At 32.5% G+C, this 72,089-nt stretch overlaps 2 protein-coding genes across 2 annotated transcripts; one reads left to right on the forward strand and one right to left on the reverse strand.

The window, feature by feature from the left end:
* Positions 1-6,476: 6,476 nt before the first annotated feature.
* Positions 6,477-39,318, forward strand: LOC143083568 (tetraspanin-7-like). Its single transcript, XM_076259829.1, has 7 exons — positions 6,477-6,601; positions 18,005-18,205; positions 19,671-19,745; positions 22,710-22,814; positions 27,980-28,225; positions 30,919-31,002; positions 32,208-39,318. Exons 1-7 carry the CDS (start codon positions 6,536-6,538, stop codon positions 32,370-32,372), a joined length of 942 nt encoding a protein of 313 aa, XP_076115944.1. The 5' UTR covers positions 6,477-6,535; the 3' UTR covers positions 32,373-39,318.
* Positions 39,319-47,546: 8,228 nt separating this feature from the next.
* LOC143083569 (uncharacterized) lies at positions 47,547-61,441 on the reverse strand. Its single transcript, XM_076259830.1, has 9 exons — positions 61,312-61,441; positions 59,492-59,653; positions 58,231-58,389; positions 56,894-56,983; positions 55,096-55,260; positions 53,030-53,154; positions 52,113-52,278; positions 50,997-51,788; positions 47,547-49,083 (listed from the first exon to the last, which is right to left on the reverse strand). Exons 1-9 carry the CDS (start codon positions 61,379-61,381, stop codon positions 48,761-48,763), a joined length of 2,052 nt encoding a protein of 683 aa, XP_076115945.1. The 5' UTR covers positions 61,382-61,441; the 3' UTR covers positions 47,547-48,760.
* Between the last annotated feature and the right edge of the window lie 10,648 nt (positions 61,442-72,089).

The raw sequence follows: 72,089 nt of genomic DNA on the forward strand, positions 1-72,089 counted from the left end.
TTAATTTTTGCACTTTGTCGTCATATACTTCTTCATCTCCATTGAATAGTATCATGCAGACCATGATATAACTTATCACCTATGAAGAATACAAAAATACTTACTGTTACCTCTGATCTATATGACTATATATGTAGTGCATATAATTTTAGTTTCCTTTTTTTATTGCTGATTCAGGAATTCTTAATCATCTAATGTAGATATACCGTAAACTGTTGTTTTTTTTGCATGTATTTAATTTCCCTTTATTCATGACAGCTTAGGAAATATGAAAAATAAATAATTTTATAATATATAAAAAAATTAATAGTATTTATGAAGATATTTGTATATATCAATTTACATAACAATCCAACAACAACAAACTTAATTACAGATTTATAAATACTGTGGATTCACATATACCCTTGGCAATACGTGACAAGAGTGCCTCAAATTTTGGTACAAGGAACGAGTTGGGAAGAGTTTTTTTCTTTTAACTTAATCAAAAGACATACTAACACATTTTACAGTATTTCAGATTTTTATGAAATTTAGAATGCATTTGGAGAAGAGTTTGATATAAAGCCCTTACTTTTTAGTGTCAACTCCTTAAGGACTATACGTACGTATATGTACTCTGAATTTCGAAAAGTCCCATCAGTCACAGTTTAATGCTTTAAATTATATTCAAACAATTCAAAAGTTATGAAATGTGTCTATAAATCCGATGTAACAGGAGACTTTATTTGTTCCAGTACAAATAACGCAAAACATTATTTGAGTACCAGTTTATTTTAAAATAGCAAGCTGGCTGATTGCAGAATATATCATTTTTGCATAATTAGTTTGAATAACTTTTTGCATTTCATATAGTCTGAAAATCTCAAAATATTATAAAACAAGAAAAATAGCAAAACTTTATATGTAAATCGGAGCCGGGAAAAAGCGGTAAGGAGGTCACAATATTAAAATAAAGACTAGGCTATATACATTTATGTCAGGCGCTATTATAAAGCTTTAGAAGATCTAGAGAGGCGAAAGATACCAAATAGACATTCAAACTCATCAGTCAAAATAAAGTGTCAACGACATGGCTAAAAAAGCAATAAGACCAAAAAACAAACACTTGTACTCAAAATACAACATAGAAAACATAAGTCTGATCAAAACGAACCCAACGAAAATTTAGAGTTGATCTCAGGTCTTTCGGAATGGTAGCTGATCCTGCTGCATATGTGGCGCCCACCGTGTTGCTCATGTTACAAAAGTTATTATCAAGGAAGACAACAAAAGACTGATCAACACGAAGTTCGAACCCAAATAAAATCTAGGGTTGCTCTCAGGTGTTCCGGACGGGTAAGCAGATCCTGCTCCATATGTAGCGCCCGTCGTGTTGCTCATGATTTCAGATTCCCAATTGTGAACTTTCCATTTCTATCATAGTATTCCAGCAGCGTCTTCATATGAAGTATTTATCTCCGAATTGATACGATATTCACGGGCTTGTATTTCCTATCGTGATGTCCTTGATAGCGGACTGCTGCTCACAAGGAAGTTACTTAACCAAGAGTTCCAAATGGTGAAGACTTGTTGAAATCATCACGAGTTGGTTGGCCTTTATGGAATAACTGTTTCACAGATGATATAGGATATGTTCCTTATGTCGTAACTACAATCCACTTCCATTTTCAAACAAGAATTTGACCTACTGGATTAGACATTTTACCGGGTTTGTAATAACATGAGCCGCAACACGACGGATGCCACATGTGGAGCAGAATCTGATTACCCTTAATTGTTAAGCACATGATATAAATATAATCCCCAGTTTTTGATGGTGTTCGTGTTGCTTAGTTTTTAGTTTTCTATGTTGTGTTTTTTGTACTATTTTGTCCCTTTGTCTTTTTTTAGCCATGGCGTTTTCAATTTATTTTCGATTTATGAGTCTGACTGTTCCTCTAGTACTTTTCGACTCTCTTTTACAAAAGTTTACTAGCAAGGAAGACAAACACGAGTATCAATATTAAAAAAACAATCCTTCTGGAACTCAGCAAAAGTTCCAAAAATTTAACAATATCATAACGTTTTATAAATATTCTCGTGGTTTAAATTCTCCCTCATGAATTCGTCCGAATTTAAAACATTTCTATACTAAATACATGGCTAAATAAGAGACAAGTCATAATTTAGGTTTGTTTGCTCGCAGTAACTTTCTTATTTTCTCAGCGAAACAACATTTAATATCTTGTGAACATTTTACAATTTACAAAAATATACCACAATTCCATCTATATACATTCACAATGTCCTCTAAATACATATCAATACAAACATAACTGTAATATATTATGCAGAGCTTAACGTTAACTTCGTCTATCAAAGTTACTCGAGCACATCGATAATAATCAAACGTAATCAGGACTTATATATGCCTATAAAACCCCACCCGTACTACCACCCTCGAAATATTCGTGCAGAAAACAACAGTAACATCAGACCACTTCTGATTTACATACTAGCCAAACTTGTACCACAAGTCTAAAGATAGAAATAGAATAGGGAAATTCCAAATATAACGTAATAGAAATAAATTGCAACAATGAGGGGGGGCAAGGGGGGTCCCAATAACAGCAAAACAGCAAATTGATTTGGCTCATAACAGATAACAAGGAATTAAAATGGACAAAAACAGATAACAGTAAATGAAATATTAAAATAATTCGGTCTTTGACAAATCAGTATTTCTTATTACGGATATAATCCTTTGTAATGCATTAAATTCCATTTTTTATGACTATGTTTTTAGTATTAATTTATGTTTCTAGAATGTGTTTAAATTACTACTCAATATATTATAATATTTTTTATACGCTCGTTTACGGAACGTATTATGGTATACTGTTGTCCGTCTGTTGTCAACATGTCGGACATTAACTCAAAAACTCTTTAACCATTTGCATTAAACTTTGGGAAATTGTTTATATCTATTGACGTGAGCTCCCTTTTTTTTTTTTATAAATTTTAGATTTTAAGTTTCTGGGTAATGGGTTTTTATTCAATAAAATTGGTGGTTTTTTTTTCATTTTTCTGATAATATCTCAAAATGCTTTCACAAAGCAAGGAATTTTGGTGAATTGTTTATATCTATTAACATGAGGTTGCTTTCAATTTTTATAAATTTTCGATTTTACGTTTCCGAGTTAACGGGTTTTATTAACTAAAAAGGGGTGATTTTCCAGTTTTCAGACATTAACACAAAAATGTGTTCATCAGTTTTCATGAAACGTTGGTGTATTGTTTATATATATTGACTAAAGCTCCCTTTGTTGATAATAAAAAAAAAGTGACCTAAAAGAGTTTGATATTCTGACTTTTTCTAAATGACCATTTAATGAGGTGTGTGAATTTTTCTTAATAAAACTATGAGGCAAAGAGGTGTATAGGTTAGAAAAATCAAAAGCACCAATTATAAGCATGCAATTTATCAAGTACTTCGAACGAATTTTGACACTCTAAAAGCAATTTATTCCACTATTTTCAAAGGCCTTATTTGAACAATTTTTTTATCAGCTGAGGTTTTTGATTGTACCAAGTGTACTAGTAAGTAGAATACATAGTTTAGTAGGGAAACAATGGCTTGAAACGAAATAAATCTTTGTTTGTAATGAGTTATGTGCAGCTTCAGACCCAAGTACATGGTTGGAACTTTCATTGTACAATGCATTTGGTTCTGCTTTGAAAAGAATTACAGAGCTGAGTCTATGTACCATATTATATAAAAGGTTAAGTGGTTGTTAGGACCTAGTCCTTAATTGGGATCCTTGTCAGATATTCCTGGCCATATGTTTTTTTGTCATATTAAGAATTGTTTTAATTTAATATGTTCGTACGGAAAACAAGGAACATTATTCTCATACAAAAAATTCTAAATACACATTCATAAAAAAAAATGGAATTTATTACAAAGGATAATCATAAGATATACTTGAATTGTCCTGGACCTCACTTCTGTGATGGGTATAAGTTAATGGAATCCTTCTCAGAATACGGGACAAACATATTAGTAGTGGTAGACCCCAATGGCCAATGATCTTTATATTAGATATTGACTGTCAAAAAAAATGCTAACATTCCAATTTTCAATAACAGTTAACAGCAAATACATTATCACAATAACAGATAACAAAAAAACTAAAAGCCCAATAACAGCTAACAAAGAATAAGACAATAACAGCTAACAGCAAATATATTTTCAAAATAACAGATAACAAAGAATTAAATTGCCCCATAACAGCATAACAGTTAAACCCCTTGCCCCCCCTCAACAATGTATTAGATTTTAACGAAAGAAATCTATGTATTACTGAGAAATTAAACGTTAAGGTATTTTACATCCAATCTTTTATGGTAATATATTCTTTACAAACCTCAAAAGCTAACAAGGTCTTTAAACAGTCTAGAAAGGATATAGTTATGATACGTTTGTCAGGTCATTAAGTCTTGTATGATTTTTAATTTTACTTAATTCATATATTTCGGAGTTAAGTATACGTCCATTATCACTGAACTATTACACATTTTTGTTCAAGGGTCAGCTGGAGCACGCATCTGAGGGAGCGATTTTCTCGCTGTATTGAAGACCCATTGGTGGCATTCGGCTGTTTTCTCGTCGGCTCTAGATCTTTGGTCGGGTTGATGTCTATTTGTCTCATTCAAGACTATATCCATTTTCAATTTTATGTAGTAAAATACTCTTTAGGTTGGTTTTTTTTTATCGAAAAGTTAAACAGTTCGTTCGAATATGCTATCATGATATGCGTCTCCAATTTGTCGATTGTACCATTGAATTTGGTGGCAAAAACTGTTTTCACTATACGCGTTGCCCCTTCCTGGCAAGTGTAATTTGTTCGAAATCGACAGAGAACAAACTTTTAATGCATATTTTAAGTCTGTCAAATATTAAAACATTCCTCGCATTCCGCGACGATTGTTTTATAAGCGAATTTCCCATTCGGAAGAAACTGGTTTAGCATGCATGCAATCTTGCTTTATATCAGTTTTAAACAATTCTTAGTAATCATACCACATCTCTTTATTTCTATACATCCCAAGGGTGACTGGGGTATAGAAATATGGTTACTTGGTCTTCTCCCGACCGCCAGTAAAACGCTTGCCGAAGTGGGCGTCCGTTTGGCTGTCCGGGATGTATCAAGTTTGCAGTCACGTCCGGTCAGAAGGGGGACGTTAAATCCGATGCCTCGTGTAAAGAGAGTGCCACGCTCTTTGCACGTTAAGAACCCTTGCAACAACTCTCTGAGGGGTCCGTAGGTGGCCGGTTGCAAGGCAAAAATTTCTGTCTATCCAATATACCCTCTTTTTCCAGTGGCAGTCCAAATTTCCCCGACCATCATCCTCTATTATAACAACCTACCTATTGTGTTTATTGTTAACTTGTTCTCGTCCTGAATATGCATGAAATATTTGCCACTGGACGTTTAGCAACCAACAATCAATCAATCAATCTTTATTTCTATATACAGCAGCAAAATAATGAAGTTTCCAATTAATAAAAAAAATCATTTCCTGTACCAAACACAAGTGATATTCTGTCGTCCGACGGTTGACATAGGCCGAAATACGTTTACATTAAAAACTGGTTTAAACGCTGGATTACAAAACCTAAACCCAAAGTTTTGACGAAAATGCAACGAATCTTTTTATAATATCTTTGTTTTTGTATATGTTTGTTTGTTTGTGCCTTAATCAGCACAAGTGCAAAGGAAAAATATTAAAGTGATGGAAGAAAAGTAAACACAATTATGTTGAATTTAATTAGTGTTATACAACTGATTCTGAACGAAAATTGTAATACACTAAATGATTATACTGTTGATTATCGGTCATGGATACGTAATATAAGTGTAAAGAATCATGCATATATAGAGGGATTAGTTTACTACGTATGTACATATACATGTATTGAGTCAATCATTTTCTTGGCATTACAAAATGCGAGATAATCGTTTCGTATGCGGATTAATTAAGTTACCACACATTCTTATTTTCATAATTAGTAAGATTGGAGTCGAACGCACCTTCGACGTGTAGGGTTTGAATGTTCAACCTTAGTTCTGACAGGCTAGTGATACATAAAGTTGGCAATTAGACCACTCGGCCACCGAGGCCTCTATGTTTAACCTGAAACTACTATAATTTATAGTAGTCGCAGGTTTAACTCGGATTTACTTGTGATATCGGCCTCGGAGGTTAAACGTCACAGTATTAAAATCACTCAGTAAATGAGCAGCTGTCGTAGCTGAGATGACTTTAACGTGCTACGGATAAGAATTGTACTATGCTTTTTTTTTTTGTTGTATATAACGAGAGACATATTAAATGTCTTTGATAAAACGCACCTTTCGTTTTGCGTTATTTTATTAGCATTGGATCGGGACTGGCTGTATTTCTTTTATACGATAGTGTCGCCACCTATCCTATAAAAACCGGAAGTATATATATTTTTTATTTTGGGATGTAACAACAATCCACGAAAATGACCTGGGAACGATCTGTCTGTTGTTTAAGAGTATTTACTGTTATTGTAACTGCTGTTTTATGGGTAGGTTTAGGATATTATGTCATGCAAGACTCTAAGGATGGATGCCATTCTACTGTATAAAAGAACAAAGTTTCCGTCTGTCCTGCATAAAATTATCATAATGAAAGAAAGAAAACATTAAAATTGATTGATACATATTTTAAAAAAATATTTCAAGAAACCAATCATAGATTTCACTGACCATTGTGTCAAGCTTAACCAATTTGCACGAAAGAGTGTCTTTTTAAAAATGTTTCAAAAATGCATGACCATGATTGCATGAATGAAAAAAAAAACAAAAAACAACAAAAACATCATCTCTGAATATTAAAAGGTCGGGAATTAGTCCAAATAATTATGATGCCTAGGCTATTTTAAAGTTTTTTTTCTGTGACACTTTCCTACGATGCCATTACACTGAAGCCATTTTTTCTGTAAGTAGTCAGTTTCACAAGTCTTTAGTCTTTAGAAGTGTCAACTTGACACTATAATCTCTCTGTAATTTCAAACACCCTGGTAATTTTATGTCGCTATTGTATAAAACTCATTAGTACATTTGTATTTATGATGTGGCACTGCAGAGAAAAATAAATAAATAAATAATTAATTAAAAAAAAAAAAATGAAGACTAAGATTGATCATAAGTATCACTATATACATTTGTATAGTGTTATCGGTTCTTGATAGTGTAACAAACTTTTGCTCCAGAGGGCCAGTTCTTCAAATTAATGTGGTCAAAGCTGATTGTGTTAATTAAGTAGATACTTTTATTCATTTCCTATTATCATGATTATCATGATTATCCTCACGATTTTCTCTTGGGTTTACAAGTCAAGAAAGATCAAAATATCTGTCATGTCTATTGTTGTGCTCAATTTTAGGAATCTAAGGCTGAGTTGACTATATATATAGTGACTGGTTTACAGTAGAAATTTTACCCTCTAATGCCAAATAAACAAGTCGTGGAACCAGTGAAGACATTTTCGACAAAGTTGTCAAAATATGACCAGCGTTTGGACTGTACTTTGCCGAAAGTACAACAGATAGATGTTCAATGACAAATAAATTTACTAACCTCTCGAGAGTCGAAACACTTGAAATTGTAACAACTAAACAGTCATGAAATAATTGTTAATGATTGAAAAAATAGACACAGACCACATTGTCATAGATATGATAGAAGGATTAACATTTCTTCAAATATTTTGGGAATGATTTACATTGTATTGAGCACTACCTACCCATTTCATGAAGTGTATGCGCCTTTTTGGGGAAAGACGGCTTCAAGCCGTCAATTCCCTAATGGGGTTGTCCAGAGTATCATTCCCTCACGTCAATCATTTTGTTTTGATAGTTTGGAAACCCCCTCAAAATGTCATACTGAAATTGATGACAAGGAGAACAGATTGACTTTAAATACATTTTTTACACATTTCCCTTCTGTTTCTCATGAAATTATCGTATATTGAGCTTTCCCTTACACTATATACGTTTCTTTTACAGTCCGGAAAAAATCAGTATTACGAAATATTCTTAATATATCTAACCTAGTGACGTCATTGTTGGAATGCCACACTACACAGGGATATCCTTTATTCATTATAAAAATCATTCACAGTAGTTGTATACTAATTTAAAATCAGTATTTGTTAAATATAAACCTAATGATGTTTGCTGTAGTGTAGATGATTCACACACCAACATGAAATGCTTGAATCTGAGGCTATAATCAGATAATATGTAGGTCAACTTTCGCGGTAAACAATGTCAATGGGGATACATGAGATTGGGGAGAGGAACGTCAGTTTTCATTGTTTCTGTAAAGTTCTGTTTTTAAAATCTTCCTCCAATTCAGGAGCACCTCAAATGGGTTTACTCCTGGTTTGCCCACTTTTAATTCTACCAATTATCTGTTAGTTAAGAAAACAAAAAAGACAAAAGGTTTAATGAGCATACAATTGTATAGTCTGTTCCAACTTGGGTATATAGTTTGTAAGTGTTTTTCTAGATATTCAGGTTGTTTTTTTGTATAGAAAAATAATAAAAATAATCAAATATTTTTTCTCAGAAATTTAATATTAATTCAATCAATTAATTCAACATACATATACAGCAAATAACATAAAAAATGATATTCAGTTATAAAATTGTCTTTATGTTCATTAGTTTCTGAATGATTTTCATGATAGAAATATATTTATACACTGAGTACTCTTTTATTGCAAACTTTATTTAATAAATTAATTAATTTTATAAATGCATAAAATGATGAGAAATACAATATTTTATATATACATCATAAGTAACAAAACATTTGATATATTTACAAAGTCACAATTAACAATAATTCACTTCATTGTTCAGTTCAAATGGAGAAGATGGGATGTTGCGTCAGAGTATTCTACCACGTTGATGGGTCCTTGTTGGTATCTGTATATGAGTCTGGTGTCTATTACTCTGTATGGTCGTCTTTAATGTGGGCGGGTTCTTCCTGCTGCATACTGGATAATGTTGCATTATGATACTGCCTTTGTCTTCTTCGGTAGCTCAATGATCTCGTAGATGTTTGGGTGAGCGTGTTTGAGTCGCTTCTTATGTTTGTTGTGCCATCCTTCCAGGTGAATCCTTCCAGGTGATTTGTGCATGGTGCAGGGTCCTTCTGTGTAATAGTGGTTCTATAAAAAGCGGTAGTTTTCAACCAAAAACCCTGTCACGTAATCTGTAAATGAAGTTGTAGCGGGTATGTTTTCAGTTTCTCCAATGTCTTCTAAAGTGTTTAGCCAAACATCGTCAACAAGGTGGGGGGAATAAGAGGTACCAGTAGTACTGCGGCTCGTCGTATCAGTTAAGTAATGTCTTCATTTTCTTTATAATAGGACTGTTGTCCATATTTCTGTGCCTTTCGCCATATACACTGGGTGAAGTGGAAGAAGCAGCCTTTCACGGTTACCCCTGGACATACTGTCTGTGTTGTGTTGTTGGTGGCTGTCTCGTAGTCAATAGATAGTGTTTCTGGTCAAAGTTGTAACTGGTGTTGTTGATCAATGACTACTGAACAGTTGCATTTATATTCTAGTTGTTAAATTTAATTGGATAATTTTATATTTTACTAAATTTTGAAACAGCATATAATTTGCATTGAACATAAAAAAAATTAAGTTGAATAAATTAAAAGATATTCAAATGAGATTTATTCTATTAAATCTTAAGTTTCATTAATTTACTTTTTACCTTTTTTTCAGAATGTATCAATAATTGAAAATATTTGTTGATAAATTGAAATATTTATTCATTTAAGTACACATTTTTTTTTAATAAAATACATTATCCTGCCAAATATATATGAAATATAGAAATGTTTTGCACATTTTCCTTGATTTAATAGCAGAATAAAATATTCTTTTTAAATTTTACAGGTAAAATATAAGGTAAAAAATATGACTATAATTCAGAAATAAACTATAATTGTTAAAACAACAATTCCCTCTATGTTTACATATACATGTAATTAAAAGTGGGCAAACCAGGATGACACCCCTCAAATGATGAGTAATTTTACACTAAAATCAAAGTAAATGTTTCTGAACATTTAAAATGTGACATTTAGTATATGATAAGTAGTCTTCTATATAAAAAAAAAAATTTGTACCAACATAATTATTGAAATGGTTAAAAAAAAAAAAAAAAAAATGTTGCTTTTTGTAGTTTATACCTATTGAGATTGGGGAGAGCAACTGCAGTTTTCATTCTTTCTGTAAAGTTATGTTTTTATACGCCCTTCAAAATTTTTACGGGACGTATTATGGTATACAAATGTCCGGTGTCTGTCCGTCTGTCCGGCGTAAACATGTCGCACCGTAACTTGAGAACGACTTATCCAAATTTCATGAAACTTAATATAGTTGTTTCTTATGATGGTCAAATGATCTGTATACTTTTTGGTGAAAATAAGATTTAAACTTTTTGAGTTACGGCACTTTATAACTAAAACAAGGGTGTGTTTTTTTCACATGTCGCACTGTATCTCAAAAACGATTCTTGATTATGACTTAAAACTTTAAACACTTCTTAGTTATATTAATCTAAATATCTGTATACTTTTTGGAGTTGATTCAAAATTTCATTTTTGAGTTATTGAGTATTTTGTAAAAAAGGGGGAGGGTTTTTTTACATGTCGCACCATATCTCAAAAACTATTTAAGATTATTGCTTAAAACTTTACACATGTCTTTGTTATATTAATCTAAAGATCTGTATACTTTTTGGTGATGATTTAAAATTTCATTTTTGAGTTATTGAGTATTTTGTTAAAAAGGGGGAGTTTGTTTTTACATGTTGTGCCGTATCTCAAAAACGATTTATGATTATTGCTTAAAACTTTACACACTTATTTTGTTATATTAATCTGGTTTTGATTCAAAATTTTATTTTGGTAATATTTAGTTTTTTGTAAAAAAAAAAAAAACAGGGTGGAGGTTTCACATGTCCCGCCGTGTCTCTAAAACGATATATGGTTATTGCTTAAAACTTTCTCAGAAACTATTTATGATTATTGCATAAGACTTCCACATAAGACGTCGGGCGTATCATGCGCTCATGGCGCAGCTGTTTATTAGAATCTTTCTCCAATTAAAGAGCACCTCAATTGATGAGTAATTACGGTGTGTTCTCATTTCGCCTTAGCTGTGAATTCCAGGTAAAAAAGGTAAAAAATATACTAAGGCCAGATGGGAAATTGAACTAAGGCGAAATGTGAATTTAGATAAAAATATTAAATAAACAAAATTAAACCCTTTATAGCAATTCTAACAAAGTTAATTAGGGAATTGTTTCTCTTGAATTATTATTTTTAATAAAAGTGACCATTTTTGTGATTTTAAAAGAAAAAAAATCCACAATAAAACATGAGTCAGTAGGAAAGTTGATTCTTTTATGCTTAATTTAATATAAGTTTCAATTGTATAAATTTTATGCAATTAGAAAGTTCTTAATAATCAGTCAATTATCCTTTTTATTGTGCAACACAAAGAGTTAAAAAAAAAAAAAAAAGAAAGAAAAATGTATTCCCACAAACTAGTTTACATATATTTAATACAGAAACTTAAATAAAATAAACAAAATAATATCTTTATTTAAATTGTGCTATTATAATTTTATATAATAAAGATAATACATGTAAAAATACCAAAAAAAAGATGTGGTCACATGATAATTGCCAATGAGACAATTTCCCACAAGAGACCAAAATGACACAGATATCAATAACTATAGGTCAACGTACAGCCTTCAACAATGAGCAAAGCACATACTGCATGGTCAGCTATTAAAGGTCCCGAAATGACAATGTAAAACAATTCAAACTAGAAAACTAACGGCCTTATTTATGTACAAATAATAAAAGAAAAAGAAACATGTAACACATAAACAAACGACAACCACTGAGTTACATGGTATACTATGACTTGACTTCTTCAATCTCCTGAAAAACATCGCCAATCAACATAACCTAAACTTCCAGCAAGTCAGATACCCACAACCAACCTTGAACCACCGTCAAATAGAAGAATCCAGGACAAATAATGATTTAGAGGGCTGGCATAACAAGCTGAAATACAAATGACTATATACAGTATCTTACACTCTCAAACTTGGAAAGTAAATGAACTTTGAACATTCAAATGTGTGCATCAGTGCCTTGTTTTTTTATAATATGAACTATATGGAAATAATTCTTATGTTATATGTATAAGGGCTTTTTTCTCATGCTTTTATTTATAACATTTACATTTTCTCTATTAGTATGCAAATTTAAAATTGTGTTTTGAATTCAGTGATGATTCAGAAATAAAATATTTGTTATGATAGTATGATATTTGTCTGTATTTATTCTTTGAAATATGAAATATCCATATACAATTTGTCATATCTAATAAGACTGTATCTACCAAATATAACACATGAGTAAAACAAATTCAGAAAAAGAAGAGCAACTATGAAAAAGAATTATTTAAAAAATAACAAATAATAACTAATTGCAATACAAACAAAATGTAACTTAATTACAATTTTGTTTACAGAAGCTCCCATTTCGCCTTAGTTAATTCTTATGTACCTGAACATTTGTATTAAGGCAAACTGGGATTAATTTTATATAATTATTTTGACAGCTAAGGCGAAATGAGAATAAGCCGTAATTACCCACTAAAATGAAAGTTAGTGTATATGAACACTAAAAATGTCACATTAAGTATATGATAAGTAGTCATCAATTAAAAAATAATTTTGCGTACCAACATAATTATTGTAGTGGTCATTTTTTTTTTCTCATTTTTTTTTAAATATTGCTTTTTGTAGTTTAAAGCTATTTATTCATGAATTTTACAGATATATCAAAATGTGGGATCTGGAAACAAACTTCACACAGCTTTTATTTAATCATATTTGATTTTATAAGTACATGTATCCCTGTGATGAGAGTTGTAACTGGGAACTTTATCAATGGAAAATTAAAACTGAATAGATTTTTCAGTCCTCACTTTCTTGAGAATATTGTCACAAAAAATTAGCCTGCCGTTCAGTTGTACATAATAAAAATTTTAAAATATAATGTAGTAGTTGTTAAATTCAATTGAAATTTAGATAATTAACTCCCAACTTAAATCAAATGTCTTGATTTAGAAGGTGCAGATCTCATTGGTCCAAATTGTCTCTATGATGAATTCTTGCCTAAGGAAATGAAGTAACAATAAACAACAATTAGTTTCATTATTGTCAGCCTTTCTATATGTTCTAGCTATTCTTTTGCTCATTCTTTGTATGTAGACTATCAAAAGATACCCACCTAAAAATTGAAACAATGGCCGTCTTTTCCCTCAGAGCTCTTCAGCTCTTTGATTATTCTTAAAGGTGAAAAGATTCTAGGAAATGATTAGGTCTTTTTGACAGTTTATGCAGTTCGAGATCTGTCAATGATGCCATTTTGTTCTTTCATTGAACTGATCCTTCCCATATTTGACTAAAGGGCATTGATCTTAAACACATCAACCAGTTGATTATGTAATTGAAATTTACAATTAAACACTGGAAATATGAAAATTAAAAAATAGTAGCGCTGCGTTCTGTCCTATAGAACAGTGCTAAATATGCCCTGAATACTATATATTGTGCTATATGTAAGTACATTCATGTAGGAAATTGTTTCAATGAATTGTATATATATATATGTACATGTACAATGTATATATACATGTTATGATGCCTCACTGCATGTCAAATTATGCCAAAATCCTAATTCAAAATTAAACCATCACAAGTACTTTAGATTGTTCTCATGATTTTCTTAGCATGATGTTATCATCAACACCTGTATGGATGTAGGCATAAAAGGAAATGATTATCATGAAGTGAAAAAATTAATCTATGGTTAAGCCAAACAAGCTTTTTGGAAAGTTTTTACTTGGGCCTGAAAATAATAATTGTTTACTATAACCATGATAACATCAGAAATTGTTTTAATGAATTGAGTGATGCTTCACTACATGTTCATTGTATTTTGTGTACTTATTCAAACTCTTAAAAAAAAATCCACATGATGTTGTAACACACCTGTACGTGTATGGTAGTCACATGACTAGCTTTAGGCAAATTAGGAAATGATGAAATTGAAAAATGACAGATAATGTTAGGTGAAAAATACATCACGGTTGTAATTAACATGACATTGTGATGTAATAATATGGGTTATTGATTTCATTTAAATTGGATAAACATCAATAGGATATCCAAATTAATTTGTTATTGGTCATAAAATATATGAAATATAATGACTGTTATTATGGTCATGATGGTTACTGTTGTTATTCTGATTACATCATCAGGTATTCAATGTGTCTTTACCATGTTTACTACATGTACATTACAGTCTGCACTGTTAGCCACTTGTTTGATGCCCCAGACTAGTAAATATTGATTTCGGATTAGTGAAAATTTTAAAAATTTTATATACATGCATATGATATACATTTACTTGTTTAAAAAAAAAATGTAGTCTGATAGGGACAAATTTTGATATTTAGTTTCCACACTAGTCATGCTAGTAGATGAAAAAGTTTTAGGCGCAGACTGACATTAACATGTTTAAAGAAATAAAAAAGTGCAACAACTGTGTTAGTGTCTAACAAAGTACAAATTTCAAATTACTTTTGTGCAGAATTTAAGGTGTCTAAATCCTTCCCTGCTTTTAATAGCATTAAAATTGAGAATGGAAATGGGGAATGTGCCAAAGAGACAACAACCCGACCATAGAAAAAAACAACAGCAGAAGGTCACCAACAGGTCTTCAATGTAGCACCCGGAGGCGTCCTTCAGCTGGCCCCTAAACAAATATATATATAATGAACGCCATACTAATTTCCAAATTGTACACAAGAAACTAAAATTAAAATAATACAAGACTAACAAAGGCCAGAGGCTCCTGACTTGGGACAGGCGCAAAAATGCAGGGGGGTTAAACATGTTTTGAGATCTCAACCCTCCCCCTATACCTCTAGCCAATGTAGATAAGTAAACGCATAACAATACGCACATTAAAATTCAGTTCAAGAGAAGTCCGAGTCTGATGTCAGAAGATGTAACCAAAGAAAATAAACAAAATGACAATAATACATAAATAACAACAGACTACTAGCAGTTAACTGACATGCCAGCTCCAGACTTCAATAAATTGACTGAGAGATTATGATTTCATCATATAAACATCAGGCACAATCCTTAGCTTACATGGCTTATAATGCACTATTGTCAGTATAATTAGGTAAATATAATTTACAAAACAAGTAACAATACAAAAAGTAAAGATATTATATACATGTAATGATGCCAATTTGAATTTTCATATTTTACAAGTTCATATATAATAGGATCTTCACAAGTATGAGGGTCTGGATGGGGAGGGAGGGGGGGGGTTGTTATTTGGTAAACATTTAATTTTCACCCCTTTTTTCTCTAATCTTCAAAAAAATTAGACCATGCATTTCTCTAATCTTCATTTTTTTTGCCCGTTATTCTTCTCTAATCTTCATTTTGTAAGGGTATTATTCTTTAATCATTTAACCCCATCCAAACCCTCAAGTATGACATCCATCAACCATACTTTTAAAAACATATTTTACATCATGTATGCATGGTATACAGAGCTCAGACATAAACAAGTCGATTTCTGTTTTTGACTTAAAGAAGTCAAAACATGTATTTATTATTAAAATGTGTTTTCAATTTTAGACTTATCTAAGTCACAAAATGACAGACTTGTTTAGGTCTATTTATGTTGATGAAAAAACTTAATTTGACTTTGTGGCCAAAGTACACCACCTATGACAGCGAAAACCTGTCCGAGAGTTCACAAGGACTTGAGCTATCTATATTTAATCATTTAATTGAACATCCTTACTAAACACAGATGTTTTACCTCATTAAGTGTGGATCCAGGTGGTTGCATTGTAAGGTTAATTAACATTATCCCCGATTTTTTAGACTCTCTTTCATATTTTTCTTTAGAAGACAAAGCATTGGCTTTCAATGTTGTCATTATTTGCTTTAGATGCATGACCTTTTTATAAATATGCGTGGGTCTTGAAGTTAACCAATTTTGGTAACTTATCGACTTGTAGGAGTCAATATTTGCAACTTTTTGATTCTGGTCAATCATTTCTTGCTTAACAATATTTGACTTATTAAAGTCGTATTTTGTCTTGCATTAAAGGGAGACAAATCCTAAAACTCACAAATTTAGACCTCTATGAGTCAAAAGCAGATTCAGACTTATTTATGTCTGAGCTCTGACTGGTATCCATGGAATACATTAGAATTGTATATTTAAATTATTACATTAGATGTATGTTTCATTATAATACTTTATTCTGATTGGCTAACTGCACATCACATGTTATTCCGTAAGCAGTTGCATTGCTCAATACAACTTTTCATTCATGATAACACATGGTCCAACAATAAAGTGCACAGGTGAATTAAATAAAAAAATATATAAAATTCGTGTTTTCATAATCATACATGTAGCTAAAAAATGTAATTATAAGTATTGAATGCTTCTTTTTGTAACTTTATAGGGTTGTAAAAGCGTTGACCGTGCATACATTTTTAGAATGAAGTGCTTCCGCGCTTCATACAAAATGTACTTCGGTCAACGCTTTTACACCACAATAAATTTACAAAAACTTAAATAAAGCTACAACAGAATTAAATCACTTAGTCTAGTGCTTTATCTGTACTACATGTCGTACCTAAAAAGGAGATTGTTAAAGAAAGACAACTCAGCTCACTACTAACATTTGTGAACACTATATACATGTATATATTTTACTTTTATCAGTGATTTTAAAATCATTAAAGTAAGTCCCCTGACTGGGTTAAACAACTGTGCTATGATTGAAAGATAAAGTAAACATTTGTTTTTGTTTTGTTGGCCATAAATTAATTGCATTTCTCTAACTCTTGTACTATTTTCACATTTCTTGATTGATGTGAGAAATACATTTCTCCTCACTAGTGAAATATTTGTTCTCGGCAAATGATCAGATGATTAGCCATTAATTTTTATTATGACGTCAAAATCATGAAAATGTTTTGTTTTCTTCTGAATTTTCTTATTGAGATGTCATGAAAAAAGGCGACCATGCCTGATGACGTCTCATATAAAGAATATAAGTTTCTGAAAATCTTTGAAAAAGACAGAGAAACAGATTCCACCACAATAACTCCTGTATTACGATATTTCTCCACTCTCAACAGTTAGATTTTAATTATTTAAAAAGCTCGGCAAGCCTCTCACTTTAAATAATAAAATTTGACTGTCTCGAGTGGAGAAATATTGTAATACACTAGTTGCAGTGTAGCTATATATAGGAATCTATATATAAATGCATAACCCTAAAATGAATTGAAATCATTCTTCTGATTTCCCCAAGAGATATCAAGCTTATTATCATAATTGCTCTTTACTTTTCATGTACATGATGTACAATGTACACATCATCATGAACATGTAAATCCTAGATTGGCACTGTACTTGACAGTAAAAAGCATTGATCAAAATCATGAAGATAGGTGATTAATTGCATCATTTTATTAATAAGGATTTTATATGAAATAATAAAATTTAAATAGGCCAAACAAATTAATACATGTGTTTCTGATAACCTTACCTTCCCTAATTGGCACAAGCAAGGTTAACAACAGACAGCTGATTGTCTAGAAGAAGCAAGCTGCTAAATAATGTTTTGTGAAATAAATGAGATTGCCTACCTTCCTACAAATTACAATGTACCCAATTTTTATCAACATGGTAGCGGAAATACTTCTATTATGTTTTTTTTTACTTAATAAATTATATTAATTGATCTATTTCAGTTATTTGGAGGTGGCATTGTTGGATTTTGTCTATGGGTATTATTAGATTTCTTTATCAACCAGTATGTGAAGTCAGCAGATGAACTGAGGACTGTATTTGTCATAGTCCATGTCATAATAGCAGTGGGCGTGGCATTACTCATATTTGGTATTATTGGTATATATGGAGCAGCTCGACCGAGAAGATGGGCACTTATAATGGTAAGTATTACATAAACTTGAAGATGTGGTACAATTGGCCAAGTGTTGAAATAAAGTGTTTTTGAAATTTTTTGGGAAGTACCTTGATTAAGCATGCAGGAAAGCATACATGTATAAGACACAGATTAATATGCTCTACGAATTGGGATATTTTGTCAAAAATTGATGTTTTCAGAAGGAAAAAATTGTTTTAAAGACAAATAATTACATTAGATGTATGTTTCATTATAATATTTTATTCTGATTGGCTAACTGCACATCACGTGTTATTCCGTAAGCAGTTGCATTGCTCAATACAACTTTTCATTCATGATAACACATGCTCCAACAATAAAGTGCACAGGTGAATTAAATAATAAAATATATAAAATTCGTGTTTTCATAATCATAGCTAAAAAATGTAATTATAAGTATTGAATGCTTCTTTTTGTAACTTTATAGGGTTGTAAAAGCGTTGACCGTGCGTACATTTTTAGAATGAAGTGCTTCCGCGCTTTATACAAAATGTACTTCGGTCAACGCTTTTACACCCCAATAAATTTACAAAAAGAAGCATTCAATTCTTAAATAGAATCCAACTATGAAATTGTGAGATTTGGTTTTGGAATCTGGTCCTCTATTGATACAATACATTACAGGACTTTTTTTTGTATGTTTACAAACTTTATCTTTATGTTTTAAATTTTCTGCAATCATGACACAAGATGTGCTCTTTATCTGTGAAGTCAACAAGAATTGAAATAAATTACTTTTAAATATATATTATAAGAAAATTTAATGAAGAATCTTGAAGAACACAAAAAGGGGGATCTATGCCCCTAAGTGCCTGTGAAGTAAAAAAAATCTAAATGTCTAAGGGACATAACTCAGCCAATATTTTTTTATTACCTTTACAAGTAAATAAAATTGACTTGTATAAGTATCCTTCAAATTTACTTATATAAGTATATTACAGTCTGCACGGTTAGCCACTAGTCCGATGCCCCAGACTAGTAAAATTTGGTTAGGACTAGTAAGTTTCTGCAAACTTTGATTGGCCCAATAACAAAAATGTCAGAATATTGGTCTTCGGACTAGTAGTTGAAAAAGTTTTTGGTGCAGACTGATATTATTATTTCTTCTTCAAGTAATTAAGAATAACTTGTACAAGTAGTACCCCTGACTGACATGTTTAAAAATGAAATTAAATAAAAAATAAAATTATACATTGACATAATAGATAAAAAATTCAAGTAATTTGAAAATGAATTTTTAAGAATTCAAACAGCTCACCCCTACCCATCTATTTTTGATAACATATACATGATATAGTAGGTACACTGCGGGTGTGTTGCTGACTACATTAAAAAAAAAAAAAGAAGGTTTATTTACATTTGCTTCTGAATATAAAGTTCATATGGTTAGACAAATTAATTCATCTTAGTTATGACATGTATGTACATGGTTATACTTTTTCTAATTTCAGTTTTTAATTTGTCTGGTTTGTGTCACACTGACTCTTCTTGGAGGAACAATATACTGCTTTTTCTATCAAGCTGAAGTAAGTAGGAACAATGACCATCCATAGTTGCAGTCTGCACGGTTAGCCACTAGTCCAATGCCCCAGACTAGTAAAATTTCATTAGGACTAGTGAGTTTTTGCAAAATTTTGCAATAAGAAAAATGTCAGAATATTGGTCTTCGGACTAGAAGTTGAAAAAGTTTTTGGTGCAGACTGTTAAGTTGTACATATGTGTATATGGGCGTTTTTCAATAAAAGCGTACATTTCAGACCTTAAAAAAATGGAAAATCAACTTGTCTAAAATTTAATTTCAAGAGTTATTTTGAATACCTCTATAATAGACCTGTTTGTAAACAAAAAGTGCAATCTTAAATATTCTTTAAAATGATATTATTTTCATAATTTGTGTACTGTTTCGTAGGGGACAAAAGTCCCCTACGAAACTTCTTCTAAATACACATATTTTTGCAATTTTAAATGTCTCCTATAGACATTCCAGTTTGTTAACTTTAAATACTAGAAAAATATCATTTTTTTTCTGAATTAGAAAATCATTTTTATCGATAAAGATTAGACAGTACTTCACATATGAAGGTTCAACTCATGTTACGTAGTGGACATTTTGATGCGTTTTGTAGTGGACAAAAAGTTTCGTAGTTGACATCAACCCTATTATATGTTAATAAAAACATAATAAAAATTACATGAAACTAACCCTTGTTATTTGTTTTGCAAGAATATAATTGAAAAAAGATTAAAAAAAGACTCCATGGTAGTGGTAGTGTCAACTACGAAACGTTTTTCTCCCATACTTGTTTCGTAGGGGACCGTTTCGTAAGGGACGTATTCGCATGCTTTATTTTTTCCCCACAATCCCTATATTGTAATAGTAACAAGACTGATTGTATTCATCAAAGCATTTATCAAGCTGTACACTGATATTTTTTTCATAATTTTAAAACCAGATACTGAAGGATATTTGACCCGTTTCGTAGGGGACATTATCAAAAATACGGTATCACTCTGGTCCATTTGATGTGCTCAATTTTTCTTACCAACAATTTAATTGCCATTATAAAAGCATCACTTCTTTTGTAAGACCCTAATGTTTATATCTCTTGCAAAAAAAATTACATTGATTTTATAAAACTGTTTATTGGCAAATTTTAATGACTTCGTTTCGTAGTGGACAATTTGTGAGGGACGCACCTTCTGAAATTAAAAAAGCTATATTGAAAGCTGTTTATTAGAATATGTTGGCTCTGAACATACTTTTGAATTATTAAAGAACTTATGTAAAGTAAAAAACCCATTAATTTCTTCATTTTTTTACGATATTTTAGAGTATGAATGTTGGACAGGCGGTCTAGGGACATGCCATTTTGGTTGTTTTGGACCATTCAGGAGTCAATATCTTATCAATCCCTCTAAAAGATAAACTGTTTCTTTGCTTAAAAATGTTAAATCTAATTCAATGTACTGACTGCACAAAAAATTACTTGCAAAGATCAAACACATTTTTTTTAAAGTGGATAGGACAAGAAAATACGTTTTTATTGAAAAACGCCCATATTATATCAAATTACAATGCATGCCAAACAACTTATTTATTATTACATGTATTACCATTTTCATTCAGTAGCCTTATTCAACATGTTCAATAAATATAAAATAATTTCTGATTGATGTTTGCAGTAACCATGGTAACATACTTGATGCAAGAACTACCTTTGCAGTAAATTCTTTAATAAAATGTGTGAAAATCATGCATTTTATACATATACATGTATAAATACATGTATCATTTATGACTAATTTATTGGAAAGGAAATTGCAATTTACATTTCAAATGCATTTTGTACAATAATTTTGCCCAAAATAGGAAATGTATGCATGGGTTCCAAAATTTCCAATTTAATACAGTTGAAAACTTAGTACCTGCATGCATTACAAGTAGATTTCCATCTTATCTGCCAGTAAAACATATTACATGTACTACAATACAATTTAAATGACCTCAAATTGTATGTAAAAGTTTTAATTGGCAAGTTGAGAAGCACTTGAATCAAGAGGTATTAGACTGTGGATATATATCACTAATGTTCTCATTATATTACGGCTGATTTCCTTATGCTTGCAAAGTAAAACTTTGGTTGGCTTGCTTGCTTTGCTTGTATAATTGTTTATACAAGCTTTGTAAATAAGATTGAAATCTTCAAACTATATGTATAGGCATAATTTAACCTGTATATATTATATTTGAATTTAATTGGGTGTTATCCTAATATGATTGTACAATATACAAACAAAGCAAGCAAGCTATCCAAAGTTTTTCTCTTCATGCATTAGGAAATTAGCTGTACCGTAAATACTAATTTAGAAGCAAAGGTGCAGTATTGTATAAAAAGCATATGGTGAAATGAGAAGAAGGAGGATGTGGTTTATGTATCATACTTTTTTTAGAGCTTTAAACAAGTAGAATTAAATACGTGTTATTTTACAATTAATATGTACTCACTGCTGCACAAAGATCAATTGTTATAGCTAGGATTTAAGTGTACATAAGGTTGCACATGTTTAAGATCAGGGTTATGTGAGCACACTGCAGACCTGCTAACTAAATAGGGTATTCATGGTATTTAAGAACACTTGACAATATATATATGAAGAGCATTAGATTATATTTTGTTGTAAATTCTAAATAGAAAGTTTTGAAAAGTTGGCAAAACATCTATTTAAAATTACCGAAAAAAAAATGGTGTTATTCAGTGGTCACTATAATTTTAATGTTGTTTCTTCATAGACAGAAAACATATATATCACAGTCATTCCTTAAGAAGAGAACACCTGTGTTTAAAGATCACCCTTAAGCTTGGCACCAGAGAAAAGTGACCTTATAAGAGCAGTGACCTACATGTATGATTTGAAAATTCATAGGTACTCTTTCAGACTGATTTAGAGTTATTTTTTGTCAAATGAGCACAATTTTTTTTCCATTTCAGATCAAGCAAAGTGTTAAGGATTCTCAGCTTATGGCAAGGATTGTTAGGAAAGAATATGGTTCAAATAGTGCTGTTACCAGTGCATTTAATTACATGCAGAGAGAGGTATACATCTTCATGATCTTAGTATGAATGTTGTGATGTAAAACCATGAGGCATTCTAAATGAAAATTGCAGTCAATATTAAGAACTTCCTGTGAATTCATTTATTTTTTCATGGGTACCAATTTTTGTGTTTTGAGGAATGCTGGTTTTTTCATGGAAATTTGTTTTTGTAGTTCTGCCTTATTCTGCAAACAAACCTATAGAAAATTTGCAATTTGTTGAACAAAATTGAAGATTTTTAGCTCACCTGGCCCGAAGGGCCAAGTGAGCTTTTCCCATCACTTTGCGTCCGGCGTCCGGCGTCCGTCGTCGTCCGTCGTCGTTAACTTTTACAAAAATCTTCTCCTCTGAAACTACTAGGCAAAATTAAATCAAACTTGGCCACAATCATCATTGGGGTATCTAGTTTAAAAAATGTGTGGCGTGACCCGGCCAACCAACCAAGATGGCCGCCATGGCTAAAAATAGAACATAGGGGTAAAATGCAGTTTTTGGCTTATAACTCAAAAACCAAAGCATTTAGAGGAAATCTGACATGGGGTAAAATTGTTTATCAGGTCAAGATCTAACTGCCCTGAAATTTTCAGATGAATCGGACAACCCGTTGTTGGGTTGCTGCCCCTGAATTGATAATTTTAAGGAAATTTTGCTGTTTTTAGCTCACGTGGCCCGAAAGGCCAAGTGAGCTTTTCTCATCACTTGGCGTCCGTCGTCCGTCGTCGTCCGTCGTCCGTCGTCCGTCGTCGTCGTCCGTCGTCGTTAACTTTTACAAAAATCTTCTCCTCTGAAACTACTGGGCCAAATCAAACCAAACTTGGCCACAATCATCATTGGGGTATCTAGTTTAAAAAATGTGTGGCGTGACCCGGTCAAGCAACCAAGATGGCCGCCACGGCTAAAAATAGAACATAGGGGTAAAATGCAGTTTTTGGCTTATAACTCAAAAACCAAAGCATTTAGAGCAAATCTGACATGGGGTAAAAATGTTTATCAGGTCAAGATCTATCTGCCCTGAAATTTTCAGATGAAGCGGTCAATCGGTTGTTGGGTTGCTGCCCCTGAATTGGTAATTTTGAGGAAATTTTGCTGTTTTTGGTTATTATCTTGAATATTATTATAGATAGAGATAAACTGTAAACAGCAATAATGTTCAGCAAAGTAAGATCTACAAATAAGTCAACATGACCAAAATGGTCAGTTGACCCGTTTAGGAGTTATTGTCCTTTATAGTCAATTTTTAACCATTTTTCGTTAAAGTAATCTTTTACAAAAATCTTCTCCTCTGAAACTACTGGGCCAAATTAATCCAAACTTGGCCACAATCATCTTTGGGGTATCTAGTTTAAAAAATGTGTGGCGTGACCTGGTCAACCAACCAAGATGGCCGCCACGGCTAAAAATAGAACAAAGGGGTAAAATGCAGTTTTTGGCTTATAACTCAAAACCAAAGCATTTTGAGGAAATCTGACGGGATAAAAATGTTTATCAGGTTAAGATCTATCTGCCCTGAAATTTTCAGATGAATCAGTCAATCGGTTGTTGGGTTGCTGCCCCTGAATTGGTAATTTTGAGGAAATTTTGCTGTTTTTGGTTATTATCTTGAATATTTTTATAGATAGAGATAAACTGTAAACAGCAATAATGTTCAGCAAAGTAAGATCTACAAATAAGTCAACATGACCAAAATGGTCAGTTGACCCGTTTAGGAGTTATTGCCCTTTATAGTCAATTTTAACCATTTTTCATAAATTAAATTAATCTTTTACAAAAATCTTCTCCTCTGAAACTACTGGGCCAAATTAATCCAAACTTGGCCACAATCATCTTTGGGGTATCTAGTTTAAAAAATGTGGCGTGACCTGGTCAACCAACCAAGATGGCCGCCACCGCTAAAAATAGAACATAGGGGTAAAATGCAGTTTTTGGCTTATAACTCAAAAACCAAAGCATTTTGAGGAAATCTGACATGGGATAAAAATGTTTATCAGGTCAAGATCTATCTGCCCTGAAATTTTCAGATGAATCGGTCAATCGGTTGTTGGGTTGCTGCCCCTGAATTGGTAATTTTGAGGAAATTTTGCTGTTTTTGGTTATTATCTTGAATATTATTATAGATAGAGATAAATTGTAAACAGCAATAATGTTCAGCAAAGTAAGATCTACAAATAAGTCAACATGACTAAAATGGTCAGTTGACCCCTTTAGGAGTTATTGCCCTTTATAGTCAATCTTTAACCATTTTTCATAAATCTAAGTAATCTTTTACAAAATCTCCACTGAAACTACTAGGCCACAATCATCTTTGGGGTATCTAGTTTGAAAAATGTGTCCGATGACCTGGCCATTCAACCAAGATGGCCGCCACGGCTAAAAATAGAACATAGGGGTAAAATGCAGTTTTTGGCTTATAACTATGAATTCAAAGCATCTAGAGCAAATCTGACAAGAAGTTAAATTGTTAATCAAGTCAATATCTATCTGCCCTGAATTTTTCAGATGAATTGGACAACTGGTTGTTGGGTTGCTGCCCTCCAATTGGTAATTTTTAAAGAAATTTTGCTGTTTTTGGTTATCTTGAATACTATTATAGATAGCGATAAACTGTAAACAGCAATAATGTTCAGCAAAGTAAGATCTACAAATAAGTCAACATGACCTAAATGGTCAATTGACCCCTTAAGGAGTTATTGCCCTTTATAGTCAATTTTTAACAATTTTCATTAATTTGGTAAATATATGTAAATTTTTACCAAATATAGTTCTCTGTTACTAATGGGCAAAGTTCATTATAGATATAATTGTAAGAAGCAAAATCGTTCAGTAAAGTAAGAACTTCAAACACATCACCATCACCAAAATACAATTTTGTCATGAATCCATTTGTGTCCTTTGTTTAATATGCACATAGACCAAGGTGAGCGACACAGGCTCTTTAGAGCCTCTAGTTGGTTATTATCTTGAATATTATTATAGATAGAGATAAACTGTAAACAGCAATAATGTTCAGCAAAGTAAGATTTACAAATAAGTCAACGTGACCGAAATGGTCAGTTGACCCCTTTAAGAGTTATTGCCCTTTTTAGTCCATTTTTAACCATTTTTCGTAAATCTTAGTTATCTTTTACAAAAATCTTCTCCTCTGAAACTACTGGGACAAATTAATCCAAACTTGGCCACAATCATCATTGGGATATCTAGTTTAAAAAATGTGTGGCGTGACCCGGCCAACCAACCAAGATGGCCGCCATGGCTAAAAATAGAAGATAGGGGTAAAATGCAGTTTTTGGCTTATAACTCAAAAACCAAAGCATTAAGAGCAAATCTGACATGGAGTAAAATTGTTCATCAGGTTTAGATCTATCTGCCCTGAAATTTTCAGATGAATCGAACAACCCGTTGTTGGGTTGCTGCCCCTGAATTGATAATTTTAAAGAAATTTTGCTGTTTTTGGTTATTATCTTGAATATTATTATAGATAGAGATAAACTGTAAACAGCAATAATGTTCAGCAAAGTAAGATCTACAAATAAGTCAACATGACCAAAATGGTCAGTTGACCACTTTAGGAGTTATTGCCCTTTATAATCAATTTTTAACCATTTTTTCGTAAATCTTAGTAATCTTTTAGAAAAATCTTCTTCTCTAAAACTACTGGGCCAAATTTAACCAAACTTGGCCATAATCATCATTGGGGTATCTAGTTTAAAAAATGTGTCCGGTGACCCGGCCAACCAACCAAGATGGCCGCCGTGGCTAAAAATAGAACATAGAGGTTAAATGCAGTTTTTGGCTTATAACTCAAAAACCAAAGCATTTAGAGCAAATCTGACATAGAGTAAAATTGTTCATCAGGTGAAGATCTATCTGCCCTGAAATTTTCAGATGAATCGGATAATTGGTTGTTAGGTTGCTGCCCCTGAATTGGTAATTTTTAGGAAATTTTGCTGTTTTTTTTGTTATCTTGAATATTATTATAGATAGAGATAAACTGTAAACAGCAATAATGTACAACAAAGTAAGAACTAAAAATAAGTCACTATGACCAAAATAGTCAATTGACCCCTTAAGGAGTTATTGCCCTTCATAGTCAATTTTTAACAATTTTCTTAAAATTTGAAGATTTTCAATAACATTTTCCACAGAAAGTACTGTTATAGATAGAGATAATTGTAAGCAGCAATAAGGATGATTAGTAAAGTAAGATCTACAAACACATCACCATCACCAAAACACAATTTTGTCATGAATCCATCTGTGTCTATTGTTTTATATTCACATAGACCAAGGTGAGCGACACAGGCTCTTTAGAGCCTCTAGTTACGTTTAGCGTTCAGGACCCAGGAGTTATTGTCCTTGATAGATTTAAAAATTGTTCTTTATGTAGTTTTGGTGCAATGAGGGCGACATCAAAAGATCGATGTAGGATAAAAAACTTAAATCAAATAGTTTGGGGGTGGGGGTCAACATTGCTGCAAGTTTTGTTAATTTAAAATCGATTTTACATATTTCCCTATTGGTCAATTAATTTTTCCCAAATTAAGTTAAGAGGGGGATGTGGGGGTCAGTGAAAAAACTATGTGAATTAAGTTTTTTATCCTTCATTGAACTTTTGATGTCATCCCTAATAGTATGAGAAAACCCATAGTGCATTGAACACAACATACTATAAATCATACCCATAACTGTTCAAGAAATTTACCAATAAAATATAAACTATGATATAGAAAATTACAAGATGTAAAATTGGAGTTATCTTCCTTTGATTTGTGAATAATTCTAAGTGAACCCAATCATAGTTATGTGAAATATTAAGTTCCAACTTCAAAATGAATGCAATCTCCACCTATAAGTGCTAACAAGCTTTTGATTTCTAAGTTCATGTAGGAAATACACAACTGGCCTTGTTGATTATTTACTATTTCAAACTGCCAACCACCTTGACATGCATGACCATAGCAGCTTTCTCTTGAAACAAAAAATTAACATAAAACTTTAAAAAATGTAATGATTTCAATACAACAATTTATCATAATTGTAATAGAGGTATACTGAAAAAAGACCGATGTCCCACATTCAATAATTAAACTTTCCTCCCTACATGCCCTACCCTCTCACAATCATTTTAATGGAATAGCCCTAATATTTTCATATCTTTTTTATGACAGCTACATTGCTGTGGAGGTGTGAGTTACACAGACTACAGCGAGTCTAACTGGATAAGTACAGTCTGTTCAAATGAACAAAACCCAGAAGTTTGTGACAAACATGGTAAAGGAAAAGTGCCACTGTCTTGCTGCAAGAATTCTTATTATTATGAAAATCAGGTGGAACATTATCAATATTGTTTAATGTATATTGAAGACCAATCTGGTGCTGTGCTGCCAAAACCTAATGCTGATATGTATCAGAAAGTAAGTGCCTATAATATAAAAAAGAAGATGTGGTATGATTGCCAATCTGACAACTCTCCACTAGAGACCAAATGACACAGACATTAACAACTATAGGTCAGGCCAAATTAAAAACAAATATGTGTGTTTCCTATTTCAATACCTACCTATATTTTAAGCATAGAAATGGCATACCTTAAAGTTTTTTTTGTTTTTTTTAGCAATTTTAAATGCCCACTGTTGTGACTGTTAAAATCAGAATTTTTCTCTTATAAACTAATCGAAAAAATAATTGTAAAATAAAAAAAAAGTTCTATTCCTACCTATCCTATTTTTTCAAAGATGTAATAGGAAACACACATTATTTTACTTAGCCTCACCTTATTAGAATGTGTGATCTGTTGTATTGAATTTGTTCTTTAAGAGACTGTTATTACTAGTACACATCAAAAGCCCATTTGTTTACATTCTTTCATCAGTCTTTCCCCCTCATACTTGCTCTGTGCTGTGACTGAAGTTATAACAATAAGTCTCGTAGTTAATGTCACTGTCTACGGGAAAATATTGGCGAATTAGTGTCTGGCAAGTCAATAATTCAATATCAGTACATCAGCATTTTTAACATCTGAATTGATATAAATAATATGTGGTATGACATGCAAAAGTGATAACTCTCGATCCATGTCACAATGTGAAAAAGTAAACTTTTGTAGGTTTAAGTATGGCCTTCAACTTGGAGCCTTTGCTCACACTGAACAGCAAGCTATTAAGAGCCCCAAATGACTAGTGTAAAACAATTCAAACAGGAAAACCAATGATCTTATCTATATAAAAAAATGAGAATCACATCAACAAATGACAATCACTGAACAACAGGCTCCTGGGGCTTGATGAGGGAAAAGTTGGACATATATGTCTTTTGGACAGCAAGCTGACTTCACCAATGCAGGGGAAAAAATTAACGGTCGCCCAGTCGCCAATGGCGACCAGAAATTGACCTGGGCGATCTTTTTACTCAGTTGTGGTAGCCCAGGTGGCGAATTGAAAACAAGTTCTTGACTGACTGAAATTCGCCATTTACCGTGACTCCAAGTACTGGCTACTTCACGGACAAAAATGTAAATTCAAAAAGAAAATCTTTTTAAAATGTATTGCATCAAAGTCGCGGTCGCGATAAACAAGGATGTCAAATCAGTGTTTACCTGTGACTAAATATAGTTCACGTTAATTCAGGTCACTGATTGGTCGTCTATTTAAAGTCGGAATGTATCGTATACTTGCAAGGATAACAAGAGAGGTGTTCCGATGGTCATTAACAATATAAAGCAATCACGGTTTTGGCTTCAAGAAAGCGAAGAAAGCCAGGGAAGATGACAATAGCATGTCATGAAGTAATATCAGTCAAATAAAAGAAAGTATGATATATATAATGCTGCTAAGAATCTGGAAAACAGTACCTTTTGTAGTTAAATTTTCAAAGCCCACGTGGTGTACAGAGAATGAAGGTCAAAAACGAAAGTAGAGTATTGTCGACCACAATAAATAACATTTATAGTTAAAAATGATTTATGTTTCTTACTAACTGAACAGTTTACAAAAAAAAAAGAAATTCAGAGAAGATATCAAGTTCATGACAACGCTTTCGGAATACATGAAATAGTCGCGAAAAAAGGGGGGGTTCATTTGTTTACAAATGTACGTAGTTTAATACGCAAAATGAATCGACCAAGATATTTAATAAATAAGATTATTATAGAAATAAAATTAAATATTTCATCTATCATCTACATGTATTCCAGAACAGAGAATTCTTTAGTTGTCTTTAAAAGATATGTAAAAAAATTCTTGTACACAGGGCATGAAGATTCCCATTTTGCAAATGATTTTTTTTTTAATGAAATTTGATTGAAGTCAGCAACAAAGATAATAAAAAAATAACTTTTTCCCAGGCATTTAAATCACCTCCAGGTATGCTCAGAATGCAGGATTTTGAGTCTGAAATTTCAAAATTTTCTTAGGGGGCATGCCCCCAAGCCCTACCTAGGAAGTTCAGCCCGCTTTGCGGGCTTCACCGGTGATAGTAAAATTATGTGGGCTACTGACTTTTTGTCTGGGCTAACTGATTTTCAAGTCTAGTAGCCCAGGTGGCTACTGGCCTTCATAAGTTAATTTTGACCCCTGCCAATGAGTAAATAAGTCTCCTAGAGGTCAATATATATACACATGGTCTTCCACAATAGAACTAGTCTATACTAAATACACTTAATCACCCTGAATCTAAACAATGTTTTTTTACAAATTAGCTGTTGTATTTTTTCAACATATATTTGACACATGGTCAATCTTTATTGACAAGAATTGACAGTTTTCCTGCCTTAGATCAGTGTTTCTTTTCATGCACTCTGGCTTCTGTTCAGAGTGTGTGGTCTAGTAAATGGCATGTATGATAGTGGTATAACATTAACATTTTCTTGTTTTGAATATGCATATTATTAATTTGCTGCTGGACATTAAGTGGACATTAAGCAGCCATCAACATCATTATCTATAGAACATGTAGAATCTGAAAACTATAAAATTATTTTTATATTTTTTTTTTTGTTAATTGATCATGTTAATTGTAACATTTATGAATTACTGTCCTTATTAAGCAAGTTTATATTTGCCAATTTTGTTTTCAGTTTGACATGTTTAAGGGTTTTTTTTAATTTCAGGGTTGTAGAGAGTCCATAGTACAGTTTTTAGAGGACACAGTGCTCTCAGTAATTGGAGTGGCATTGTCAATAACAGTACTTGTGGTAAGAATTGTGTAAACACTCTTGAACTTATTTGTGCTAACCTTTTCTCTCTAAATTTATGAGGTTGGAGGGATGGGGAATGGGTTGGATGAATCATACCCTTCATGTATTAACTATGCCCTTGCCATAGTAGAGGAGGCATTAAGTTTTACCCTTGTTCGTAGTATTCGTCCCCAAAATTGGTTTCTGTTACCTGACTTTAGTTTGCCTCAACCAAATGTTATGTAACTTATACACAATAAAATTGAGAATGGAAATGGGGACATTTGTCAAAGAGACAACAACCAAGCCATAACAGACAACAGCAGATGATCACCAACAGGTCTTCAATGCAGCGAAAAATTCCCACACCTGAAGGCGTCCTTCAGCTTGCCCCTAAACAAATAAATATACTAGTTCAGTGATAATGAACGCCATACTAAGCTCTGAATTGTACACAAGAAACTAGAATTATACCTCTAGTTAATGTAGAAAAGTAAACACATAACAATACGCACATTAAAATTCAGTTCAAGAGAAGTTCGAGTCTGATGTCAGAAGATGTAACCAATGAAAATAAACAAAATGACAATGCTTATTTCCACAAAAGACAGATTAAGTCTGAAATTGTGTGGGGTCACTTTTACCATTAATGAGTTGTGCTCTTTTATAAACATTGAATTTGTGGAATTTTTTGTTTCCGTTTTATAACTTTGATTTGCCACAACCAAATGCTATGAAACTTATACACAATGCTTATTACCACAAAGCATTTGGTACTATATACACATTCTTGGAGCTTTATGCATGTATATGTAAATATGTCAAGAAAATTTGGAGATCATGAAACTAAATCATGCAGTTGTGTGCAAAGGGCTCAATCTGAATTAAGTATCTGCCACAATAAGCTGGGCTGCAGTTCCACAATAGAGCTCGAAAATACTGGAAGTTTCTGAAAGTAAGCAAAATCATTTTTATAAACTGCAAAAAAAAAAATAAAAGAATAAAATTATACAATATCTGTTAACATAGAAGTAATTTTAAAATGATTTAACGTTTCACAGTGTTGATGCCCCCGCCATAGCGGAAGGGAGTATTAAGTTTTACCCTCTTTAGTCTGTTCATAGGTTCATACGTCCATACATCCCAAACATCCCAAAATTGGTTTCCGTTCTCTAACTTGAGTTTGCCTTCACCAAATGTTATTTTGAATTTGTATTTTTCAGGTCTTGCTGTTAGCCATTTGCTTAACATCAGCCCTTATCCACAAACTAAGAAGGCCACCATTGATGTCAAACCATGACGACGATGTTGTTTATGAGATGGCAAGAAGCCAAGAGAAGTCACCTTATCCAACCAGAGGCCCATATGCTAACTTGTACAATAGTTGAATTATTAGTGCGTCGCATTTAGTCACCATTTAATGACTATAAAAAAATCATGTTAGGTAATGGATTTGTGTAACCCTTATGTCAGAAGAATTCCCATTTAGATAGATCTGTTATGAATGTTTGAAGTATTATTGTAAACCAACTAGTTTTCACGAGTGATTTATTTCGTGTCTTTTGCGAATAGAAAAATAACACAATTATAAATCATTGTGAATATGTAAAACTTCATTTAGCTACATAAGTCAAGTTTGAAAACCACGAAATTTAATCTCTGCCAAATGGGCTAGTTAGCGCCTAACACGAAATAAAGTATGGATCCGTGAAAATAAGTTGGTTTACAGTTTTTGAGAAAGATAATAAAAAGTTTGTACATGTACAAGTATTGTTTAGAAATGAGATTGAGCGAAAGTGAATTTCAATACTGTTATTATCATTTTTATATTAGTAGAAGTAGATAAGTCATAAAATTTCACCATAACTTGAATTGGGTCCAACGTTTTTAAAATTCAGTGTATTTTAATTCATGGAAGTATGTTAAAAGCTAAACTTGTTTTCTGTAATTGTTCAACCCTATAATTATTCTGGTTTTCAGTAAAGTTATCATGTATACAATCAATTGTTAAGTACATGGGAATTTAAATTTTGAAAAAGAACAATATTAATTAAATTTAGTCTTTTTTTTTAAAGATGATACAGTACATATAATAAGGTTCAGACAATAAAAAGTTTTTGTTATTGTTGAGTTATTATATGTGTATGAGAAACAAGTCATTTCTTGTAATTTAGAACACTTTTATAGGAATTGTTGTTTTTAAAACCTTTGAATAAGGAAACTAAGAAATGTCTTCTAGAAAATTACCTGCAAAACAGTATTTAACGTAAAAAAAAAACATTAAAGACTATTTTTTGTGTACATTCTACAAGTAAAAAAACTCAATAACATTTTTTTCAATTTATTTATAGTTCTTACAAAAACTTACAAACCCATGAGATCGTCTTAAAATTTCAAAGAGCAAAATTTGAACGTTAGCTAAATTAATATGTATACAGTACTGCTATGAATCCAGAAGTCTTTGGGAATTCCTAAGAAATATTTGACAATCTACTGGTGCATGTAATAATTGGTGATAACAATAATGTGACAATCTAGCTTCTAGTCAATGATTGTGAGATTTAAAATAAATGGAGTTATTTCCCTTTTTTATACTTATATATTATCTCCCTTTTTGTATGAATGTTTGAAATAGTTTGATAGAAAAGTATAAAAATTTTCTAATTTTTTTTTTTTTTACTAATCTTTCTGAAATGTTTTTGATATATGACTTCATTTTGGAAGTTGATCATTGATATTGTTATATAAATTTTAATTAAAAATCTCTCTCCACAAGAGTTTGTATGGGATACCAGTCTAATAGTCACAACTAATTAAAATCCTTTCAGATTTGTCGTGCTGATGTTTTTTTTTCAACCAAAAGTTTTTTTGTAGTGTTGATTATTAAGTGAAATTATGTTTGGACCAATAAATAAAAATTGTATGGTGGACCAAATTTCTAGTGAACAATCCATGACCTTTGTAAATTCTGTTAATAGTGCTTTTCTATTTCTTTTAGTAACAGATTGCTTTATGCTGCTAAGTGTATTTATTTCAAATTTGATAGTCTGATATAGTTTTAAAGGAAGAAATATAGAAAAATAAATAAATCTTTCATTAAAATTCCTATGGTGGCCTTTTACAAGCCTTATTTTTTTTAAATTCACCATCTTTTTCAAATGGCTGTACAAAATTTGCCCTGCATACAAGTCCACATAGCTTTTCAGAATCTGTTTAATATCTGGTATACTATGTTATGTGCCTTTGTTCTGAATTTGCATGAAATATATGCCACTGGATGCTAAGCTAACAACAATCAGTCAATTAGGACATTGCTCGTTAGTTTTGCATCTGAAAAAGCATAGAAGTTAATAAATAAAGACTACCCACCTAAATATACCAAAAGATACTTATGAAAATACAGTCTCATGTACATTACTTTTCTGACACAAATAAAAATATGATACTGCACAGATCAATTGGCTAGAAGTTTAAAAAAATCTTAGCCCTCTCCAATTTGTTGACAGAAAAAATAAACCTTGAAGTAGAAGTGAACATGATTAAAGTTGTAATTATGACTCGCCAACATTTGTCACACATTTCTTATTTCTACTTTTTTGTACATTGTACAGTATGAATTGTATAGACACATTTAATTTTATGTCATTTAAAGATGACTCCGATTTTTGTGGGATTTCTGCTCAATTCTTTTCACTAAATTTTATTTCTTCAACAGATCTTAAATCAAACAGGGTTACTTACTTTTTCTTCTGTTTTTTTTTATCCCACCATTGAGGTGCTAAACCAAAAAATCATTTAAGCATAATTTTCAAATAGTATTTTGTCTCATTGCAAATAAATCATTCCAACATTTTTTTATATATTTTTATGTCATATTTGTTAGAGTTCATCTATTTTTGTTGTAAGAATGTTTTTGATAAAATAATTCAAATATAGGAATAAATAATTGCACTGAAACTTACACACCTTATAAAAAAGTACTGCTAATGCATATGAATGTATATGTTTAAGGAAACTAATTTTCCTGGATTATATAAAAAAAAGTTGCAATTTTGTAAAATCTTAAACATTTAAATTTGTGGTCTACCTTTTCCCATAAAATCCAGGAAATTGAAACCCCATAAATAATAATAAATCCACAGTATTGATATTCTCATTGTTTGTAAGTGTCTAATTTTTATACTATTAACCCTTCACAAACAAGTCTGACTGAGAAATGATTCTAATTCTATATTACTTTTTACCAGATTTTATCTATTAGTATTTCAGATTTGTTGATTACAAATTTTTTATATGCATAGTAATTGCTTTTGTTAAAAGCTATTTTAGCGTTTCATATATCATTAACAAATCTGATAGTTACCTTATGTTGGAAAATTTTGAAATGCATGTACATTATATCTGTACAGCAAAACTGCAAACTTGAACATTATAAAGAATTAGATTACAAATATTGTGAGTTATCTCCCATTATGGGTGAACAAATTTCAAGATTTTTTTTAAAGTCACACCAGCTGAATTTAAAGATCTTTTAGAAAATTCTTAACTGTAATTTGAAATTACAAAAATCTATTATTGCACACCTTATAAAGAAGAAATTAAAAAAAAAAGTGTGTTTATGAAGCTGATGCAATTTAAAAAAAAAGGATTTCTGAAGTAGAAGAACAATCTGCCCTCCCAAAGAAATCAGTGTATTTATGAGATTATAATTGTTGTTTGGAATAGTTTATTGATCATCTGCTTTTTTTCCCTTTTTTTCAAAAATATTTGAAAGACAAAGTTTTCAAATGTTGAAATAGATGTACAGGGATCAAATTACATGTGCAATCTGTTCACATATTCAATTTGCATATGTTTCATAATTGATATTATTGTATTTTATATTTGTTGAAAGATCTGTTGTATCGCCATAAAGATTATATGTTTACACCACACAAAATTGATGTAGTACACTGTTTACACATAAAAAGAAAGTATGGTATTTATCACTCATTTTGTGTATTGTCCTGTTTATACATCATAGTATGTTAGCTTTTCACTCATTTTGTGTATTGTGCTGTTTATACATCTAAGTATGTTAGCTTTTCACGTATTCTGTGTATTGTGTATATATGTTGTGTATTAACGGCTTTTCCATAACAAAGAATAATTTGTAGCAACAGGTTGACCAAAAGTATAATTTATTTTACAAGACATTTAAAATGTTACTCTTATTAAAAAATTGTTTCAAAAGAAGATAAAAACCACTTCAGCAATACATGTAGTTCACTATATGCTATGTTCATCATTTTTCAAAATTTCATGAAATAATTTTTTTTTTTATTTAGTTGGTTATTTGCAAGCAATAGGCATTATTCAATAAGAATTACCTAATGATTTATTAAGGACAGTGGAAATGGAATGTACAAGCAGCCTACAAGCCCTGATTCTTACAAAGTGGTATACAGAATAATTGTTTATACAGAAGGTTGTAACACATTTTTAAGTTTTGCCTGAGAAGCAAAAGTTGTTTAATTTACATTCAAATGATAGATTTAATTGATTTAAAAAAATATATAATATTTAAAAAAAAAGTTTGATAAGAGAAAGCCATTTTCTTATCACTGTCTCTGCTAAATAACATATAGAAAAAAATTTACATAGAAGTTATGAATAGTGAAAGTTCAGAAATTATTTTTGTGCATTTATTGTTGTAACTTCTTGACATGAATGGGACTTTACTTATTGTGATTTTGAAAAAATCTGAAAACAGGTATTTGTTTTATTTTTCATAGAGGGAGTTATTATTATCACGACCAACCAGCTGCATTATTCCCTTTTAATAATATAACCTCACAATAATTTCTGAATTTACAATAAATGAACAATAGTTGTCTTTTCTTGGTGTGTAGTGTTCAAGGTTGTAGTTTTAAAAACTTTAACATTTTGTAAGTGAGTGTAGTTCATGGCTGTGCCATACAAAATAATTTAGTGATATAAAAGATTTTTGTGGTATTTTGAATTCTACATTTTTACATTATTACTTTAACCATTGTGTTGTAATTGTATTAAGGGGGATGACACTCATTTGGGGAAGAAGGGGAGTGAAAAAAACAGGGGATGTGTGATAAAGGGGATTAAAACGTGAGAATGTTGGATACTGAGGGTTGGGGGACAATTTGAAGCTGGGAAAAAGGGTAGAAAGTTGGAAGTGAAAAAAAAACAACTTATATTTGGGATTTTGGAAATGAGCACCCCTTTTGTCATCCCCCCCTTGTATTTCATTTTTGTGATAATATGGATATTGTCTCAATGCTTAATTATTATTTTATAACTAACATTTCACCAATGATTAGAAAAACATGTAAGGGGTCATCCATAATTGTCAACCATTTTCCAAAGTGTACAAAACGTACACTTTTTCAGACCCCGCACCCTCCCTCAAAAAGTGTACATCAACCATATTCAGATTTCAAGACAAGAAGCAATCATTTTTATTAAAAAAAATATCCTGTCTATCATAGTTTAGTTTAATATAGAAATTTGCATTGAAAAAAAACTGAAACATTTCTGACTGTTTTATACAGTGATAAAAAAAAAAAGTGTACGGTAAAAATGTTGATTTTTTAACCCCCTCCCCCCAAGTGTATGTTTTGTACACTTTGGAAAATGGTTGACAATTATGGATGACCCCTAACTACACGAAACATTTCTGACTGTTTTATACAGTGATAAAAAAAAAAGTGTACGGTAAAAATGTTGATTTTTTAACCCCCTCCCCCCAAGTGTACGTTTTGTACACTTTGGAAAATGGTTGACAATTATGGATGACCCCTAACTACACATGTTAAACATTGTAAATTTACCATCATTCATATATATGTATACAGAATCACATGAAAGAATTGGAAAATCAGATATCTGTGTTAGCCTTAATTTTGTTTTGATACGTTTTATTAATAAACCATTATTATTAAATGATAATAAAAAAAAATGCTTCATGTGAATTTTAATAATCATCTTTATGGATTATTACAAATAAATATTTGTGTTTGTTATAAAACAAGTTATATTTCTTAGTCTAATCATCATGATTTTTTAAATATTTTATGTGCAATATTTGTTTGTATGTATATAGAAAAGCTTTATAAATGTTTTAGATTATATTGGTGCAAAAAAGGTATACACACTGAAAGGAAAATCCTTATTATTTTAACAATTTCATGAATAAATTTTTCTATATAATGAACAGTTTAATTTAAAAAACTGATACAATAAAAGACAACTCCTCTTATATATTTGTGTTCCATTTTCACTTATTAATATTTTTCATTTCATCTTTTAGAACTTCTGTTAAATTCATACAAATACAATTATTTTTGTAAAAAATGAAATGAGGTTTATTGGTCTTAAGAATATTTTATTTAGCAACAAGACATCTATTATCCATATGAAACCAAAATTATCTTTAATCTTTAAAAATATGTTTTAGATTATTTGATAACGTGTAAGGTAAGCATTTTTAAATGCTAGCACCAGAATCTTGCAATATTCTATACTTTATGTTTGGCTTCATACAAATACATAATATCATTTTATGATATATGATAATTATTAGGAATACTTATTGCTCAGCTGCAAAATCATGACTAATTTTTAAGAAGACTTTTTGAATTACAAAGACTTTTATATATACATTTAGCAGTATTTTATATCATTGCACATGCCATTTTTGCATAATTTCGAAATGTGTGGTAAATGTCTTTGAAAAGGGACTTTAAATCTTAATATTTGATATTTTAAGTCTATTTATTTCTTGTGAAATCCTAATAGTAAAGAAAAGATATTTCCAGAGCATAAGTAAATTTTCAGTTATATTTGTAAACATGATCAGAAGAATATTGTCTATACTTCATGAAGCAGATGTATAAAACTTTCTTATGACAGATATTGCAAGGGGTTCCAATTTCATGTCAAACCATGAAATTTGAAAAAGTCTGCAATTTGAAAGTTAAAATGAGTATAATTTTATGATTTATTGGAAATTACTGATGATTTTATAAAAGAAACTTTGTATTAAATATTTTGTGCAAATTTTTTAAATTTCAGTTTTCTGTGAAATTATCATTTTTCAAAATGATAATATTTGATTTATAGAATAACCTTTTTTTATACAATACAGGTTGTACATTAAACACATTAATCTTACATTGTAAGTCATTTATTTGTCTTGTCCATTCATATTTTGTTAATAGTTTTTTGATAGACTGTGTAGTTATTAGTTTTACAGAGAAACAAGATAAATAATTTTATATTATGTTGTCATAATCGTCATTAAAGAAAATTCTATTTAAACCTCATTGTTCTGTTATTTATCAGTAAAACACTTTGAAGTTATTAAAGTGGTTACTGTAATTGTTATTGTACCATTATATCTCTATGGCAAAAAGCAAACCATTAATTCAAAATTAGAGGTCTAGTTAATAGTTATCAAAGGTACCAGGATTATAATATAGTGCACCAGACACGCTTTTCGTCTACATAAAACTCAAATAACAAGAATGTGTCCTCAGTACACGAATGCCCCACTCGCACTATCATTTTCTATGTTCAGTGGACCGTGAAATTGGGGTAAAATCTCTAATTTGGCATTAAAATTAGAAAGATCATATCATAGGGAACATGTGTACCAAGTTTGAAGTCGATTGGACTTCAACTTCATCAAAAACTACCTCGACCAAAAACTTTAACCTGAAGCGGGACAGACGGACGAACGAACGAACGAACGAACGGACGCACAGACCAGAAAACATAATGCCCCTCTACTATCGTAGGTGGGGCATAAAAATAGGTGTAAAGCCAAACAAGTATAAAGTTGCAGAGCATTAAGGACCAAAATTCCAAAAAGTTTTGCCAAATACGGCTAAGGTAACCTATTCCTGGGATAAGAAAATCCTTAGTTTTTCGAAAAATTCAAAGTTTTGTAACATGAAATTTATAAAAATGACCATATAATTGATATTCATGCCAACACCGAAGTGCGAACTACTGGGCTGGTGATACCCTCTGGGACAGTGACTTGTTTAACTTTCTTTCTTAAATATTCTTAATATTACTACTGATTAACTGTAGATACATTATTATTCGTGCGGTAGCTGTGTTCGAACTGGATGTTAAATAGTTAGGGAAGCCAGTTTTGTGTCGAAGGTCCAGGTTCTCTGTTCATAATAAATATAGAAAAGAAGATGTAGTATGACTGCCGATGAGACAACTCACCAGCAATGTCCATTATTTAAGAATATAACTTTTGTTTTAACATCTTTACACTGGATGCTTAGATTAACTCATCTTTTATACCAGGATCCAATTGTGTATTTGCGCCAGACGCGCGTTTCATCTATAAAAGACTCATCAGTGACGCTCGAAAAAAAGGCGAACATCATTAATTAACCATAGAAGAGTGTGCTATTAAGAAGATTTACTCTTTTTTTCCCATTAAGTCAAGAGGGTTCGCAGCTGAGTTACAGTTTATTTTTATAACACAAAATACAAAAGTTTAACTCAAAGCTAATCAGACCAAAAGTATACGTTATCCAAAGTCGTGATAAATAAATGGTATACACTTTATTAACATCAGAAATACCCAAATGCATGAAAGGTATATATTTTTAACAATAACATTTGATTAACTTGAATATTTGTGTTGTGTTGCCAGATTAAAGAAAATATAACATCTATGCATGCAATATTGAAAATTGTGTGTATCTGTCTTTTCATATATAGCCCAGTTCAATACAAAGAAAAAACAACAAATTTAAAATCTATTTCTATTTCTTAGTATTTGTCGACAAAACGTGTTGTGAAAGTATATGTTCAACGACACAACTTCATATCTTTTCCCGTACTTTAATTTTCTAATTGATTAAGTTGAAGTTAGAAAATATAAATAAGACAGCAAATTAATCTATTTGAAAGCTAGAAGAACTGTTTTGATTTCATCGAAGGAAAAAGTATGGCTTCAAACTCAAGATGTAAATTATCGAATCAGGTACTACAAACTATGCATTTTCTAATTATATAACGATGTTTTTTTTGTTCAAATGTAGCGCGAATGAGAAATTATATCAACATACGATTGTAACGTTTTTCTGATTGCCTATGTTCTCATGTAGGAATGAAATGACTGAATACTTATTTTTTTTTGGCTTATAATAAAGGTTTAACATGTAAGTATGAACAAAATGAGAGACACAATGTTTTGTCAACCCCCATATCCCATGTATAGGAATCATGAAACTCATTTGCAACACAATCCTTTGGTCGTTGGAGAACGAAAAATCTGTCAATTCTTACAAGAAATTAGAATGCCATTTTAGTGTAATGACAATGTGAATGTCTATACACATTTTAACGAGCAAACAAAAACCAACCTGACATTTAGTGAATTGTCCTTATATGGACTGGTGTATAAAATTGATGGGAATTTATCTTGAGCATGTTACATGATGAAGGGATAATATATATATGTGGTTCATGTTACATTACTTTAACAATGATTGATTATGGACTTTCCGTTTTGAATTTCCCTCGGACTTCAATATTTTTGTGATTTTACTTTTAAAGCATGACAATAGAAATATCCCTGCAAAAGTGATAAAAAATCGATGTTAGATGGATTGGCATAACTTTCCAACATGGTCTTTCATTCAGAAAACACAGTAAGTTTGCTATCAATATTGGCTCTTTTGTTATAATCAACATTTACACATTGACAATTAAGGAACGTATCTAATATCCTAGCCCTCAAAATTGAAAGGAGTCTTATTTTTAAATAATACTTTATTTGGCTTTATATAGTTTTTAAATCATGTTCTTGATTTTGCTATTGATTTTTTGACTACTTGATTGTCTTATTTTATTATGTTTTTGCGTTTGATTCTTAAAGAAAATTGGGAAGGTATGTAGGTAGGTATGTTTGGGTTTTTCTACTATTTAAACACAATTATTTGAATATGATTATGAATTTTGCACATATATAAACATATAATGGTTAAGTAAACAAAAACTTGTTCCGCGTTTAATGAAAAAACATTGGGACATTAATTACGTCAATATGTTTAGATTAAAGTATGTTCGTATGTTTGTTTATACGATTACCTGAGATTATAAATTCCTAAACTGGTCAAAAGAAGTCACGAGTCTAGCCTCATTAGGAATGGAGTTCCATACTTGTGCTGCCTCAAATCTAAAGGATCTTTTACCATAACTTGTGGTTCTAGATCTATGTACCTCAGCAGTATTCACATACCTGAAATTACATGAATTGTTTTTTATTACAACTTATCTTGAAAAAATAAAGGACATTATTTATTAATTATTTTAAAGGTCTCCAAGGCAATTGAGCGCATTATACAAGTTTTAAATGATAGGAGGTTTGAAATCTGCATGAGTGTTTCGTATGAGCTCTGATGGTCTTCATAAATAAAGCGAAGCGTTCGTTCTTGTATTTTTTCTATTTTTCTGGTATTTTGGTCCCCACAGAAATGCCAAGTCAAAGGGCAGTAACTAATGTTAGACATATTAAAAGAGTAATAAATGGTGAGTTTACTCAGTTTGTTAAGATGTTTCCCAATTCTTTTCAAAAATTTTTATTGCCATGCAGCCTTTTTACAAATATTTGAAATATGTAAGTTGAAGTTAAATTTAAAATCAATTTTAACTCCAAGTAGTTTAACCTCATCCTCACATGATATAGAAATACCATTAAAATCAAACACAATCTTTTTATCATGTGTTTTTTTGCCAAGAGAGATTGCTTGAAATTTCTCTGGGTTTGCCTGCATTTTATTGGAAGAAAACCACTGTATTAAATAATTGCTGTCTTCCTCAAGAGCAGAAATTACATCTTATAAGGAATTTCCAGACTTTGACAAAGTATTGTCATCAGCATAATTATATAAAGAACAATTTAAAAAAAAGAACAAATCATTTATAAAAATATAAATAGGATGGGTCCAAGGATGAAACCTTGTGGTAACCCTTTAAATATGTCAATAATCCCACTTAAATTTGGGTTTACTTTCACACACTGTTTTTCTCTTTGTTGAATAACTATATAACATATCAAGTGAGGATTTGGAAAGACCATAAGCTTTTAGTTTCAGTAGCAGTAAGTCATGGGGGAGACAGTCAAATGCTTTTGACAAGTCCATAAGGATAGCTGCAAGGTATTTATTTTGATCTAAGGCTAATTTCCAATCTGCAATCACTCTTAATAAAGTTGACTGATATCCAAAACTTTGATCTAGAAGCTGCCAAAAATGGACTGAATATTTTATCAAAGTACTGTACTAATTGTACTTCTTTGGCATTTTCAAAAAAATTAGAAATAGCCGGTAATACACTTACCGGTCTATAATTTCCCTTTTCTAATACACTATTCCTTTTGTGAATAGGTGCAACTTGAGCTTCCTTAAGACTGCCAGGGAAGGTCGATGATGATAATGATAAATTAACAATATCTGTAAGGGGTTTAACAATAGCAGGTTTAGCAAAATGCAGTAATTTAGGTGAGATACCATCTTTACCAGTGGCTTTTTTAACATTAATTTTACGTACTAGTATACGTTTCTCAACAAAATCTTGATCAATAGGGGAAAATGTAAAATTGTTTTGATCAAGATCTGGAATATTATCTATAATGGCCAAAATACTCGGGTGATCATCATCAACCTTTAATTGACTGCTTCCTATATTCTTTGCAACATTTACAAAATAGTCATTAAATATCTCACACACCTCCTCCTGTTTTGTAATTAAAACATTATTTTCAGAAAGGACAGTTTCCTTTTGGTGTACATTTTCCTTATTTGTAAGAAAAGGTTTCACTGTTGGCCAGAAATCTTTTGATTTCGGGCCTCCAGCACACCTCTCTACAAAATATTGGTTAATGGATTTATTTTTTAGTTTTGTAACATAGTTGCGTTGGCGCCTATATGTCTCCCAGTTCTTAATACCACTGAATTTTTAAAATTTATTATACAACATTTTTTTCTAATAAATGGCACTTTTGGAAAAAAAATCCTTAAAAGGTGCATGTTTGTCAGCTACCTCAATGAAACTTTTACTAAAATTATCATATGCTGCATTTACATTATCAAATTCAGATATATCAAAATGCTGATTTTCTAAATCATTTAAAAAATTTGAAGCATAAAAATTCTTAAAGCTTCTGCATATCTTCTTTTTTGGTAAAATTTTAGGTAAATCACAATTTAACTGCACAGATATAAAGATGTGCACATCACTTATTCCAGTGCCAAAATTACATATCTTTTTAAAATCAGTCATGATTCATTAAAATCAAATCTAAAAGGGTTGCTTTAGCATTTTTGTAAAACATGTAGCTTTCTTAATGATCTTCTTTAAATTAAAAATATTACAGATTTCTCTTGTCATTGCACTCTTACCACAGTTAAGCATGTTATAATTAAAATGACCAATAAAAATATAGTTGTCATATTTTGATAGAATTTTATCTATAGTTTTGGTACAGTCTGTACTGAAATGGTCATCTGACATACTAGGAGGTTTAGATATCCCACAAAAGAACCATTTTTTTTACCAATTGCTGCCTCTATACCAATGGATTCAACATATTAGAATTCTAGTTGAATTTTTCTATCAGCTGCAAGATCAGATCTTACATATGCAATGAGACCTCCACCATGTGGATTTCTATCAGCACGCCACATTGTAAAATAATCGACCCAAAATTGAGCATTGGGGAAACTGGAAAGATTCATCAATTTTTGTTTCTGATAAAAAGAGAATGTCTACTAGATTTCGGTGTAGCAAGTCTTTAATGGATTTAAATTTATAGCGAATGCTATTGATATTCAAATTCCCACTCATTAAATTACTGGTGTTACTGCTTCGAACTTTTTTAAGCTCATCAAATACATCTTCGTGCATGTTGTTATTTACACATGATTTCCCAATGTTTACATCTGTCAAACTGGAAATGGTGGTTGAATGACATGGGAGATAACTCAAATAAGCTGTTTCCTCGTTGATTGATCTCTCGATAAATGAATTTGTAAAAGATGGTAATGTACATGATTTACAGAACCAGCTCTCTCTTATTTTATTGGATAGTTCATCATATTCGTGTATATACATAATAATTACTTCACGGTTCAGCTAGCAAGCAAGCTAACGAAAGATATAACCTGTGTCTTGATCTACACACTCAATGCAATCGGCTGTAACCACAAAGTGATTGTAAATTGTTACAGCTAATTTTCTATTGCATGTAGAGCAAGACTTTGGTTAAGCCTCGGTCACACCTTACCGGATAGCACGAACGGACGCCTAACGGATTAAAATAAAAGTTGTCCGTTGACAAAATTGTTATCCGTTTGGAGTCCGTTGATGGACTGACCGAATAAAACGGACGTGTAACGAATGCATAACGGACACACACCGGATATGCAACGTACGAGAAACGGAAACGTACCGGACAGAACGGATGTCTAACGTACATCCAACGGACGAGTACCGCATAAAACGGACACCTAACGGAAGCGTACCAAATAAAACGGATGAACAAGATATATACTAGTATACGGAAAAATTAAAGGCGACTATTATAATACATGTAAATCGCATAAATATTCAAAATGTTTCTGTGTAACTGGTTTTGGTTTATTATTCAAAATGCTGCCAAAGGGCAGTGTCTGGACTAAATAAGAGCTGCTTGATTGTGAAGACGTGCCTTTACTCTAAGATCGATTATGAATAATAAGAATTCATGAACCCTAAGAAATCTGACATACCAATAATTGGTTTTCTGACGCGAAATTTTCAATTGGCATTTATCCATATCAGATCATCCGTTTTATCCGTTATACGTCCGGTAGAAGTCCGTTTCTCATTCGTTCGACATCCGTTTTATCCGTTAAACGTCCGGTAGAAGTCCGTTGGTGAATTTATCTTCCAGACCTCCAACGGATGTATGACGGACACGTAACGGATACAAATCGGAAACGAAACGGACAATTACCGTACAAAACGGACGCCTAACGGACGTTCAACGGAAATTGTATCCGTTGGAAGTCCGTTCAAAGTTTTGAACATCCTCAAAATTTTCCACCGGACAGAACGGACGTCGACGGAGAAAACGTACGCTTAATGGACATTCAACGGATATGGATGGACGTCTAACGGACATGAACGGATTGAAAAAAAGTTATCCGTTAGGCGTCCGTTCGAGCTATCCGGTAAGGTGTGACCGAGGCTTTAGTTTGCTTGCTTAGTTTGAATATTGTACAATTTTATTGGGATAATGTAAAATAAAATTTAATTATAATATAGTTTTCACAAAAAAAATTGATTAAACATTACATGGAAATCCGAAGATAAAAATCTATATGTAGGTCATTCTCAAGTTTTATAATTTTTATATGGTTCAATAGTTTTTAATGCAGCACCTATCACATATCACATAAATAATCATATATCGTGTTTTTTCAAGACGAATTATATAGGCTGCATTTGTTCTAATCAACATTTTGAAAACGTTGTGTGGCGTTTGTTGATGTTTGCTGAACGCTACAAACGTAGAAACAAATACATCGTTTAATAAGTCCTTACTGACCCTGTTTAAACTTTCAGTAATCCATGCATATGTTGTTGGTAAACAGATGTTTTATAAGCGTAGAAAAAATACATCGTTTAATCAGGTTGAAGTTAGAAACAAATGTAAAGTTTGTACTAACAAACGACGAACGACAAACTGTAATTTTAGCGAGTGCATACTAGTTGTCTTCGACTTTATACTTGTTTGGCTTTATAAATATTTTGATATGAGCGTCATTGAAGAGTCTTATGTAGACGAAACGCGCGTCTGGCGTACTAAATTGTAATCCTGGTACCTTTGATAACTATTGTCAAAGTTTTTGTAAACTTCTCAAATGTACTTATCTTAAAAACAAAGGATCAAAACATGTGCACGCTTAGCCGTTTGCATCGTTTGTGTTAGAAAGAAATTAGCTCAAAGATGTATATATGCCTCAGGTAAATGCATGTATTTTAATACATTCTGGTAAGGTTTTTATTAGGCCTTTTCCTCAGGCTTTTTTTCGACCTGCAACTGACAAATCTCAAGTATTAGCAAAGTTATTGAAAAAAGAATTACTCCAATGGGATTGATGGCATACGTGAAACGTAAACACATTTTATAATACAACACAAAAATGATAAAATGAGCATAAAATTAGGAAGAGATGAGGCAAATATCTTCATTCACGGCATATTGCTCAGTCGCGTATGTAATGATTTTGATACGATATTCCAATTATCAAGAGATGTTGTTGGATATTTTTATAAGGTAGGCGTATTCAAGACTTCGACTTTTCGAGAGGGAGCTTGGTATTAACAATTTTAATATATATAATTTATCATAGATCAAATTTAAAACCATTATAACTTGGTTTACTGAATTAACCGTGTAATATATGAAAAATTATAAACAATAAAAAAGAAAAAAGAATTACAACGTCGAACATATTTAACAATCATTAAATACTGGATTCAAACAGGAGCACTCGTACAAAAAGTCCGATGCAATCAATAGTAATAAATGCGTTATAAAATTAAAATAGATATATCAATATTAGGATAGCACATAAATCGGAGATACAAATAAAAAGGTAACAATAATATACTCACACAATAGACATGCAGGGAGAGTAAAGATACACCAAAATTACAATTAAAGTAATTACCCGGGAAAAGTATTTCTAAAAAGGGGGTTCCAACACATGCAACTCTTGTAAAAGGGGAGTCCAACCATTTGTCCCCCATACAAAAAGAAAATCAAAAATTACAAATGAAACAACTTGTATATCACATTATTTAGAACATGTTTGGAGACGGTCCAGTTATACAATAATGTTTTGACAGTGATCGAACAGTAAGCTGCAGATGCACGATTTGATACTTTTCTAACCAGGAACTTTCAGATTAAGAAATATATAAAAAAAAAACATTGATTGCAGGAGTTATTTGTTATATTAACTGTTCCATATCCATGAAAACATGTTTGAGACAGTGTAACATTTCCAGCACGAGTGATCACGAGACAACAACTGTACAAACACTTTCATTCGACAAAACCTAGGGCTGCTAATAATTGAATTTGTAGAAATGAATGAATTTACAAAAATGAAAGTAAAATACAAAACATATTTTTTTAAGTAGATTAACACACACTTTTTTTTTTACAATAACGCCATTCAACTAAGTAACACACTTCTTAATAATAAACAACCAATAATAATAAAAAAAAAAAAAAAAAGCCAAAATCAGCATCTTTAAATCTGAGGACTGTACTAGTAATAATTCTTGATTCTGTCCTTAATTTTCTTTGTTTCCTTTTAATAATCATTCTACTGCTAATCTGAAAACTGTTTTGGCGCCTTTAATCAATCTACTGCTACTGTGAACACTGTTTAACTTTTGGCGCTAAAGCTCTTTCTTATATTGCTTCTTTTGTTTAAATATTGACGTTTTGATGAAATAATAAGTTATCTAACCGGCTTTACAAATTTTCCCAAAATTTTACATTTAACGATTGTTGACCTTTTTTTCTTATAGAAGTCGGCATGCGACTAATTGAGCTCATGCAAAATTATATAATTTATATATAAAAAAAAACATACTAGTATCAAAATCAGAAATTAAAACTACTTTAACAATTATTGGATTCAATGTTATTAGAAGCTTATCATATAATCTAAAAGTCCAATGTGTTCGGTGGAATAAAAGGTTTGACTGCAATCTTCCTTGCACGTTGTGTTGTTTTGGATGTATCTTTATTCGAACTGGTTCCACTGGTTTTTGAAGTTTGTTGCAAATTTGCCCGACTCCTGTCGCTCATAGGTTTTCCGTTTTCATGGTCATCTACTCCACGTTTTCGTCTCTTTGCAGCATACATCAAACAACATGTCAATAGAGCTAACAGCAGAATTGAAACCCCGACAAGAATCCACCATGGCCAGTATAAGTCACGTATGCTATTCCATATTTCAGACTTAGATGATTTCGATGTCATCATGTCTACAATAGAAAGAAAAAGGTCTAGACTATAGTCAAATAAATTAGTCGAATAGCTTTAACAAAAAAAAAAAAAAAAAGAAACTGACTATAGATAAATACATTGTAATTCTTCAATGAAACTAGAGGCTCTAAAGAGCCTGTGTCGCTCACCTTGGTCTTTGTGAATATCAAACAAAGGACACAGATGGATTCATGACGAAAATGGGTTTTGGTGATGGTGATGTGTTTGTAGATCTCACTTTACTGAACGTTCTTGCTGCTTACAATTATCTCTTTCTATAATAAACTTGGCCCAGTAGTTACAGTGTCAGTGGAAAAAGTTAATAAAAAAATTACAAATTTTATGAAAACTGTTAAAAATTGACTATGAAGAGCAATAACTCCTTAGGGGGTCAATTGACCATTTTGATCATGTTGACTTATTTGTAAATCTTACTTTGCTATACATTATTGTTGTTAACAGTTTATCTCTATCTATAATAATATTCAAGATAATAACAAAAAACAGCAAAATTTCCTTAAAATTACCATTTCAGGGACAGCAACCTACCAACGGATTTTTCGATTCATCTGAAAATTTCAGGGAAGATAGATCTTGGCCTGATAAACAATTATACTCCATTTCAGATTTGCTCTAAATGCTTTGGTTTTTGAGATATAACCCAAAACCTGCAATTGACCCCTATGTTCTATTGTTAGCCATGGCGACCATCTTGGTTGGTTGGCCGGTTTACCGGACACATTTTAAAACTAGATACCCCAATGATGATTGTGGCCAAGTTTGGTTTAATTTAGCCCAGTAGTTTCAGAGGAGAAGATTTTTGTAAAAGTTAACGACGACGGAGGACGACGACGACGGACGCAAAGTGATAAGAAAAACTCACACTGCCCCTCGTGAGCTAAAAAAAACCCCCAACTTTACTGTAAATACTTCAGATGTACGTAGAATACCAAAAACAATTATTCGTCGAAGAATGACAAACAACAACTTGACCAAAATAAAACGATAAAAACATGTGTATCGATAAATATTCTGATTCCAATTCTATGTCATCATGACGTCATAACCATTTTCACTTGACATTTTGTCCAACAGAATAAAAGTTCTACTTATTGTTTACCCGATAAATGTAAGGAACACAATGAATATAAATATTCTACGTATACACTGAGTCATATATATTTCTTTTTTGTGTTAATAGGCAATTGTAGCACATTTTCTTGTACTAATAAAATTGTATATTTGAATAAACAAGAATATATTTGTCCTAAGTACACGTATGTTTCATCCGCATTATAATTTTTTTTATGTTCAGTGGACCCTGGAAAAGGGGTAAAATCTCTAATTTGACATTACAATTAGAAAAATCCTATCATAGGGATCATGTGTACTAAGTTTTAAGTTCATCAAAAACTACCTTGATCAAAAACTTTAACCAAACACTTTAACCTGAAGCGAGAAGGACGAACGAACGAACGGACGTACTAACGAACGGACGAACGGATGAACGACCGAACGGACGCACAGACCAAATGGGGCATAAAAAAGACTTACAAAAAAGGTATTTAATTAAGTTTTGGTACTTTTGAATTTATATCGTGTACGATAAAATGAACATAATTTGTTGACCTCATTGGCGGATCCAAAGGGGGGGGGGTCCGGGGGTTGGAACCCCCCTTTTTTGGCCGATCAATGCATTTGAATGGGAACATATAGTTGAAACCCCCCTTTTTTAAATGGCTGGATCCGCCACTGGACCTACTAACATACATCTCTCGGATACATGCAATTTGAATAAATAAAAAAAGTATAATGTTCTTAAAATGAATAAAAGTTTTTTTTCTGAAAATATCTCTTACTCTAGGCGAATTCTTGCTTTAAAAAAGGAACTTGTAATAGAATGCATATTTACTATTTGAGGTATTAGTTGATCCAATCGTTGCTACACTTTGTTCAGTTGTTGATGAAGTTGTCAGATCAGTTGTTGAAGTTGTCGGATCAGTTGTGGAAGTTGTCGGATCAGTTGTTGAAGTTGTCGGAACAGTTTTTGTAGTTGTCGGAACAGTAGTAGTTGTTTCTTTAGATGTCAGTTTGGTATTTGTCTGTTCGGTAGTTGTCAGTTCAGAAGTTATTTTAACAGTAGTTGTTGGTTTGGTAGTTCTCAGTTTGGTAGTTGTCACTTCAGTAGTTGTCGGTTCGGTAATTGTCTGTTCGGTAGTTGTCAGTTCAGAAGTTATTTTTACAGTAGTTGCTGGTTTGGTAGTTGTCAGATCGATAGTTGTCAATTCGGTAGTTGTCGGTTCAGTAGTTGTTAGTTCGATTGTTGTCGGTTGGGTAGTTCTTGCTTCGGTAGTTGTCTGTTCGATAGTTGTCTGTTCTGTTGTAGTCGGTTCGGAAGTTGTTAGTTTTGTAGTTGTCTGTTCGGTAGTTGTCAATTCTGCAGCTGTTGTTGCAGTAGTTGTTTGTTCGATAGTTGTCGGCTCGGTTGTTGTCGGTTCAGTAGTTGTATGTTCGGTAGTTGTCTGTACTGTTGTAGTCGGTTCAATAGTTGTCGTTTGTGTAGTTGTTAGTTCTGTAGTTGTCTGCTCGGTAGTTGTTTGTTCTGCTGTTGTCGGTTCTGTTGTAGTCGGTTCGGTCGATGTTGTAATTGCTGATTCGGTAGTTACTATCGTGGAATCAGCTTGTGTTGTTTTCCCTATTGTTGCTGTTAAAAAAACAAATTGTGATTGTTTAGTAATACAACATGAAATTTTATGCACTTGTAAATTAGATTGTTTAAGTAAAAGTAAATGAATAAAATTGTCCTCTATTCTTTGTTTTGTTTAAGATATTCTTTTATATCTTTATATCATGAACGATGGTATGGAAAATTGATAAATTAATGATACAAATGAATGTTCCTAGAAATCATGTTGAAAAATGTAAATGGGGCTAAAATTAGAACTCATTATAAAAAAGAATTGGTTCTAATTGCAAAGTTTTGAGAATTGCTAAAAATGTGAATATAGCAAAGTAAGCACTATCTTACCTGTATAGGGAGGAGTAAACACCATCCTCACAAATTTCTCGTTTCCGTCATCGAACATGAACTCGTTATCAACCTTCGCAATACACAGAGCAGGGTACCAGTCGCCCTGACTCATTGACAGGTAAATAGAAATTGTAATGACGCCATTGTTATCAACTTTATATCTCTAAAAAAAATAAATATATACAATGATATTTATTTTTTAAATGTAGGTTATTAATCCTATTGATGTCCGCGTAATTGTATTAAAATGTACATGTATTAAAAAAAGAGACAACAAATGCTATAAAATAGACATTTAAGTTTTGTACACGTTATTGAAAATGTATTGGGAAGGATTGTGCCTGATGTTCATATGATGAAATCATAATCTTTCAGTCAGTTTAATTGAAATCTGGAGCTGGCATGTCAGTTAACTGCTAGTAGTCTGTTGTTATTTATGTATTATTGTCATTTTGTTTATTTTCTTTGGTTACATCTTCTGACATCAGACTCGGACTTCTCTTGAACTGAATTTTAATGTGCGTATTGTTATGCGTTTACTTTTCTACATTGGCTAGAGGTATAGGGGGAGGGTTGAGATCTCACAAACATGTTTAACCCCACCGCATTTTTGCGCCTGTCCCAAGTCAGGAGCCTCTGGCCTTTGTTAGTCTTGTATTATTTTAATTTTAGTTCTTGTGTACAATTTGGAAATTAGTATGGCGTTAATTATCACTGAACTAGTATATATTTGTTTAGGGGCCAGTTGAAGGACGCCTCCGGGTGCGGGAATTTCTCGCTACATTGAAGACCTGTTGGTGACCTCCTGCTGTTGTTTTTTTCTATGGTCGGGTTGTTGTCTCTTTGGCACATTTCCCATTTCCATTCTCAATTTCATTTTATACTTATATTATATATAACGGTTGGCGTCGTACCCCACAATATGGCCACTTTGCTTCATCATACATCTCGATAACTATAAAATCACCAAAAGAAGGTGTGTCCTTTTTATCTGCTGGCCAACTACCAAGGCATGAGAATGGCCCATAATAAGGAGCAGCTGAAAAACATAAGCTACTTATGGTTATATATGTAACTTTAACGCGGTAAGGTTAAACTAAGCACGAGAAATTGAAGGGGTCGTAATTCTGTAACACTGAATATATATGATTAAAAAATTAACATGTTAGATTTATACTAAAAAATCATTCAAATTATCGTTAAATGTGAATATAACACATAAGTTGATCCTCATTTTGACTTTTGCACAAATCGACCGGAATATAAGTACTTTATCTTCAGTTTCCCCTAGTCTGTCAACACTGAGGCGTTGAGTTCCAGACTCGCACGTTCGACTTCCATCTTAAAATATTTCGATTCCAATTTTTCAGTTGGTAGGTCAGTGGTTCTCTTCTGGTATTCAGGCTTTTCATATGATAAAGACAAGAAAGCTGAAAGTGGCGTTAAACACCAATGTTCAATCAATTATGATAGAGTAGTCATCTCGTGACTATATGTAAACAAAAATTATACAATTAATAGATGTTTCTGCTAGAGAATTAAACTGAGATTACATCCTAACTCCTTTGTTCTAACAGGGGTGATCTGAGTCGGATCATATCTACCAGATCACCCCAGCTTGAGTGAGCCACATGTGAGCCGGAGACCAAAGGGTGATCTGACACTGACACACCAAGTCCAAATGGGATAACGATTTTAAATCCCAGCTGTTTTAGATAAGACAAAAAAACGTTTACATGCAATTCATAAAATATAGTTTAGAACGCCACACAACCATCATAATATACTTTATGTATTACTATATAAAGTACATGTATACCCTTTATGATTCCAAAACACGGTGGTTAGATATCAAATCATATCAACACACCCAACTCAGGTCTATAGGCCCACACTAGATCGCCACTCAATACAGATATCGCCCTCTCTTGTTTACTGACTCGCCCCACTTTTGAAAATGTGTAAAATCAAATTAAACAATTAGTCTGGCAACTCACTTATTTACGAAAGGGGTATAAACCCAACTGAATAAAGGTATGCCAACTCGCCCCACATGTAAAAAAATATTGTTTCCTTTAAGTTTGTTTAATTTCGGACAGTTGGTATCCAGTCGTCCTGGTGTAGTAGTATGTGTTTTGGGTTTAATAAAGATAAAAAATGGTGTCGTGGGTTGATATGTCAAAGATCTTGAGTACGAATCCCAGCATAAACACTGGACTTTTTTACGTAAATTTTGAAAGATAGTCTTTTCCGTATAAATAATTATAAGCGCTATAGTGTATTTGGCATTCCAGCCAAAATGTCACAGAAAAAAGGAAAGCTTGAAAAACAAAGAAACTCAAGCTGGGGTGATCTGGTAGGGGTAATTCGACTCAGATCACCCTTTCCTTACGTCGTATCACCTTCCCTGTCATGAATGTGACCCACCGAATTAGACTATTTATCGGATTTGTTATCTCATAAGCAACACGACGGGTGCCACATGTGGAGTAGGATCTGCTTACCCTTCCGGAGCACATGAGATCACCCCTAGTTTTTGGTGGGGTTCATGTTGTTATGTCTTTAGTTTTCTATGTCGTGTCATGTGTACTATTGTTTGTCTTTTTGTCCCTTTCATTTTTAGCCATGGCGTTGTCTGTTTAATTTCGATTTATGAGTTTGATTGTCCCTCTGGTATCTTTCGTCCCTCTTTTTGAACAAAGGAGCTGGGATGTTACATTCAGGGGAACATTGATTGAATAGTTACCTGATGTTATATTCAGGGGAACATTGATGAAATAGTTACCTAATGATTCATCCAGGGAAACATTGATGGAATAGTTACCTGATGTTACATTCAGAGGAACATTGATGGAATAGTTACCTGATGTTACATTCAGGGGAACATTGATGGAATAGTTACCTGATGTTACATCCAGGGGAACATTGATGGAATAGTTACCAGATGTTACAGTCAGAGGAACATTGATGGAATAGTTACCTGATGTTATATTCAAAGGATCATAACAACTCTTCAAACCGATGACTTCATCCTGAATATAGGCTTGAGAATTTTGACCAGCACAGTAGTCAGGGTTTCCTTTATCACTGAAGATGAAGTCATAGGTAATGAAATCAAACGGGCAGTTTGAATACTGAAAGTTGTCTAGAAAAGAAAATGAAAATATCATAGTGATTTTTAAGTTATTTTTTTTCAAACTGTTCATTTTTAAAATAAACTATATAAAGACATGCACATTTCTCTTATGTTTTTGCATTAAAATTCTTTACAAAATATGTTATGAATGTTGTTTCTGTATTGGTGTGTGAAATCTGCTCCGACACCACATACAGTCAATGATATAAGACAAGAACATCACCATGACTTATCTGTAGGTTAAGCGCAGTGATCTTGTTTTCAGTAACTGCGAGCATTTTGTGTTACGACATTAACCATTGTTTTATTGGACGTTGTTTTTGTTTACCAGTATTAGATTTTAAAGTATTTTTTCTGTTTTTAATTATTAGTCTATTAGTAGACTTTCGTTTGTTTCCCATGCCGTTGAAATATTCTCTTTGACTTATCAATTTGGATGTCTCTTTGTTATCTTCCGCCTATTTTATCTTAAGAGAATATATTATATTTGAAATCGTCATGACAGCGTTTCCCAAATCTACTGACTGAATGCAAAATTTCAATTGGAAATAAACAAGAAGGTGTCCTCAGTACACGGATTCCCCATCCGCACTATCAATTTCTATGTTCATTGGACCGTGAAAATGAAGGAAATTCTCTAATTTGTCATTAAAATTAGAAAGATCATATCATAGGGAATATGTATACTAAGTTTCAAGTTGATTGGACTTCAACTTCATCAAATCTAACTCGACCAAAAACTTTAAAGCTGGACGAACGGACGAACGGACGGTACAACGGACGAACAGACGGACGGACGCACAGACCAGAAAACATAAATCCCAAAAATAGGCAATAACAAATACAAATTAAACTTCAACTAAGCTGTATTTGTTTTCATCATAGCGTCTTGTTTTGCAACTTAGAAAGTTAAATGAACCTTTGATTTTTAGACTTCGACTTTCTTTTGAATTACCGATCTTTATATATAAAACAATGATGTGTTCTTCTGCAATTCGTTCAATTGTAATATAAGGCTTGACATATCAAATCACCCAAGACAAATGCTGATGCAACACACACAATGAACTCTCTGTGTATATATGGCAATGCATTCATATTTTTGCTGGTGTATAACTTTATATTTTGTTTTTATTTTACCATGATAAAGTAGTGGAGAACCTTTACAGTTTTTCGATATTTTTTAAGTTGTTTCTTCTCTAAAATTACGTATAGTATTAAACAGCTTGTAGGTCATTTCAGCAACATAACAAGAAAAATGACAAAACAGACATGAAGCATCACTAATAGACAGGTGTTTGTACAACATTATTTCTATTATTTAAGAATGTTCACTACTCAGTTTCAAAATAACAAGTCAAAATTGGAAAAAAAGGATTCCGAACAACTTCCAAAAAGTCCAGAGTAAGAGGAGCGAATATCCTTAATCACCCTATAAATAGCATATCATCATCGTCCATTATATTCGTTTCTTTAGCTCACCGTTTAAGATGTGTCGCGGCGTAAACTCTTCTAAAAAACAACCCAAACAAACAACATAAGATCATTCAAATTCATACATATAGAGTATTTTTTTTGTATGCTATTTTGTCGAACTTATGTTAAATCGAGCAACTTTCCTTAAATATCATAAAATACATACATTTTGAAAGAGCTATACTGACAGAACCTGCAGTAAATAGACCAACACAATCTTGTGCACTGGTTATAGTGCCGGTAGATGAAAACTCGTCTGAAAATGTTATAAAAAAAATACAAATTAATGTTATACCAAACGTATTGACTTATATTAAATTGGCTTGTTAAATTTTCATAAAATTTGGACAAAAATATATACGTTGACTCAGATCTGACAAAGGAAGATAAAAACTTATTGATGTAGATTTGACGCTAACATTAAAAAAAACAGGACGTTTGAAGTTCATTGGCATTTCTACCCTAATACTAGTATGGAAATTATAATTATGTATTTTATCACAATGGTAAACATAAACGTATGTGAAGCGTTTTGTTATGAAAATTCCTTAAAACGCACCTTTGTCAATACATTGACAGACAGACAGACAAACAGACAGACAGACAGACAGACAGACAGACAGACAGACAGACAGACAGACAGACAGACAGACAGACAGACAGACAGACAGACAGACAGACAGACAGACAGACAGACAGACAGACAGACAGACAGACAGACAGACAGACAGACAGACAGACAGACAGACAGACAGACAGACAGACAGACAGACAGACAGACAGACAGACAGACAGACAGACAGACAGACAGACAGACAGACAGACAGACAGACAGACAGACAGACAGACAGACAGACAGACAGACAGACAGACAGACAGACCATTCAAAATTAACAGTTTGAATCAAAATATTAAAGGGAATCAAAAATAAGTTAGACAAAATATAATACATCTTATTTTATAAAATCTTATTGTAGAGAATTATTATTAACGAATCATGTGTAGCCATGACATATATCAAGGCCCTTGTCCAACTGTACATTTTCTTATTGCCATAGTACACCAGGCAGTTGACATAAAAACCCAACACTGTAAGTAACATTGTCGAACTGTTTGTAGCCATGACATTTATTAAGGCTCTTGTCAAAACTGTCATCTTAATCATCGCCATGGTACATCAGGTAGTTAACATAAAACTCATTACTCTGAGTTTGAGAGAAAATGGATGCCTTTTCTCTATGAAGGGAATACTTTGTTGAAAAGATTATATTCAAGAGTTTAAAAAAAATCTTAAGGTAGAATTCCCTGAGTACATTGTCGAACTGTGTGTAGCCATGACATAAATTAAGGCCCTGGTCCAAACTGTATATTTTGACATCACCATAGTACATCAGGCAGTTAAAATAAAAACTAATACTGTAAATTTTTAGAGAAAAAGGAGGCCTTTTCTCTATGTAGAGAATACTTAAAAAAGTATACATTCAATAATTTTAAAAATCTTACGGTAGAATTCCCTGAGTACATTGTCGAACTGTTTGTAGCCATGACATATGTCAATATCCCTCTTCAAACTGTAAATATTCCAATCGCCGTAGTACATCAGATAGTAATAGTATCCTGATATTGAGTCAAAATATTCATCTACACACGAAGGAGATGCACCTGCAGAATGAAGAATCAAACAAATAAACATTATGTTTGAAGATATTCGCTACTCTGTTTCCAAATAACAAGCTTTTATGAAGACTGTTTTAAATTGATAGTTATATATAACTAAAGAAATTATAAAAGCAGAAAAAAATAAAGGGTTCGAGTGCTTTTTCGAGATGTAAGCCATTAAAAATTTCGCGGGAAATGATTTTCTCTAAATACCTACATTTATATTGGCATCTTTTTTTCTGTCAAAAATTGTAAAAACGTGACAATTTAGGGATTAATTGATAAATTTTTAAAGATTGCATTAAAACTATATGTAGTAAAATTTGAAATTAAAATATGAGTAACAAGCAGAATTTTTAAATGGCATTACATGGATAAAACCAAAGAATTCCAAATATCTAACAAAAATTTAAAATAACAAGAGAAGCGAGCATCCTTATACTTTCTTCGGAGAAAATGAATATGGCCACTTTACATCTTTAATAATTTAATTTGCGGTGAAAAGAAATTTTAACATCAAAAAGAGGGGAAAGAATAAAGAGTTCAAAACAATAAGTGAAAAAAAAACCAACAGATAACTCCATGGTTAAATTTTTTAGCCTCTAATAATCAGGTTTAATGCGAGCATTAGCGAGCGACAATACAATACGACTCCAGTTTCGACCCGAGTACAAATACAGCTGATATTTAAAGACACGAAGCAGTTATTGCCTTTATCCTGCAATTATTTGTTTTACGTTTTTTCTTCCAAGTCCCTGAATTTGTTTTTGAAAGAAATCGACATGACTTCAACACGGACCGCAATGAGGACCCAAAATAGTGATGTAAACAGTAAAATGACATAACTGTTCGCTCGCAGTAGAAGCAGGATACCAGGAAATTATATATTTATATATAAAAGTAGAAAAGTCGATTGCAGGATAAAAAGGAGACGATTTATTTATTTATAGTAGAAAGGTCGGTTACCATTCGTCACAACTCGGCCGATTCCGTACCTCAACGATAGAAGGAGAGTAGCGGAGTCGCCCGAGGATTGCCGATTGGTCGATTGCAGGATAAAAACTTTTTAACGGGAGACAAAACATAAGAAATAAGTTTTATTTACCCATGGCCGATCCATCCGTTGTATAGTAATCCATCACACTGTATCCAGCCGTGAATTGTCTTTTAATTATTGGTGTCGCAAACCAGTATGTAACCCCTGCAGTTGCTGTTGTCCATTCAACTGGGAATCCTTTTCCTAAACATGCTGTAGATACCAGTGTTCCTGGTTGAAAAAACAAACATGTAAATCTGAATTCTATTGCAACATCAATTGTAATATTCAATTTGATTAGATAACGTCACCAATTTGTATGGCATTAAATATGTCGACCGTCGGCTATCTATAAAGGAATTCACTTTTAAGTCATATGAAACTAGTGACTTGAAAAATAAAGCTAACCAAACTGTCATTTACGGAAGCGTATTAACGCCACACATTTTAAAAAGGTTTTCCTCCTATCCTAGCGTTATAACGCAAACCTTTGGGTTATAACGCAAAAATAAAGATAGGAAGAAAAAATTAAAACAAAAATATATGGCGCTAATAGGCTTCCGTAGTCATTCCTTTTACCTCATATATATATAAGCGAAGACGGTCTTCATCTTTGAATTTGTATCGTTAACTTTCAAAACGTTAATCAAATAATATTCTTTATCATATACTTAGATTAAATAAAATATAATTTTTACTGCATGATAATAACATTAAATTAACGTAAACTCCATATTTTTCGAATTGGTGCTTAGCGGGCTGATGAAAAGTTTATCACATGCTTCGATTGTTATCACATGCCTTTCCGTAACGTTATCACATGGCATTCCGGTGATACTCGGTAAATTCCGGAAATTACACCTCAGTGCTACGTTTTCAGTGAAAAACATTACAAAGTAGTGTACAAAACAATTATTATATTAAATAAATGCATTTATTAAAAGTTTCAAACATAATTTAGAAAGTTACTTTAAAAAAGAACAGTCAGTTACTGTGTTCATTTTGTATATTGTTGAATTATTTTTTTTTAATCGATTTGTCCATTTTAAAATATTTTCTCTCTTTATTGAGACATAAGATAGAAAGATTTCATATCGAATGTACTAAATCTGGGGTCCGACGTCCGTGAACTTTTTAATCTTTGAACTTCTATTTTGGAACCATGTAAAAGGATCAATATATGAATCTGTTATTTTTCTCCATTGTTGAAGCATATGATAAAAAGATCATAACATGGCATTTTTCATATCTCATGTATTATCAGCTCTCGGTCAATATCAGGCTCGAGTGATATTGAACCTAGGGCTGATAATACATGCGATATGAAAAATGCCATGTAATAATCTGATAATATCACGGGATGGCAAAAATAATAAGGGTGCTGGATTAAATTATTTCAAAATGTAACTCATAAAAGATATAAAACAAACTAACGTATTTGAAATCGCCAGTATTGAGACGGAAAAACTGCGAAGAAAAACAAACGAAATGTATAAGAAAAGATCTTTTATATATATATATATATATTCGGTTATTTTGATCCTCTTCATTAAACCATAAACTGTACGATATACCAGTTAAGCCATTCCAAATTGACTGAATCAGTCAAAATAAAATTATTTTAAAGCAAAATCAATGTCAATATAGGAAATAAAATTATCTGGAATTGAGTCTTATTTATTAACTGTCGACAAAAAGCAATCACTCCATACTTTTAAATGTGCAGGACTAATATAACAACAATTCCGTTCATTTTAATCTTACGGAGAGTTTCGTTCTAAAATCAGTTGCATTTTTTCTGAGAATTTGCATGCATTTTATTATTACATGGTTCAAAATGAATCCGGCGCTTTAGATGAAAAAAATATTAATACTTATAGTTTTATTACCTTGTAACAGGAACAATATACCAACAAAAAGGTAAGAACCTAAAGAAACGACTTTACAGAATAGATCCATCAAAATTCTAGATTATCGACTGTTAAGAAATACATTCCTCAAGCAACTGTTATTTTTCGCTTTCTTTAAATGAAAAACATACAAAGAAATATCAACTTTGGTCCAATCAAATTCAGAATCAGGTTTGTTTTTTCATTTTTATTTTGATAATTAAAATTGAAGCACTTAGAAAATGGTCAAGTGTTGGCACATGCAATTATACCAGGAAGACATGTGGTCCGAAGTACTACGAAGTATACATCCGTAACAATACCAAAAATCCGAAACAACGACCCGGTGTAATGTCAATTGTGTTTACAGAAATAAATGACTTCTGTAAGCCTACTTAAAGGACTGATAAATTACAATGTGTACAATTGTTATTAACTTAAAATTATTGTTTATTTTGAAAATAATGGATCTTATTTGCATATCAATATAACATGATATTGCTTTTTAATATATGTATGTCAAAGATATTAGTTTACTAAAATTTACCTACCCTGTATACATCATATTAGGTCACTAGCACACTATGTAACAAATTTATCTTACCGACTATCATTATTTGTTGAATTTATACTGAAGTTGTCTTATTTGCTATTATAACACATCATCTTATTTCTGTGTTAAAGTGTTCAAGACTTAGTGTTCAATTTCAAGAACCTTCTTCAATTGGTCTGCACTAAACAACTGTTCATGCAAACGATGTATATTTATTATCAACAACATTGATACGACAATATTAAACAGAACTTTAATACTTTTAAATAATCAATTAGTGCCCAAGTCGTAAATCCACAACTAACCGTGTATTAAAATAAGCCCCGCCTCCCTACTAACCTAATATGGAATATACCCGGTCTCCATGAGGTCGATTTTAACCAATCATATTCTTAGAAATATATAAGAGGTAAGATAAGAACAATTTCATCCCAGCTCCTTTGTTCTAACAGGGGTCATCTGAGCCGAATCGCCACTACCAGATCACTCCAGTTTGAGTTTATTTGTTTTGCATGCTTTCCTTAGTCCTGTAACATTTTGGCGGGAATGTCAAATCCACTATAAAACTTATAATTGCTTCTGTGTAAAAATCAAGGTGTGATCACCACTTCACCCCCTTCAATTTATTACGTAAAAATATCCCTACTCTGACACAAAATAATGCTTTTGATGTTATTGCTGACTAAAATAACCAACAATTTTGCAGACATGAATCTTTTGGTGAAAGAGAAATATACTTAATGGTTAACTACGACACTGTAAATATTAATCACTATTATTTTTAGGATTGATTGATGGATTGAGTGTTTGTACACCAAAATGAAAATTACGTCACGTCATTGGTTGAATTTCCATTGATTATGACACTTTTAACCAATCACGACTTTTTGGTGTACAAAATATTACCCAGGATGCATTAAATTCTGAAACGGCGAATTGTACTTGCATGCCATCGTTACATTCTTCCAAGTTTCAAGCAAAATAGCAAGACTATTCATTCTCATTTTCCCAATCGCTTAATATTTGGCTTAAAAATATGACTTGCAGTCAAACTTGTTGAAATGATCTAGGCTACCTTTTTTCTCATAGTGTCGGACACTACTTAATACAAATGTATTTAAGGTGCATATAATTTTTGAAATTTAAACTAAAACAAATTAACAAAAGTAACTTTATATTATGCTTCCTTCTCTCAACTTTTCATCGACAATATGAACATGGTGAACACACGTTTTCTATTTTTTTTCATCTGTTTCCGCTGTAAATCTACTAATTAGTTAGGATAAATACTCGTCTACATGTACTAGACTGCATAAGTTTACATTCAAATTTAATGTGTTTTTGAAGACCTGTTGGTGACCTTCAATCTGCTGTTTTTTCTATGGTCGGGTTGTTGTCTCTTTGACACATTCCCCATTTCCATTTTCAATTTTATTTTGTTACTTAAAACATGTTCTGTTGAATTGTATACTACTACTAAAAAATCAGAAGTACAAAGTTATGTAAATATTTTGGAAGTAGTTCGATCGCTTTGTGTACATAAAGCTCGCCAGTGGCTCTCGAATCAAAATATTTTACAAATGATAGGCTAGCCCTAACATAAAGAAAGCTTTTGCTATAAACAAACAAGACGGGCACCGAGAAGCATATCATAAAAAAGATCAAAAGAAAACTTGAGATCCATCAAATTGTACCCTCCTTAAACAATGATGTTTAAGGGGGTACTATCATTTAGATTATTGCAATACTGCAATATAATTTTGCCCTTCATAGTTTATTGCTTTTCTTCTTAAGATTATTTTCATTTCAGAAAGAAACACAACTGATAAAAGAAAAAGAAAGAAATGATAAAAATTAATTCATTTATTTTAAAGTTGACTTTGAATGCTTTTCAATCAAGTCCTACTCGAAAAATTGAGTTATGTGAACAATATTAAGTTGGAATTATGGTTCTTCAAGTTAATCCTTAAGATAGTGTATATCTAATATCTTATTTGCATTACTTTTAAGCCAGATTTTAAACATCGTTTTTAACACTTGAAAAAATTTGTAACTTAATTTTGAAATATTCACTTAATTGAAAATTAGAAAAATTTAAACGGGTCATTTAGTTCTATATACTTGAATTATTAATATCAATGTTATTGTCAAAGCCATTGGTGACATTCGTTTCAATCGCTACTATAATTTTGAATATATTGTTGTATAAAAAGAAGATGTGGTATGATTGCCAATGAGACAACTGTCCACAAGAGACCAAAATGACACATACATTAACAACTATAGGTCACCGTACAGCTTTCAACAATGAGCAAAGCTAATACCGCATAGTCAGCCGTAAAAGGCCCCGATATGACAATGTAAAACAATTCAAGGAGAAAGCTAACGGGCCCCGCCTTATTTAAATTAAAAAAATGAACGAAAAACAAATATGTAACTGTAGTCCATTAATTGATGTTGCTGAAACGGCAGTTGGTTTTCCCGTTGTAATTCTTTTACATTTGTCATTTCGGGACCGTATATAGCTTACTATATATGCAGTACATGGGTTTAGTTCATTATGGAAGATCGTACGGGAAATAGTTGTTAACGTCTATCATTTCATTTGGTGTTAGATGAAAAGTTGTCTCATTGGCAATCGTACATTTTCGTATTTTTGCAATTTTTTCCATTGTAGATTATAAGAATATTCAGTGCAACCAAATACGAGACTTTAATACCTCTTCTTATTATAATTGGATGAAAAAAGGTTTCCCAAGTAATGTCCAAGTATATATATATAATGTATAAACACTGATTTTACAAATATGCTTGCTATTTTTACGGCTTGTACGAGATCTTTACGGACAACCCTCGTACTTTTGAGTTTTATACCTTTTTTATGTCAAATTCTTAGTAAGGACTGGTCCCCTCCCGTGCAACATACGGATATCTTTCCTATCAGAGTCAGACAAATAAATGACAAGGAACCAGGCTAATTTCTACAATAACTTCTTGGTTTTAGAAACATCTCTATAACTGGTTGAAACATTTTTTTTCAGTGAATTTCAAGCTTTATTTTTTCCGCAGAACATTGGCACGGATCATTGTGAGGTGGTAAAGGCGTACGCATAGAAAATAATCATATCGTGTTTTTTTGACGATTGTAGGTAAGGGATAACGCTTAAAAATAGCTAAATAATGTGTTTTTTTTCACGATTGCAGAATACAGTCGTTCAAAAAAATAAAAAAATAGTCCCTCTTTGCTCAGCGGAATATTGATTCCTTTTGTGGAATTACGCCCCCTTTCAGAAATCCTGCATCGGTAGATGGCCGTGGTTTGACTTTTGCCATTAGAAAAAAAAAGGAGGTTAAACTGTTAAGTGAACACAAAGTTATGTCAAACAAATTCGTGAAAAATATATTATTGTTTGAACTCTATACTTTATACTTTTTAATTGTCCATTTATGATTTATATATTTAAATTTTGATATCTAATATTTGACTTTCTGATTTGGCCGCGCTCTATATTCTGTCAAACTAAATATTTAATATATATCGTTGACCATGGATTGAACTATTCGTGCTTTTATTTGTTTTTCATTCAACCAAGGATAAATATTTTGACTTTCCGTGTATTATTTACCAACATTAATTTAAACTACAATGCCACTTACATTTGTTGAAATAAGACATAATTTGCTATGGGTATAGTTATTTGGTTTTCTCTAAATGCAGAAATTTCTCTATTTCTTTTCTTCATTTTTCAATAATAAGTATTTTTCAAATATCTTTATTGTATAAGATGAATTTTATTTCACAGTAGAATACTAATCTCCTTGCTAACACTAAATTGATTTTAGACACGGAATATTTTTACTATTGAAAGTTGCTAATTGTTTATTACCCCGAATTATACTTCATACTTATTTTAACATTTACGTTGTTCGTGAATTTCATTAAAAAGTATAATGAATCAACTAATAAATGCAGTTAACAAAGAATAGAATTGAGAAAGGAAATGGGGAATGTGTCAAAGCGACAACAACTCGACCATTGAGTAGACAACAGCCGAAGACCACCAATGGGTCTTCAATGTACCGAGAAACCCCCGCACCCGGAGGCGTCCTTCAGCTTGCCTCTTAAAAAATATGTATACTAGTACAGTGATAATGAACGTCATACTAAACTCCAAATTATACACAAGAAACTAAAATTAAAAATCATACAAGACTAACAAAGGCCAGAGGCTCCTGAATTGGGACAGGCGCAAAATTGCGGCGGGGTTAAAGATGTTTATAAGATCACAACCCTCCCCCTATACCTCTAGCCAATGTAGAAAAGTAAACGCATAACAATACGCACAATGTTTGCCGAAAAAAAGAGAATACTTGATGTTCCTATCTTATTGACACGTGACTACGACAATCCATTGAGCCTCTATACCTATAAAATGATTTTAAACAGATCAAATTACTTAATCATGTCAAGCCAAGGCTCCGTGTTGAACACCGTACTTTGACCTAAAATGGTTTACTTTTATAAACTTTGATTTGGATGGAGAGTTGTCTCATTGGCACTCATACCACATCTTCTTATATCTACAAACATTCAAAACTACTACTTACATTCCTTAAAAGTAAAATTGATCAATTAATAAATGTAGTGGAGAAACTTGATTTTTTAAATTTCATTTGTAATGTTTATATTTGAATTTTCATTTAAGAGTATTTGATTTATATGCTGTCGTCATATAGTTATTATAAATATGTATATATTATTGTTTGGCTTTAACTTTTTGACCCGTCAATGTATTTTCTTTTTTTTTTTTGCACTGAAATTGATCACTTGATGTTTTAGTAATTATCAATTATAACATATTTAAATTCGGGATGATATCCTTATTAGTTGGTTCGTATCTATCATTAAACTAAATGGAAGTCGAGTACCACCAGCTGAAATGAACAAATATTGGTACATCGGCTTATTAAGAATTTCAAACAACTGTATATTATATTTTAATTGAAAATACAATTTGTCTTAAACTAGCATAACAAACGGAATAAAGACATTTAACTTGACGAACATTATTCGTTAACTTATTTCACTATTAACAATAACATCACGTATTTTGTGTGGGGTTCACACAGTGATGATCATGGCTACCGAAAGAAAAAAATTTCGCACACCGGAAAATTGTATCGTAATTTTAAAATGTACTGCACCTTAAGTATATATTTTCTTAAATTAAGCATATAAGCTAAAATCTTATTGCATAAAACATTTCTAATCACACATTTGTCAGGTCAGATATAAAATAATCACACAATTATCCCTAGGATAGTCTTATTTCTGCCTCCTGTAATTAAAGTTATTGTGTATTGCTGTGTGTTTGTGCTTCTATTTTGGCTAGAGGTATAAGATCTCACAAAACATGTTTAACCCCTCCGCATATTTGCGCCTGTCCCAAGTCAGGAGCTTCTGACCTTTATTACTCTTGTATGCCCCCTTTTTTTTTTTTTTTAACTATAGTACATACTAGAACACACCCGTGATATCACGGGTCCGTGACTGAATTAAAGTATATAACTATGCGCAAGCCTTATTTTAGTATTAGTATTGTCATCTGATAAAGTCATGCCGATTATAAGATACACAGTTCTTCTCTGCTTTCAAGTCTTTCTGTTTGAACCCGTCGAACTGAAACAATAATATTAATTATTTGGAAAACAAAAGGTCCTGGTATTTTTTAATCAACAGCATTGTCCTATATAAGTTATAAATAAAGTTGAATTCTTTGCTTCGCTGTTTTACGTCATGCCCACTAACAAATTGAAAACTGTACCTATACGCCTTATTTTTAGTCCAGATTTTTAGTATTCGTATTGTTATCTTAGAAAGTCTTACTGATTAAAATACTACAATAGGTAACAATTTGACAATTTAGTAGTGTCAACCCTGTGGTTATGACCCGTGTATATAGCATATTAATCCTGAATACAACGTTTGGTGATGCGCCTGTCAGATGCGGAACGTACAGATAAGGTAGTAGGTAACAGGTGAATATACTATTGGTATCGGTAGCGGACTCGACCCGGAACTTCTTAATTATTGGCAATATTAATTACGTGGAAAACAAAAGGGCCTGGAGTGGTGTAATTTTTAATCAACACCTTTGTACTATATTAGTTATATATAAAGTTGAATTCTGTGATTCGTCGTTTTTACGTGATGACGGCTGACAAATTGGACCTCGTAATTTTAGTATTATAGATATATATTTCGGAGTTTAGTATGACGACCATTGTCACTGAACTAGTACACATTTTTGTTTAGGGGCCACGCCTCCGGAAGCGGGATTTACTCGCTGTGTTACAGATCAATTGCTGGCCTTCGATTAATTTCTGCTCTCTGGACGGATTGTTGTCTCTTGGACATGTTCTCCATTTCCAATTTATATTGTTTTTGTCAGTACCTTGCTTAACCAGACTCAAGCTGGCAGCCACTTTTATCGGCCAATCAAGATAGCAGCCACTTTTTTCCAGCAGCCAATTTTGATGATATGTCTAAAAACCAAAAAACTGCGTGAGGCTCAAACGTTCCAAAAATCGCTAAATCTTAGTTAAATACAATTTAACAGCGGAAATCGACAATTTCACGGTTTCTACTGATTTTTAAAGCATTTCATTCCGTTTTAAATATGTATGTGAAGTTAGCGGTCTGTCCGTTAATTGACATGCGATAATTGATATTCAATATCCAACCGGCTGCTAGCAGTCAGTTCAATATTCAAATTTAGTTGAAAATCACTAAAAAGCATGAGGGAAAAAATACCATTTTATGACCCCTTCAAGCTGTCATAAATTTTCGTTGTCCTCGAATATAAACCCTGATACAAGTTGCATATTATAGATTTTTATCAATCAAACATTACAGAAGATTCGCCAAAGATGTTATTTAATATATCAAATATGAAACAAAATCCGATTACTCCAGAAACCTATAGACATATAAATAGAAATATTTATGGAAAGCCAAAAAAGAAAAGAAATGTATAGTGAACACCTACCAGCGACTGTTTAAAAGACGTTAACCACCCCCGGACGATTTTGAACCTCTGTGGTGGCCAGACGGGCCCGGATCCCAGAAAAATATTCAAGTGGGGAATAGCCTGAGTCAATATTTTTGAAATGAGCTAGGTCCGATTCGAAACTTTGCCGTTGGTATATGCCGAAAAGTACCGAATGTGTGTTTAATACGGAAAATTACGTTATGGGACATCTTTGAACCTCTGTGGTGGCCAGACGGGCCCGGATCCCAGAAAAATATTTAAGTGGGGAATAGCCTGGGTCAATACCTTTGAAATGAGCTAGGTCCGGTTCGAAACTTTGCCGTTGGTATATGCCGAAAAGTACCGAATGTGAGTTTAATACGGAAAATTACGTTATGGGACACCTTTGAACCTCTGTGGTGGCCAGACGGGCCCGGATCCCAGAAAAATATTTAAGTGGGGAATAGCCTGAGTCAATACCTTTGAAATGAGCTAGGTCCGGTTCGAAACTTTGCCGTTGGTATATGCCGAAAAGTACCGAATGTGTGTTTAATACGGAAAATTACGTCATGGGACACCTTTGAACCTCTGTGGTGGCCAGACGGGCCCGGATCCCAGAAAAATATTTAAGTGGGGAATAGCCTGAGTCAATATCTTTGAAATGAGCTAGGTCCTATTCGAAACTTTGCCGTTGGTATATGCCGAAAAGTACCGAATGTGTGTTTAATACGGAAAATTACGTTATGGGACATCTTTGAACCTCTGTGGTGGCCAGACGGGCCCGGATCCCAGAAAAATATTTAAGTGGGGAATAGCCTGAGTCAATATTTTTTAAATGAGCTAGGTCCGATTCGAAACTTTGCCGTTGGTATATGCCGAAAAGTACCGAATGTGTGTTTAATACGGAAAATTACGTTATGGGACATCTTTGAACCTCTGTGGTGGCCAGACGGGCCCGGATCCCAAAAAAATATTTAAGTGGGGAATAGCCTGGGTCAATACCTTTGAAATGAGCTAGGTCCGGTTCGAAATTTTGCCGTTGGTATATGCCGAAAAGTACCGAATGTGAGTTTAATACGGAAAATTACGTTATGGGACACCTTTGAACCTCTGTGGTGGCCAGACGGGCCCGGATCCCAGAAAAATATTTAAGTGGGGAATAGCCTGAGTCAATACCTTTGAAATGAGCTAGGTCCGGTTCGAAACTTTGCCGTTGGTATATGCCGAAAAGTACCGAATGTGTGTTTAATACGGAAAATTACGTCATGGGACACCTTTGAACCTCTGTGGTGGCCAGACGGGCCCGGATCCCAGAAAAATATTTAAGTGGGGAATAGCCTGAGTCAATATCTTTAAAATGAGCTAGGTCCGATTCGAAACTTTGCCGTTGGTATATGCCGAAAAGTACCGAATGTGTGTTTAATACGGAAAATTACGTTATGGGACATCTTTGAACCTCTGTGGTGGCCAGACGGGCCCGGATCCCAGAAAAATATTTAAGTGGGGAATAGCCTGAGTCAATACCTTTGAAATGAGCTAGGTCCGGTTCGAAACTTTGCCGTTGGTATATGCCGAAAAGTACCGAATGTGAGTTTAATACGGAAAATTACGTTATGGGACACCTTTGAACCTCTGTGGTGGCCAGACGGGCCCGGATCCCAGAAAAATATTTAAGTGGGGAATAGCCTAAGTCAATACCTTTGAAATGAGCTAGGTCCGGTTCGAAAATTTGCCGTTGGTATATGCCGAAAAGTACCGAATGTGTGTTTAATACGGAAAATTACGTCATGGGACACCTTTGAACCTCTGTGGTGGCCAGACGGGCCCGGATCCCAGAAAAATATTTAAGTGGGGAATAGCCTGAGTCAATACCTTTGAAATGAGCTAGGTCCGGTTCGAAACTTTGCCGTTGGTATATGCCGAAAAGTACCAAATGTGTGTTTAATACGGAAAATTACGTCATGGGACATCTTTGAACCTCTGTGGTGGCCAGACGGGCCCGGATCCCGGAAAAATATTTAAGTGGGAAATAGCCTGAGTCAATACCTTTGAAATGAGCTAGGTCCGGTTCGAAACTTTGCCGTTGGTATATGCCGAAAAGTACCGAATGTGAGTTTAATACGGAAAATTACGTTATGGGACACCTTTGAACCTCTGTGGTGGCCAGACGGGCCCGGATCCCAGAAAAATATTTAAGTGGGGAATAGCCTGAGTCAATACCTTTGAAATGAGCTAGGTCCGGTTCGAAACTTTGCCGTTGGTATATGCCGAAAAGTACCGAATGTGTGTTTAATACGGAAAATTACGTCATGGGACACCTTTGAACCTCTGTGGTGGCCAGACGGGCCCGGATCCCAGAAAAATATTTAAGTGGGGAATAGCCTGAGTCAATATCTTTGAAATGAGCTAGGTCCGATTCGAAACTTTGCCGTTGGTATATGCCGAAAAGTACCGAATGTGTGTTTAATACGGAAAATTACGTTATGGGACATCTTTGAACCTCTGTGGTGGCCAGACGGGCCCGGATCCCAGAAAAATATTTAAGTGGGGAATAGCCTGAGTCAATATCTTTGAAATGAGCTAGGTCCGATTCGAAACTTTGCCGTTGGTATATGCCGAAAAGTACCGAATGTGTGTTTAATACGGAAAATTACGTTATGGGACATCTTTGAACCTCTGTGGTGGCCAGACGGGCCCGGATCCCAGAAAAATATTTAAGTGGGGAATAGCCTTGGTCAATACCTTTGAAATGAGCTAGGTCCGGTTCGAAACTTTGCCGTTGGTATATGCCGAAAAGTACCGAATGTGAGTTTAATACGGAAAATTACGTCATGGGACACCTTTGAACCTCTGTGGTGGCCAGACGGGCCCGGATCCCAGAAAAATATTTAAGTGGGGAATAGCCTGAGTCAATATCTTTAAAATGAGCTAGGTCCGATTCGAAACTTTGCCGTTGGTATATGCCGAAAAGTACCGAATGTGTGTTTAATACGGAAAATTACGTCATGGGACACCTTTGAACCTCTGTGGTGGCCAGACGGGCCCGGATCCCAGAAAAATATTTAAGTGGGGAATAGCCTGAGTCAATATCTTTGAAATGAGCTAGGTCCGATTCGAAACTTTGCCGTTGGTATATGCCGAAAAGTACCGAATGTGTGTTTAATACGGAAAATTACGTTATGGGACATCTTTGA

This window comes from Mytilus galloprovincialis, chromosome 7, assembly GCF_965363235.1.
Source record: "Mytilus galloprovincialis chromosome 7, xbMytGall1.hap1.1, whole genome shotgun sequence".
Lineage (NCBI taxonomy): Eukaryota > Metazoa > Mollusca > Bivalvia > Mytilida > Mytilidae > Mytilus > Mytilus galloprovincialis.

What these genes read in the sequence shown, in the direction of transcription:
- LOC143083568 (XM_076259829.1), top strand. Translation starts at nt 6,536, where the DNA reads ATGACCTGGGAACGATCTGTCTGTTGTTTAAGAGTATTTACTGTTATT. An exon ending in TTGTAACTGCTGTTTTATGG is followed by an intron (nt 6,602 to 18,004) that starts GTAGGTTTAGGA and finishes GATCTATTTCAG; the next exon opens with TTATTTGGAGGTGGCATTGT. An exon ending in ATGCTGATATGTATCAGAAA is followed by an intron (nt 28,226 to 30,918) that starts GTAAGTGCCTAT and finishes TTTTAATTTCAG; the next exon opens with GGTTGTAGAGAGTCCATAGT.
- LOC143083569 (XM_076259830.1), bottom strand. Translation starts at nt 61,381, where the DNA reads ATGGATCTATTCTGTAAAGTCGTTTCTTTAGGTTCTTACCTTTTTGTT. An exon ending in TATATTGTTCCTGTTACAAG is followed by an intron (nt 59,654 to 61,311) that starts GTAATAAAACTA and finishes TTTTTCAACCAG; the next exon opens with GAACACTGGTATCTACAGCA. An exon ending in ATCAACTAATACCTCAAATA is followed by an intron (nt 49,084 to 50,996) that starts GTAAATATGCAT and finishes TTTCTATTGTAG; the next exon opens with ACATGATGACATCGAAATCA.